Source organism: Nicotiana tabacum, chromosome 17 (genome assembly GCF_000715075.1).
Source record: "Nicotiana tabacum cultivar K326 chromosome 17, ASM71507v2, whole genome shotgun sequence".
In the NCBI taxonomy this organism is placed as follows: Eukaryota; Viridiplantae; Streptophyta; class Magnoliopsida; order Solanales; family Solanaceae; genus Nicotiana; species Nicotiana tabacum.
The window spans coordinates 88,770,248-88,831,195 of record NC_134096.1 but is presented as its reverse complement, the minus strand read 5'-3'; the positions used below and the strand labels follow the sequence as shown (position 1 = coordinate 88,831,195).

Below are 60,948 nucleotides of genomic sequence, written 5' to 3'. Positions count from 1 at the left end.
GGGACGAGATGAAATTGGATCACTCGGGGATGGGATATGAAACTAAAGAAATGGGGATGGGGAAGGAGGACGAAGTGGGCTGGGAGGAACCGAGGAAGCTTTAGTTTTTTTCTTTTTTCTTTTTGTTATCTTTTCATTATTTATATTTTTTAAAATACTTTTTCCATCAAAATATTATACTCTTTTTGAGTGTGGTGTGCACACAATTTGGCCATGTGAGCTATGTTGCCTCCACATTGGCATGGTCAACGGTCAAAGTGATTTATTAGGTAACAAATATCGGAGTTAGAGTGTTCAAGTGGGAAATATATAAGTTTGTGTACCGGGTTGGCAATTGGGCGCAAGTTTAAATGGCCACAAGGACATTTTGCCTAATATATTCACTATATACTTGAGGTGTTCATCACCGAGGCAATTATGCCTTCCCCCCTTTTTTTTCCAATATCGGATCTATTCCTCTAATAATTTGAAAACGCATCTTTCAAAAATTTGAAAGTAATTTTAACACATCAGTTAGTGGTAATGACCAGTAAATAACATAACATTTAGTTTTTCACTTCCCGATATTAACTTTGGAGAGATCACTTATCCAATTGGTTAGAGTTCATCATCTTTTTTCCATTTCATTTGTTTCTTTTCTCCTTCTCAAGAAAGTATAACGTGTTCACGCTTATATAATTTGCACCATATTAGAGATCAAGAAAAAAAAAAAGGATGAAATAAAATATCACAGAACGATAATAAAATGTTCTTGAATTATTTTCTTCAACTTTATTTTATAACTCAAAACATAATATTTTAGGTGATTATTTTTTAAAAAATTGTACTAATTAATAAAGTATACATGCGCAACGCGCGTGCACATAAACTAATAGATGAATATTGATAAGGTCCTAGATAGTGCTGTATATTTAATTTGACACGAGATCCTGAATTTGTTAGACTTTTTAGTTGGTTTGCTTATGCTTATCTGATGAATGGATATTAATGATTTTCGTGATTTTGTAAAAAAGAGTGCTCGTTGAAATCAGCTAACTGGCAACTCCTCAAAATCTCCCTCTCGGCCGTGACTTGTGTAACGTAAATCACAAAATGTGCAGTAGTTTTCTATTTACATAAAATTATTATTTAACCCCATAAGGTTAATAAAAAGTAGTTTACACAAATATACTTTTGTTACCTAGCACCAAATTAATGACCAAATAATCTCTTGTTGCAAATTAAAGCTCCATATCAAGTTGCTATACATTTTCAATTTTAAATATATTAACTATCCATGCTAGCTCGCTTAGTTATTTTAAATAAGTTGAATTTATGTATACAAGACATATCCATTTTAGTATAAGCCAGTATTTACATAAATAAAAATAAGAATTAATTAATTCCAGAGTATTGTAGACAAATTAAAATCACCAGTACTGTAACATTCAATGTATTTGTACTGCATCTGCATGCAGTAAAGTTTTATTTGTAACCGTTCGATATCCTGGCCAAAAAAGAAGTGGAAACACAGTCTAAAAACCATTAATTCTTAGATCGTTAACAGGGCAGCATCACAAAGCGATCGAAACTTCACTTCTTCCTTCATGATGTAGATGTAACTATGTTTGAGCCTTGGTGTTTGAGCTACGAAAACACTTTCTGATATGATGTTAATTTGTGGTGTACTTGCTATATATACTAGTATATTATTTTGCGGGTGGCATATACGAGCACTTAATTTTTGACCATAATCGAAATTTTTATCACTTTTTAGTATGTAAATATCTTTGAGTTTAAACTACATATTTTAGTTTTTGTTTTATCTTTTATAAATTTTTCTTAAAAAAAAAATAAAAATCACAAAAGATTCACATTTTTGAATTACCAGCTTTGTTTTAATTCGCAAAAGAAAAGAAATTCACAAAAATATGTTTTTCTTCTATGACTAGCAATTTTATAACTTTTTCCTTAATAGTTTCTTATATTTTTCTAGTTTTTAGCTTTAGTGTAGTATCTTTAATAAAAAAAGAAAAGAAAAAAGAACCAATGCAAAAATGTCATATAATAATATTCTTTCATATCTTTTTTAACAAACTCACGAGTACATGCACACTCTTATTTTCTTGGCCCCTAAACCTACGCCACTATATTTTTCGCTCACTCACACAATTAAAAGGACACACATACGCGAAAGAGGGGTAGGGAACAAAAAGAAAGATGAACTAGAGAATGGAGGAGGATTTGGGTCTTCTTCTCCAAAAAACCAGCAACTTTCAGCCATTAAAAAGCTTTTTCTTCCACCATTAACATAGCCTTTCTCCTCCATCCAAGCACCCCTCTCTTCCTCCATTAAAATACATCAAACTTACCTCCATTAACACCCCCTACAGCTCCGCAAAAAGCCGGAAAACGTTGCCCTCAAACATTCCAAACCAGTCCCCTTTTCCTCGTCTAAAACCGCCTAAACCAGCTCCCAAAACGAGCCACAAACCAGCTGAAAATCAGCGCCAAATAACCAGCCAAACACATGAAATTTCAGCAGCCTTCCACCTCCAAAACCACCCAAAAATAGCCTTCTTCCTCAACCAAAAACATCCCAAAATCAGCACGAAATCCCAGCTAAGCACACCCCGTGAACAACCCCGTTTTGAACGTAAACAGTGGCATCAAAGTGGAGGTTGAGTTTCCGTTGAGGTCTCGAGTTGCCGATTTCGTCCGGGTTCACCGGCGAAAGCTCCGGTCAAGAGTCGTCGAGTTGTTTAACCTCTTGTAATTCCAATCTGGTTGATTTATACCAAAGGTCCGTTCTCGCGTTTTTTCGACTGATTATTTTGTCCATTTACGTTGTTATTTGTTAGCGTAATTATTGGGGCATGAGGTAGTAGTTCATTTTATTGATGTTTGGATTGTTCGATTCTAAGTGTTTCCATGTTCATATCCTCATTGTACCTTTTGTTAATTGTGCGAATGAATACTTATTAGAGTTTTAGATTTCATATATATTTGTCCATGTTCTTTATCATAAATTAAATCTAAGTAGAACTAATTGGTGCAATTTAGTTGCTGGGTCATATCATTGTAGTTTACTTAGTTTAGTCGATTTTCTCTTATCTGATAACAAGTACAAATGTTTAGACTAAGGATTTTGTCTATGGGGAAGAATTTGGGTTTCAAAATAATGTTCACTGTCCGTAGAACAGATCTAAGAATTGAGAAGCAATTGGGCCAACAATTTTAATTCTAGTTAACCCAACATCCATAATATTCCGCTCAATCCATCTTCTTAATTAATAAAGATTGTTCCATAATAGATAATTCCAACAACTAAACACTACCCTATTTCTACAATAATTTCCCTAAGTTATGGCCTTACAATAATCTCAAAATTTAGGAAGAATTTATGAACATTCGTAGAATGCTTTAGGTGCGTTTTTTAATTCATTATCATGGTTATGTACACGTTCGCGTGACGTAATTTTGATTTTCAAAATAAATCAAGATACGCGTTCGTGCGACTTTGGCCAAACAATCTTAATAATTAACAAAGCTTGATTAATTGTGTACACGTACGCGTGAAATGATTTTAGCGCCCCAAATAAAATGGATTTACACACATGTGATCCGTTTCAAAGGTAAATCCATAAACACCATAATTTAAAGCGGTAAAAGGTAAAATGTACGTAAGTTCTAAAATGGGTAATTAGATAATTAACTAAGTCAGGTATGATTAAAGCGACCGTGCTAAAACCACGGAACTCGGGAGTGCCTCATACCTTTTCCCAGGTTAACAAAATTCCTTACCTGGTCTTTTATGTTCGCAGACCATAAATAAGAGTCAATTTCCTCGATTTGGGATTTTAAAATAAATCGGTGACTTGGGACACCATAACAAATATTCCAAGTGGCGACTCTAAATTAAATAAATGATCCCATTTCAAATTAGGTCACTTTAATTGGAAAAACTCCCTTATTTCCCTCGGGAAAAAGGAGGCGTGACAGCTCTGGCGACTCTGCTGGGGACTAGAACCCAGAATCTCTGGTTCAGGATTTAGAATTCGAGCTTATTAATGTGATCTATACTTGGCTTTCTTGATTATTGATATTACTGTATTTGTGGGCCTAATGTGCTAATTGTCGCTCATTTACCGCTTTGATATTGTTTGAACTGTATAAATTGTCTTCTTACGCCTCCCTTCTGAGTCTTCTGAAACTATGGTGCACACGTATCTGTGGCCCACTTTATATTAGAGGTCGAAAATAAGAGTGTGTATGTGCATGTGAGTTTGTTACAAAAACAAACTCACATGCACATACACACTCTTATTTTCTTGGCCACCAATTAATCCCTAAACCTACACCTCTATATCTTCCGCTCACTCACACAATTAAAAGGACACACATACACGAAAGAGGGGAGGGAACAAAAAGAAAGAGGAACTAGAGAATGGAGGAGGATTTGGCTCTTCTTCTCCAAAAAACCAGCAACTTTTAGCCATTAAAAAGCTTTTTCTTCCACCATTAACATAGCCTTTCTCCTCCATCCAAGCACCCCTGTCTTCCTTCATTAAAATACATCAAACTTACGTCCATTAACACCCCCTAAAGCTCCGCAAAAAGCCGGAAAATGTTTTCCTCAAACATACCAAACTAGTCCCCTTTTCCTCGTCTAAAACCGCCCAAACCAGCTCCCAAAACGAGCCACAAACCAGCTGAAAATCAGCGCCAAACAACCAGCCAAACACATGAAATTTCAGCAGCCTTCCACCTCCAAAATCACCCAAAAACAGCCTTCTTCCTCAACCAAAAACATCCCAAAATCAGCTCCAAATCCCAGCTAAGCACACCCCCTGAACAGTCCCGTTTTGAACGTAAACAGTGGCATCAAAGTGGAGGTTGAGGTTGCCGTTGAGTTCTCGAGTTGCCGATTCCGTCCGGATTCACCGGCAAAAACTCCGGTCAAGAGTTGTCGAGTTGTTTAACCTCTTGTAATTCCAATCTGGTTGATTTATACCAAAGGTCCGTTCTCGCGTTTTCTCGACTGATTATTTTGTCCATTTACATTGTTATTTATTAGTGTATTTATTGAGGGCATGAGGTAGTAGTTCAATTTATTGATGTTTGGATTGTTCGACTCTGAGTGTTTCCATGTTCATATCCTCATTGTACCTTTTGTTAATTGTGCGAATGAATACTTATTAGAGTTTTAGATTTCATATATATTTGTCCATGTTCTTTATCATAAATTAAATCTAAGTAGAACTAATTGGTGCAATTTAGTTGCTGGGTTATATCATTGTAGTTTACTTAGTTTAGTCGATTTTCTCTTATCTGATAACAAGTGCAAATGTTTAGACTAAGGATTTTGTCTATGGGGAAGAATTTGGGTTTCAAAATAATGTTCACTGTCCGTAGAACAGATCTAAGAATTGAGAAGCAATTGGGCCAACAATTTTAATTCTAGTTAACCCAACATCCATAATATTCCACTTAATCCATCTTCTTAATTAATAAAGATTGTTCCATAATAGATAATTCCAACAACTAAACACTACCCTATTTCTACAATAATTTCCATAAGTCATGGCCTCACAATAATCTCAAAGTTTAGGAAGAATTTATTAACATTCGTAGAATGCTTTAGGCGCGTTTTTTAATTCATTATCATGGTTATGTACACGTTCACGAGACGTAATTATGATTTCCAAAATAAATCAAGGTACGCGTTCGCGCGACTTTGGCCAAACAATCTTAATAATTAATAAAGTGTGATTAATTGTGTACACGTACGTGTGCCAAGATTTTAGCGTCCCAAATAAAACGGATTTACACACATGTGATCTGTTTCAAAGATAAATCCATAAATGTCATAATTAAAAGCGGTAAAAGGTAAAATGTACGTAGGTTCTAAAATGCGTAATTAGATAATTATCTAAGCTAGGTATGATTAAAGCGACCGTGCTAAAATCATGGGACTCGGGAGTGCCTCACACCTTCTCCCGGGTTAACAGAATTCCTTACCCGGTCTTCTGTGTTCGCAGACCATAAATAAGAGTCAATTTGCTCGATTTGAAATTTTAAAATAAACTGGTGACTTGGGACACCGTAACAAATATTTCAAGTGACGACTCTAATTAAATTATATAAATAATCTCATTTCGAATTAGGTCACTTTAATTAGAAAAACTTCCTTGTTTCGCTCCGGAAAAGGAGGTGACAGCATATATATAGTCAAAGCTGGAAAGTTTGTTCCTCCAAGGAAGATAGATATCATTATATTGTTGATGGAGATCAGGTACTTTAATTTTGGCTCCTTCCTTTGTTTAATTTGTTCCTCATATTTATTCGTACATTGTGTATCCTGTCGTGAGTCAAAGAAGAATAGCAATCGGGGGAAATTAAAATGGCAAAATTTGAATGGGTTGCCGTAGTTTTGCATTTTATGCATATGATTTTGAGGACGATGTTGGGATGACTGACTGTACTGTAGTAGCTTGGTTTTTTCTTTTATTCTTCCAAGTGATTATTATTTTTTAACTTTTAATGGTTTATATGGCGTCGCTGCTAATGACAATATCAAATTATTTTACAATATAAAACTCTTCATCCCTAGCTCCTGGCATACGCATTCTACAATATAATATAATAGAACACTCTTCTTACTGTTAACGCTGGACAGTTTGTTGGTCTTGGCTTTACGTACTAATTTTACATGCTACATTTGATTATAATGAATTGTATCTTTTTCCTAATTCTCTTACCAAGCATGACCTCTATCTCCGGATTGGATAGCATGCATGTAGTACATCATTCTGTCACATGTTTAATTTTCAAAATTTCTCATGTTTGAATGCCTTCATCTTCATCTTCATTTCATTTGTTCACTCCTAACTAACCCTCCAACAATGGATGTTTATAGGTTAATTAATGAGGAATACATAAGGACCCTTGAGATTTTGAGTAAAAAGCTCAAGTTCAAATACCTCTGTTTTTTATATTTATGAAAACTCATCTCCGGGTGTGAAGATGTTGCTTCGGTTATTGAACTGTTGTGTGCTTTTCATTCCTAAACTTGTAATTCTCTATGTTGAATAGTTACTTAATAATTATACTCTAAGAGCTCTTACTATATATTTCTAGAACCAACAATGTTGAATGAAAAAGCCTTTATTTCCTTTCATCTTCTCTGTTTCCTCAAGTTTTACTCTGTTTATCCGGCTCATTCCTTTAGATAAATACTAGAAATTTTCTTATAGTTATGTACCCTTTAGGCATTATATCGTGCGGTCAGCAGTTGTGGGGATATTTCCAGAACACCGTCAGCCATCAATTCCTTGACTTTAGTAATTTTTATTACATAAAAATACCTAAAATGTTCTTATTATTTGTAGTCATCAATTTAGACATTATATCAATTTCTGTTATTTTTTAAAAACTATTTCTAAATAATGAATTATTTAGTTTAAGTGAGCATTCCTTTTAGAACATGGAATCCTCTTTTATAGTGACGACAAACAAAAAAAGTTGTCCAATCCTATTAGGAACCAAATTCTATTTCTACAAGGAGTTAGATTCTACTAGTTCTTTGACAAAGTTATACTAATAAATAGAATCACCAGATCTATACATATGCTTAACCCTACCCACGCGTATTACATCATTATATGATATTTCTCTGGATCACAGCTAGCAGTCGTTGGCTTTCTCTAGTTTCTTCTTCAGTCTTTGTTCTTCGCTTTTTCCTACCTGTGAATTAGTAAAGCATTTTGGTATAAGGTAATGGGAACTCACGTCCAAGAGGAAATACTTATGGACATTCTTAGCAGGCTACCGGTGAAGTCACTTGTTCGTTTCAAGTGTGTTTCAGAATCTTGGAATACATTGATCTCTGAACCTTATTTTAAGAAGAAACATCTCAACCATGCTAAGAATCAACCGACTTTCCAAAAGATGCTTTTTTTAAAATGGTCCAATAAGGATGATACTTTTCACTTCTATTGTTCTTCTTTATCCTTGGTTCAACTTGTTAAGGATATCCCTAGATTTGATTGTCCTTCAAATTTTGATTTAGCAAATGGTGTAAAACTCTATTCTAGTTGTGATGGTTTGTCTCTCATCGGGATTTGGAGTAAACCTGATCGGGAACAACCTTCAATATTATTGATATGGAACCCCTCCACAGGAGAATCAATAATACTTCCCCATTCAAAATTGTTAAAACAGTTGGGATATAATGATGATGACGATGATTGGGGATCTACTTATGGATTGGCTTATGACTCTACTAGTGATGACTATAAAGTCCTTAGAATTGACATATCTAGAGATGACAATGCAAATGAAATTATGACATTGAAAAGTGGTTCCTGGAGAAGAATTGATAAAACCTCAGGTAAGGCAGTTAGTTGTTTGTTGTTTGGTGGGGAGTATTTGGCAGTTGTACATGGAGCATTTCATTGGCTTGGTATCTTATCAAGGTTTTGTGTGGTTTCATTTAATATATCATATGAGGTATACGGAGAGATACCATTGCCGGAGATACTGTGCTCGCTCCCTTCAACCTACTTGAATCGCATTCATTTTGATGGGGGCGTATCAGAATTGGGAGGAATGCTTTATGTTTGGTATAAGTACGACAACACTTTCAGTTTATGGGCAATGAAAGATTATGGTGTTAAAGAATCTTGGATGAAGTTGTTTAGTATAACAAGTATCGGATTTCGTGATATCACACCGATATATAAATTTTCAGATGATAAAGTGCTGCTCAGCATGAGAGTTAATTTAACAATAAGAATTGTAAATAGGATAATATCTATTGGATCATTTGGAATAAGCAATCGAAGATGGCCTCTAGATTGTGATGATATTGATGGAGTTACTATTGATGAGGATGGCATTGCTTATACGGAAAGTCTGATCTCTCCCCGAGTGGGTCTTTAAATTATGCGTTGACCGTCTAGATAATAATTACAACTTGTTATTCTTATAGTTTTATCTACTGCTAAGAATCTTTTTGGTTCCAACATTGATTTACCGACTCTGTCGGCTTGTTTTTTGATTTTCTCATATAATGAGAATCTGTGCCCATCGATTCTCATTATAATTTAATTTGTGCCATGATAGGATAACTAATTTACAATCTTCCTTACATGTGCAATGCCTCTTGATATAAAGGTTCTCCGTTAAAGTTTACACGTTGTTCAGTCCAAGATGTGCAGTTTTACAGTTGAGTCTCCTCCTTGATGTTAACTCAAACAGGCCACACACACTTTTTAGGAATTTTTACATCTCTATTTGAAACTTTATTACCATCCCTACTCAAGTTTCAATTTAATTACATCCTATATACAAATTTACCAATTATATACTTTAAAAATTAAATGAGTATCCCTTTATATTATGAATCAATTATTTCACATGCTTATTCTCTCTCCCTCCTGCTCTCTCTCTCTCTCTCTCTCTCTCTCTCTCTCTCTCTCTCTCTCTCTCTCTCTCTCTCTCTCGTCTCTCTCTATCTCTCAATCCCTAATTCCAGTAATGTAAAACAAAGGAAAAGAGAGTAGCAATTCCACCATTGACAGCCATTAAAAAAACTTTGAATTCGAATTTGGGTTTTCAAAAACCATTATTTGTTTGGATTTGGTGTTATTGCAAAAAATTAAAAATATTGTTTGAAGTTTATATCTCAATTTTGAGGGTGTTTTGGTGAAGATTAGACTTGATTTTGGCTGAATTTCATATTGAAACTCGGAGAAGAAGAAGAATAAGACATGACATACATTATACTTATGAAATTGTAGTAAAGTTGTAGTAAAATTATAGAAAAATTGTATTATGTTGTTTATATATATATATTTTATTTAAATATTGTATTAAAAGTTGAACAATGCAATCTAATATGTTCAGATTTACATAAGCCTTAATATAATTGAGTTGTGTGGATAAAAAATATTGTGGATTAGTGTTGTCCTGTACTAGGATCAGGATTTTAATTCTGTTCCCTTCAAGACAGTTTGGCTAAAATTCCACCGTGAAAAGTAGACCTGTTTGTGATGAAGATAAATGGGCTTCACGAGACAAGAGACAATTTTGTTTTTTGAAACGAACGATCATTGCTAGGTTAAAACAATTGAGTTATTTGCTCATCCCCTCATTACTGTGACCTTGTGTATGGTAAGTCCCAATTCTCTATACCATTGTTGCTTAGTTTATGAATTTATGTTAATTTGCATAATAGAGATTAGAGTGAGTCCATAGTTTATACAACTCATTATTTGTTTTCTTCTTTCTTTATCATCTTTGTTGACTCTTTAACTTTTCTGCTTTCGTTACTTTCTTCTCGGATTATTGCAGCTTCAACCAATACCCAAAGAAGTTGTTAGCATCCGATTCTTGATTGTGCCCCGATATTGCTGCACCTGAAAAAGGGGGACCTACCTAAAGTAGGTGCTAAAATGATAGACTTAAGAAGGCATTGGACTCAGACCCATGGTAGATTTTCTTTTCTACCTTATTGGGCCTTTGTATAATTGAGCCACGTTTCCTTTCTCTTATATTGGAAACCGGCCCGTGTCCGGATTTATTGATTATTGGACTACACTGTATATATTAATAGATTGATTGAAGTCTATTGAGGGTAATGGATCATTTTCTCCTCTTTCTATTTACCCGATGGTCTCGAAGCTTCTCTCTAACACAGAATAGAACCTAGGGTTTTCTCTGATCCATTCACACAAATTCAATCACTTCTCACAAGTTAACATGGTATCAGAGCAACGATTCCTGACGTACTCGAGGAGCTGCTTCATCCTATCGGTTCAAATTTCTCAATCTATGAAGTTTTTAGTTGTATTCGACGAGAACTGTTTCATGATTTTCAGGAAATTTTGGGTGTTTTCCGGGGTCATTTGAGGTTAGCTTCATCATTTTCTTATTTTAACTCAGCAAGGCTCTACTCATTCGAGCATTGTGAAGGAGATACAGTACTATCTGTTCATGCCTCAGTGTATAGGTTTTGTGACCTAATTGAACAATTTGTGTGATTTTAGCTCAAATTTTTCTCTGTACTATTCTTGTTGTAGTATTGATTCTCAAAATTTGCCCTTATTTGTTGATCCAAACCATGGGTACAGAATCGCCCTCTTCCTCTCCTATCCTTCAATCATCTCCTATGCTTATTGACCCTTCACATCCTCTCTATGTGCATCCATTCGATAATCTTGGTGTTCTGTTAGTGTCAGTCCCCTTTACAGGGGCTGAATACACTTCATGGAGAAAAAATATTCTAATTGCCTTGTCTGCTAAGAATAAATCTGGGTTGATTAATTGTAAAATTCCACAACCCCGGCCTAGTTCTCCTCTTTATGGTTACTGGGTTAGATATAATGACATGGTCTTTGCTTGTCTAAGCAATTCCCTATCCAAAGACATTGCAGACAATGTTTTACACTGTGATACTGCTTGTGACACTGTGATACTCCTCTAGTGCTAGTAGGTATTATCAAATACAAAGATAAATTGCAGGGGTATCTAAGGGTTCCTCTGATATTGCTAGCTACTACACCAGACTTAGGAAACTCTCGGATGAGTTAAAAACTGCTGCATTTGGCCCAGCATGCACTTGTGGGGCTGAGCCACAATGCAGTGATGGTCAAAAGCTTATTCATTTCCTCACAGAGTTGAATAAAACCTACTCAAATGCTAGGAGTAATATCCTTATGATGTATCCTGTCCCAACCCTGGGTAAAGCATACTCCATTCCCCTTCATGATGAGAGTCAAAGGGAAATTCAGCCATCTGGTGGTCCATTTCTCTCAGAGTCAACTTCTTTTTCTGTGAAATCTACACCTGCCCCTGCTCAGTTCACCAATGGTCCTAAATCCTTCTCTCAGAAAATCAATTTTGACATCAAAAGGATAGGTCTTGTGTGCAAATACTGTAAAAAGCCTACCATTTTGTTGACAAATGTTACAAACTTTATGGGTTCCCAAGTGACTTCAAATTCACAAAGGGTAAGAAGTCTGTTGCTTGTGCTCAAATTGATATTTCTACATCAGAGGATCAACAGTGTTCTGAGAATATCACCAACAATCCTATCCATGGGTTCAGCAAGGAACAATATCAACACCTCATGAGCTTATTTCAACAGTTTCACATCTCCCCTTCTCAAGATTCAACTGGCAACACCACTGCAATGGCTGTTTGTGCAGGTGTGGTCTGTAGTCTTGCTGTTTACTCTCTTACTTTATGTTGTGTATCACAATTAAAAGTCAACACCTGGATTCTAGATTCAGGTTCAACCAACCACATGACACCTAATAAACACCTATTACACAACATCTAGTTTTTGCCTTTTTCTTATCTTGTTACACTTCCAAATGGTTATAAGGTCAAAGTTCATTGCACTAGTTCTTTACAACTATGTGATGATTTGATTTTATCAAAAGTCCTCTTAGTCCCTTCCTTTAAATTAAATTTAATCTTTGTGCCTCAACTGGTTGATCAACTTAGTTGCACAGCTTTCTTCACCAAAATTTTCTGTCATTTACAGGTCCCTTCTTTGAGGAGGCCATTAGAAATTGGTAGAGCAGCAAATGGACTTTATGTCATTGATTTTGTTGTTACTCTACCAACCTACATCATCTTTACAAAGTACCACAAATAAAAGATCAGTTAGTTTACCACTGTCTACTCCTTCTGTAAATAACATTTCGAATAAGACATCAGTTTCTTTGTGTGATTATAGTGCTTGCATTTTTACTTGAAATCCTGATTGCTCTATTAATAAAACTAATCTTTTCTGGCATGAAAGACTAGGACATATGCCCTTTCATAGAATGCAATCTATTGAATTCTTATCTGGTAAGCTGTCTTCTAAACAATCCTTTATTTGTCTTGTGTGCCCTTCAGCCAGACAACAGAGACTGCCTTTTCTGGATAGTTCTATCAAATCCACTAAACATTTTTAATTAGTACACATTGACTTATGTGGTCCTTATCATACTAGAACATATAATGGTTTTAGATATTTTTTAACCATTTTAGATGACTTTTCAAGGATAACTTGGACACACTTGCTTTCTTGTTAAAGTAATGATTTTGATCTCATTAAGGCTTTTGTTCTGATGATCAAAATTTATTTTAATCTTCCTGTACAAACTATTAGACCAGACAATGCCTTTGAGCTTGGTTCTAGCACTAAGGCTTCATCTTTCTTTGCTGAATATGGTATTTTACACCAAACTACTAGATCCCATACTTCTCAACAAAATTGTGTAGTTGAGAGGAAGTATAAACATCTTCTGGAAACTTCTAGAGCATTACTTATGGGGTCCTTATCATACTAGAATATATAATAGTTTTAGATATTTTTTAACCATTGTAGATGACTTTTCAAGGGTGACTTGGACCACATTGCTTTCTTGTAAAAGTAATGCTTTTGATCTCATTAATGCTTTTGTTCTGATGGTCAAAATTTATTTTAACCTTCCTGTACAAACTATTAGATAAGTCAATGCCTTTGAGCTTGGTTCTAGAACTAAGGCTTCATCTTTCTTTGCTGAATATGGTATTCTTTATCAAACTACCATTTCCCATACTCCTCAACAAAATGGTATAGTTGAGAGGAAGCATAAACATCTTCTGAAAACTTCTAGAGCATTACTATTTCAATCCAAGCTTCCAATTAAGTATTGGGGTGACTGTGTACTCACAATTACCTATCCCATTAATAGGTTTCCTTCCACTACCCTCCAACATCTCTCTCCTTACCAAAAACTACATGGGCTCCCTCCTACTTATGCTCATTTAAGAACCTTTGGTTGTTTATATTTTGCAACTATACCAAACGTGAAGAGAGATAAGTTTTAGCCAAGAGCATGTCCTGCTCTTTTCCTGGGGTACCCTTTAGGAAAGAAAGGCTACAAGATAGTAAGTCTAGCTAATCATTCCATTTCTACTCTAGGGATGTGGTTTTTCATGAACACATTTTTCCTTATCTTCTTCTGGCTTCCCAATCACTTCTGATCCTTTTGTGGATTCTCAAACTTTTCCTTGTTCACCTGCTTCCTCAGTACTACCCCATTCTCCTTCTGTTCCTCCTCCTCCACCTATTCATTCCTCTCACTCCCCCAGTCAGTCCTCTTCTCACTCCTTCAGTCAGTCCCCTTCTCATCCTTCTTTTCCTTCACCCATTCCTACTTCACATCATCTTCCTCTTAGGAAGTCCACTAGGGTCTCCCATGCTCCAACCTATCTCAAGAATTATGTTTGTTACTTTGTTCAACACCCTGCCTCTCTACCCTCTGAACCTCAATATTATCAGCAAGCTACTCCACATCCTGCCTGGCAGGAAGCTATGGAAAAGGAATTCCAAGCCTTAGATACCAACTCCACATGGGACATTGTGCTCCACCTGGAAAGAAGGTCATCCCCTGTTAATGGGTGTACAAAATCAAACAAAAAACTGATGGTTCCATTAAAAGGTATAAGTCCAGATTAATGATCATGGGTGATTCTCAAAAGGAAGGCATTGATTACTTTAAAATATTCAGACTTGTTGTTAAGATCACAACCATCAAATGTCTCCTTACCCTTGCTGTCAAACACAAGTGGAATGTACACCAAATGGATATCAATAATGCCTTCCTTCATGAAGATCCCTTTGGGTTTATGTGTTGAATCTACCTCTTCTGATCTTCCTTTAGTTTGCAAATTAAAGAAGCCACTCTATGGGCTAAAATAAGCTTCTAGGCAATGGTTTGCAAAGTTTTCAGAGTCTCTTGTTTCAAGGGGCTATTATCCCAGTAAGAATGACTCCTCTCTTTTTACCAAGGTGACTCCTACTTCTATTGTTCTGCTTGTTGTATATGTGGATGATCTTCTTTTGGCTGGCAATGATGATGATTGAATGGTAAGCCTGAAATCCTTCCTTGATCATCAATTCAAGATCAAAGACCTTGGGACTGTCTATTATTTTTTGGGTCTTGAGATCTCTAAGGTGGATCAGGGGTTTCTCATCAACCAACAAAAGTACACAAAAGCGCTCTTTTCTGAATTCCACTGTTCAGAGGTTATACCAGCACTCACACCCCTTGATCCTCATGTCAAATTATCTGTTGATTCAGGGAAAGCTCTTTCTGATCCTTCTGTCTATAGAAGATTAATTGGCAAGCTGAATTTTCTCCAACATACCAGGCCTGACATCTTTTATTTAGTGCAACATCTCAGCCAATTTCTTGTGTCTCCTAGAGTGCCCCACATGCTGGCTAGTTTGCATGTTCTCAAATACATCCTCAATAATCCTGCCCAAGGCATCCTGCTGAGTGTTGTTCCTGATTTCTCCTTGAAAGCTTATGCTGATTCTGACGGGGATACTTGCCCCATTTCCAGAAGGTCTGTGACTGGCTATTATGTGGTTCTTGGTAATTCCCCTATTTCTTGGAAATCTAAGAAGCAACCTACATTCTCTCTTTCTTCTGCTGAGGCAGAGTATAGAGCCTTGAGGAAGGTTGTTGCTGAGGTGGTTTGGCTTACCAGACTGTTAGCTGACTTGGGCATGTCTATTACTGATCCTGTCCCCATATTTACGATAGTCAGACTGCCCTCCACATTGCCAGAAATCTTATTTTTCATAAAAGAACCAAACACATTGAGGTGAATTATCACTATGTGAGGGATGTGCTTTCTTCTAGGCTTATTGCTCTTGATCATGTCTCTTCTGCCGACTAACTTATTGATGTTCTGACCAAGGCTTTAACAGGTGTTCCTCACCATAAGCTCTTATGCAAGCTGGGTGTGCACTCACCCTCCAGTAGGTGCTAAAATGATAGACTTAAGAAGGCATTGGACTCAGACCCATGGTAGATTTTCTTTTCTACCTTATTGGGCCTTTGTATAATTGGGCCATTTTTCCTTTCTCTTATATTGGGAACTGGCCCATGTCCGGATTTATTGATTATTGGACTACACTGTACATATTAATAGACTGATTGAGGTCTATTGAGGGTAATGGATCATTTTCTCCTCTTTCTATTTACCAGATGGTCTCGAAGCTTCTCTCTAACACAGAATAAAACCTAGGGTTTTCTCCGATCCATTCACACAAATTCAATCACTTCTCACAAGTTAACATGAAAAGAGCAGGTTTCTTTTTTTCCCTTTTCCTTCATTACGCTCTAATATCTCTCACATAACATGTATACCAATTCATTCTAAGGTCATAGAGTAGAGAAAAGTGAAATTTAGCATTCTTGCTCAGTTACTCCTTGGATCCTGCCTCAAAATATCAAATCTCTCTTAGTATCATCTATGTATACATTTAGAGGATACAAATGTATTGAAAGTTGTGAGATAGAGTTGAGATTATAAATGATTGATGAGCCTCAATGGAACTTAGGGTCCAGTTACCTCTGAGTATACAGGACAGGATATGTCTAAATAATGAACTTAATCCTTTCATTCATTCTTTTTCCTTCTAATTCTAATTCTAAGATGATTTCTTTGCCGTTCTGTATCTTTTTAGTTTGGAGGAGAGGCCTAGCTAAAAAGAGAAACAGAGAGACACAAGGACATGAGTTCAATCTAAGATGGTTTGATATGACTGATGAAACTGCACCAACACCATGGGGTGACTTGAAAATCTACCAATATAATGGAAAGTACACCGAGCATCGAACAATGGCTGTTGTTTTAGACAGCAATGATATAGTAAGATGAAAATTGACCGAGGAATAAGGTTGATGCTAAATTTTAGTATGCACAATTGGATGTTCTGGTTGAGGGCGGACCTCTCTGTGTAAAAGAGAAATAATTTTTGTTTGTGTAATATGTACATTGTAACGCATTTTACAGTCTTGTTATATGATTGTCACTTTCTCTTTTTATTATTTCTTTTCAAAGCTTCAAGGTTGCAGTCGCAAGTTAGGAGAAATTGTTGGAGTGAGTTGACCATTACTTTAGACTGTAAATTGTTAGAGCATGAGCAAGATAATCTAGCTCTAATCTTTTGTTGCAAATAAAGACAACTTTAGGCTGCAAATTGTTGGGCCCATGCGAAGCATGGGCAAGATTATCTAGTATATATATATATATATATATATATATATATATATATATATATATATATATATATATATTAGAAGATAAGAAATAAACAACAGATGAGTTACAAAAGGTTACTTGAGATATACTTTTGTTGGCACGAACACAATACATACACGTGTTTTATACGTGTCACCTCATTCTAGATGTTTCCCTTCCAGAGCTTGGTTTGTCCCTCTATTATCTTTTCTTCATCTCTTTGGTGGGGTCCATCTCATTCAAAAGCCAAAAAAATTAGAATGTGCCTAAGGAAAATACTTGGCTGAATTTTTTTTGATTTGGCAGCCAACGTTGTTCAATTGTTAACATTGAAGAAAAAGAAGGAAAAGTATGTGCAAATTGTCAAATATAGTAGGCTTCAGAGAGTGAGGCTTCGGATATAAAAGGAGAGCTTCGACTCTCATTTCTACACACCAACAAAGAGAAAGAAAGAGTGAGGTTTCACAAACAGGGTATAAGAAAATAGTATGTAAGAAAAATAGAGAGTGGGCGATATTCTAGTGAGGTGGGAATATCAAAAGAGGGTTATTTTTTTTGAGTGTTGTAGTGGACTTTGAAGTATTTTACTCGGATCTACAAAGTGTAAAATTTCTTGCTATAGTGATATCAGTTGCTCCTCTCGGGGCTGTGATTTTTTTCCTTATTCAAAAGGGTTTTCCACGTAAAATTTTGGTGTCGTTGTCACTCTTTTATTCTTATTAATTACCGTATATCGATGCTATATTATTATTTTGATTTTATTACCGTAAATATTATTTATGTGGGAGTTTATTCCCAACAACTGGCATCAGAGCACAGGTTCTGCTCGCTCACAGAAGTACTATTCACTATCGGTAGTATAATACTCGGTGAAAAAAATATCCGGAGTGAAGTACGAGGTAGCAATATTCAACGGAGATAACAGTTTCTCAACATAGCAAAAAAGGATGAGATATCTGCTCATCCAACAAGGATTACAACAAGAATTGGGATGAGTTGAATGAAAGGGTTGCTAGTGCAATCAGGTTGCACTTATCAGATGATGTGGTAAATAACATCATTGATGAAAATACCGCAAGTGGCATTTGTACAAGGTTGGAAAGCCTATACATGTCCAAAACACTGACAAATAAATGTTACCTAAAGAAGTAGTTATACGCCCTACACATGGGTGAAGGTACGAATTTTTGTTATAGTTAAATGTGTTTAATGGACTAACCACACAACTCGCCAATCTCGGAGTGAAAGTCGAGGAAAAAGATAAAGCATCTTGCTATTGAACTCTTGCCATCTTTGTACTATAATTTGGCAACAACTATCCTTCACGGTAAGACTACCATTGGGTTGAAAGATGTCACATCGACTCTTCTACTCAATGAGAAGATGAGAAAGAAGCCTGGAAATTAATGACAGGTTTTCATCACAGAAGGCAGATCCGGAGTTCGAGGGAAGTCTAAGATCCGTAGCTCATGGGAAGTCTAAGAACCAATCCAAATCAAGAGCCAGAAATTGTTACAATTGTGATCAACCAGGTCACTTCAAAAGAAATTGTCCAAATCCAAGGAAGGGCAAAGGTGAAAGCAGTGGCCAGAAAAATGAAGACAACACAACCGTCATGGTGAAAACACAATGATTAATGTTATCCTCTTTATAAATGAGGAAGAGGAATGCATGCACTTGTCAAGTCTAGAGTCGGAATGGGTGGTTGATACAGTAGCATCTTACCATGCCACACCGGTAAGAGAATTTTTTTTCAGATATGTAGCAGGTGATTTTGGAACTGTGAGAATGGGTAACACGAGTTACTCAAAGATTGTGGGGATCAGTGACATTAGTATCAAGACAAATGTCGGATGCACATTAGTTCTAAAGGACATGCGGCATGTACCTGATTTGCGGATGAACTTGATCTCGAGAATTGCTTTAGACCGATATGGATACGAGAACTATTTTTCAAATCAAAAGTGAAGACTCACCAAGGGATCATTGGTGATTGCAAAGAGAGTTGCTCGTGGTACGTTGTACAAGACAAATGCAGAGGTGAATTGAACGTGGCACTTGATGAGATTTCTACAGATTTGTGGCACAAAAGAATGGGTCATATGAGCGAGGAGGGATTGCATTTCTTGCCAAAAAATTACTCATTTCTTATGCCAAAGGTACAATGGTAAAACCTTGTGACTACTATTTATTTGGTAAGCAGCATAGTCTCATTTCAGACATCGTCTGAAAGAAAATTAAATATACTTGATTTGGTATATTCTGATGTTTGTGGTCCAATGGAAATTAAATCGATAAGTGGTAACAAATATTTTGTTACTTTTATTCATGATGCTTCACGAAAATTATGAGTTTATATTTTGAAAACCAAAGATCAGGTGTTTCAAGTTTTTCATAAGTTTGATGCTCTGGTGGAAAGAATCTCCGAAGTGACAATGGAGGTGAGTACACTTCAAGGGAATTTGAAGAGTATTGTTCAAGTCATGGGATCAGACATGAAAAGATAGTTCCTGGAACCCCACAGCACAATGGCGTAGCCGAGAGGATGAACCGTACCATAGTTGAGAAGGTGAGAAGCATGCTCAGAATGGGTAAACTGCCTTAGTCATTCTGGGGTGAAGCAGTTCAGATTGCTTGTTACCTGATCAATAGGAGTCCATCATTTATGTTGGCGTTTGACATCACAGAGAGAGTTTGGACCAACAAGGAAGTGTCCTACTCACATCTAAAGGTGTTCGGTTGCAGAGCTTTTGCACATGTACCAAAGGAGCAGAGAACAAAGTTGGATGATAAATCTATTCCCTGCATATTCATCGGATATGGAGATGAAGAGTTCAGGTACATATTGTGGGATCTTGTAAAGAAGAAGGTCATCAGAAGCAGAGATGTAGACTTCCGAGAAAGTGAAGTTGGAACTGTAGATGACCAGTAAGAGAAGACAAAGAATGGTATAATCCCTAACCTTGTTACGATTCCTTCTTCTTCTAACTATCCCACAAGTGCAGAAAGTACGACCGACGAGGTTACCGAGCAGGGGGAGCAACCTAATGATGTTATTGAGCAGGATGAGCAACTTGATGATGGTGTCTAGCAAGTGGATCACCCCACTCAGGAAGACGAACAACCTCAACCTCTAAGGAGATCAGAAAGGCCAAGGGTAGAGTCATACAGATACCAGTGATGAGTGGGAGCCAGGAAGTCATAAAGAGGTGTTGTCCCATCCAGAAAAGAACCAGTGGATGAAAGCCATGCAAGAAGAGATGAAATCTCTGCAGAAAAATGGCACGTACAAGACCACCCAACTGTAAGTGAGTCTTTAAACTCAAGAAAGATAGAAATGGCAAGCTAGTCAGATACAAAGCTTGATTGGTGGTTAAATGCTTCGAACAGAAGAAAGGTATTGATTTTGACAAAATTTTCTAACATGTTGTCAAAATAACTTCTATTTGAACAATTTTGATCTTAGCAGCTAGCCTAGATCTTGAAGTGGAGCAGTTGGATGTGAAAACTGCATTTCTTCATGGAGATTTGGAAGAGGAGATTAATATAGAGCCGCCAGAAGGATTTGCAGTAGCTGGAAAAAACCACATGGTGTGCAAATTGAATAAGAGTCTTTATGGGTTGAAGCAGGCACCAAGACAGTGGTACATGAAGTTTGACTCATTCATGAAAAGTCAAACATACATAAAGATCTATTCTGATCCATGTGTATCCTTCAAAATATTTTTTGACAATAATTTTATTATTTTGTTGTTGTATGTGGATGGCATGTTAATTGAAGTAAAAGACAAGGAGTTGATCGCAAAGTTGAAGGGAGATTTGTCCAAGTCATTTGATATGAAGGACTTGGGCCCATCACAATAAATTCTGGGTATGAAGATAGTTCGAGAGTGAGCAAAGAGAAAGTTGTAGCTATCTCAGGAGAAGTACATTGAACGCGTACTGCAACACTTCAACATAAAAAGTGTTAAGCCCGTCAACACACCTCTTGTAGGTCATCTGAAGTTGAGCAAGAAGATGTATCCTACAATAGTGGAGGAGAAAGGGAACATGGCTAGAGTTCCTTATTCTTCAGCAGTCAGAAGCTTGATGTATGCAATGGTATGCACCAGACCTGATATTGCTCATGCAGTTGGCGTTGTTAGCAGATTCCTTGAAAATCCTGTAAAAGAACACTCGAAAGCAGTCAAGTGGATACTCGGGTACCTGAGAGGTACCTCGGGAGATTGTTTGTGCTTTGGAGGATCTAATCCAATCTTGAAAGGCTATACAGAAGTTGATATAGCAGGTGATATTGATAACAGAAAATCCACTACTGGATATTTGTTTATATTTTCAGGGCGAGCTATATCATGGCAGTCAAGGTGGCAGAAGTGTGTCGCACTCTCTACAACTGAAGTAGAGTATATTGCAGCTAGTGAAGCTGGCAAGTTTGGCTGAAACGGTTCCTTCGAGAGCTTGGACTACATCAAAACGAGTATGTCGTCTATTGTGACAGTCAAAGTGCAATAGACCTGAGCAAAAACACCATGTATCATGCAAGGACGATGCATATCGGCGTGAGATATTATTGGATTCGAGAAAGAATAGAGGATGCATCTATACAGGTCAAGAAGATCCATACAAGTGAGAATCCTTCGGATATGCTGACCAGGTGGTACCAATAGACAAGTTCGAGCTATGCAAAGAACTTGTCGGCATGCACTCAAACTAGAATGCAGTGCTACCTCTTCTAGATGAATGAGACTGGAGGGAGAGATTGATGAGGTCCATCTTATTCGAAATAGGCATGTGCCTAAGGAAAATACTAGGCTGAAATTTCTTTGATTTGGCAGCCAACGTTGTTGAATTGTTAGCATTGAAGAAAAAGAAGGAAAAATGTGTGTAAATTGTCAAATATAGGAGGCTTGAGAGAGTGAGACTTCGGCTATAAAAAGAGAGCTTCGACTCTCATTTCTACATACCAACAAAGAGAAAGAAAGAGTGAGATTTTACAGACAGTGTATAAGAAAATAGTATGTGAGAAAAATAGAGAGTGAGCGATATTGTAGTGAGGTGGGAATATCAAAAGAGGGTTATTTCTTTTGAGTATTGTAGTGTCCTTTGGAGTATTTTACTCGGACCTACAAAGTGTAAAATTCCTTGCTATAGTAATATCAGTAGCTCCTCTCGGTGCCGTGATATTTTCCCTTATTCAAAAGGGTTTTTCACGTAAAAATTTTGGTGTCGTTGTCACTCTTTTATTATTGTTAATTATCGTATCTCGGTGATATATTTTTATTCCGCTTTTATTACCGTGAATATTATTTCTTTTGGGGGTTTATTCCCAATACTCTTTTCCTCCCCGATTCTTGTTGTTTCTTCTCCATACCTCCCCAAAGAGAAACCAAAAATTTTGTAAATCAAAGAATCCCCAATTCTGTTTCTAAATCGTAGGCTCGTGCTCTGAACCCCCAACTTGGTTATCGAAATTTGGAAGTTTTAAAAGACATATTTATACTCTTTGTTTCAAGTTGACTGACACCATTGGCATTGTATAGTGTTACGGTGAGCTTGGATAATCTTCCTTTTATTTTTATTTTCTATTTTAAAGCTTATTGTTCTTCCTCCTTGGACATGCATTTATGTGAGTTTTTAACCAAGTGATGTATAGATGTGTGTGATTTTTCTTGGTTCATTGTTGTCTTATAGTTTTCGATCGCAATTCCTAGAGTTAGCATGTTGTTTTTAGCCTGAAAATGTTGTTATTATTTTCTCCTATTTCGGTTGTATCTTCTTCTTGCGGAATTATTAATATACTTTTCCCCATTTGGTTACCCAGTATTGGACATGCATATTCTGATGTTGCCAATTTGCATACATATTGAGATTACTGAGATATGTATATTATAAATATTGTGGGTCAGCATTGTCCTGCACTTGTATCAGTTTTTTTTTTGCTTCAATTTCCTTCAAGACATGTTCAACGAGCTTCTGTACTTGGATTAGTATGTTTTTTCCTCAATTTCATTCAAGGCATGTTCGACGAAATTCCAAATGAAAGGAAGACATATTTGTGATAAATAGAGATGGGCTTGAAGAGACAACATGCATTCTATTTTGAAAGTACCACTGAGATAAGTTGAATTATTGGCTCAACTCTCATGTCTGTGACCATGCATGGTAAGCCCGAATTCGCTATATCAAAATTGTGATAATCTGAGTCAGACAGTAAGGCCTTTTTCATTTTGGGGCAGGGGAAGGCTGCAGAACAACTGATTTCATCCTTTTTCTTCTAAGTACTCACAGTTCTAAATCTGATTTGACAATCAATCTTCAAACAAAACTTGAGATATCATGCTTCCCTGCCTATGAATCTAACCAGCCGACTACACTTCGGTCGTCTTAAATAATATTGTATACAGTTGAAATCGAGTTCGTCTACGACATGGAAGGTCGGGACTCGGAACATGGCAATATAGGACTAGAGATCGACTCCAAATCCCATCGGACTAGAACCCGGGGTGAGAACGCCTGCCTTCGAGAACGTTGAGTCAGTGATCCCGAAATCGACCCTAGCCCCGAACGAGTTCGAAGAAATATTGCTAGCATAACCAACGGAAGGCCAAAATATCTGTGACCGGTCGGATATTGCGGCAGGAATCTCGGCACGTATCAATAAGGAACCGACAATCAGGAAATCAAGAGATTTTTACCTTTTATAAAATTGTACCTAAAGTAGAACTCATCTACTATATAAATGGGGGTCTGATAATTCATTTAACACATGGTAACACACATTCCAAAGCAATACATTATTATTATTTCTCTTTAAGCTCTTGTTCTTCTGTATCTTGGCACCGATCGAAGTGCATCCGACTTGAGGGTGATTAACCTTCCAATGCTGAGACTGTTCAATTCGTGTGGTTTGCATTTACTCTATAATTGTTTATTTCAATTGCAACTTAATTTATCATTTTGTGTCAAGTTAATCTACGTATCCTTAAAACCACTTATAAATTCAATTGTTATCCGATTTTGAGGGTAAACAGTTTGGCTCCCACAATGGGACTAAGGAGAATAGTGGTTATTTGATACAAATCTCCATAACACACACTATTTTATACTTGTTCTTTGAATTGTCTTTGATTTCAGGTAAGAATACAAAATGTCAGACTCTCAATCAGCACCCCTACATGTTGACAATGAGTCTAGTCATTACGGTGACAATAACAACGTAGCACTCGGTGACGAGATACCACCCATTGAACCCATCGGAATTCCGGCCTCGAACCCGATTGACACTAATTCACATGCGACTATCAACACATACCTGTCTACCGACCCCGAGAATAGCTTCCTTGGTGGAGCCCGATCGGTGGCTCAAAATACACAAAACATTGGAGGATACGGGATCAATTTACGGGTGATCTTCGAAATGTTGCAGGCTCAACATGTGGCGATAGCTCAGTTACAGAACCAAAGCCGCGCACCAAGCAGAGTTGAACCTGATCCACTCCTGGAAGTCACCCACAAGGATGAACCGGTCCTTGAGAGGTCAAATGAAAATGAATCGGGGACTAACCCCGAGATCATAAAGATGCTCGAGGAACTGACAAAACGGGTAGAATGGGGGGAGAAGAAAATCCAAGCTAATGACAAAAGATAGAAACCTACAATTCTAAGGTCGACCAAATCCCAGGAGCACCGCCGATATTGAAAGGCCTGGATTCCAAGAAGTTCGTACAAAAACCTTTTTCCTCCGAACGCGGCTCCAAAGCCAATCCCTAAGAAGTTCTGCATGCCCGAGATTCCTAAGTACAACGGAACGACCGACCCAAATGAGCATGTAACCTCCTATACATGTACCATCAAAGGGAACGACTTGGAGGATAATGAGATCGAGTATGTCTTGTTGAAAAAGTTCGGAGAAACCCTGTCAAAAGGAGCTATGATATGGGATCACAACTTACCTCCTAATTCTATTGACTCATTTGATATGCTTGCAAATTCTTTCGTGAAAGCACATGCCGGGGCTATCAAGGTCGAGACCAGAAAGTCAGACCTTTTCAAAGTAAAATAGAAGGATAATGAGATGCTTAGAGAGTTCGTGTCCCGGTTTTAAATGGAACGGATGGACCTGCCACCGGTCGCTGATGATTGGGCCGTTCAGGATTTCACCCAAGGACTCAACATTCGGAGCTCGTTGGCTTCATAACACTTGAAACAAAACCTGGTGGAATATACTGCCATCACTTGTGCCGATGTCCATAACCGATATAAATCAAAAATCAGGGTCAAAGATGATCAGTTAGGGGCCCCTTTCAGGTCTGTATCCCGTCAGAACCATCGACAGAGTCAAGAGAGACATCGATCGCGAACCGAGATCAAACAGGGATCGATATCAGCCGTACAATGGAGACCGAAGAAGTAGTGGGCCCGGGCGGAACTCTATGAGAAATGAAAGGATAAGTGACCGAGACCAAAGCAACCGGGGATTCATGAGCAAAAACAGCTGATGGGCCTAAAGGAGCGCCGATATTATTGGAGTACAACTTCAACGTCGATGTCGCCGCTATTGTATCTGCCATCGGACGCATCAAAGATACCAAATGGCCTAGACCTTTGCAGTCAGATCCATCCCAAAGGAATCCTAACCTAATGTGCAAATATCATGGCACTCATGGCCACAGAACAGAAGACTGCCGACAATTAAGAGAAGAAGTGGCCCGGTTGTTCAACAATGGGCATCTCCGAGAGTTCCTGAGTGATCGGCCCAAGAACCACTTCAGGAAGAGAGATTCCAAAAGCAGACCGAGCAGGAGGAACCTCAGCACGTCATTAACATAATCATCGGTGGGGTCGACATTCCTCAGGGGCCGATGCTGAAGCGCACCAAAGTATCTGTCACAAGAGAAAAGTAGACTCGGGATTACGTACCGGAAGGGACCTTATCTTTCAACGACGAAGATGCTGAGGGGATCATGCAGCCCCATAATGACGTACTGGTAATATCGGTACTCGTAAATAAATCTCGAATTAAGCGTGTGTTAATTGATCCAAGTAGCTCAGCCAACATCATCAAATCAAGGGTCATGGAACAACTCGACCTACAGGACCATATCGTACCTCCGATCCGAGTCCTGAACGGGTTCAACACGGCATGCGAGACCACTAAAGGGGAGGTAACATTACCAGTGAACGTAACCGAAACCGTATAGGAAACTAAGTTCTATATAATCGAGGGGGATATGAGATACAACGCTTTGTTTCGGAGGCCATGGATTCACAACATAAGAGCAGTGCCCTCGATACTGCACCAGGTGCTGAAATTCCCAACACCCAGCTGAGTCAAAACAGTTTTTGGGGAACAACCGGCCGCAAAAGAAATATTCATGGTCGATGAAGTGATCCTAATATCCACAATCTCAATATCGGAGAATTCGAACCAGATGGTCAAAGACGTGACTAAATAGCAATCACTGATACCAACTCGGCAGAATCGAAAGAACGAGGGGTAGATGAGGACGATGACTACTGTAATGACTCGGCCGATCGTTTTGAGTATTTTAACCTCGTTCCCACATTTACTGCTCAATTTATACTTTATAGTTATTTTATGACTTATCGGGTTAGCTTGTTCGGGACCATAAGGATTTTGGAGTGAAATGAGACACTTAGTCTTATAATTAAAAACTTAAGTTGGAAAAAATGACCGGATATTGACTTATGTGTAAACGACTTCGGATTTGAAATTTGATGGTTACGTTAGCTCCATATGGTGATTTTGGATTTAGGAGCGTATCCGAAAAATTATTTGGATGTCCGTAGTGGAATTGGTGTTATATAAATTGTTTGGAGGTGACGCACACGATAGTTGATGAGCGTGTGGACGTGCACCATTGAAGTTTTGACTTGAATAAATTCTGTGAAGTTGTAAAAAAAAAAATTAAAGAATCATGTTATTAGCTGAATATTTCCCACGTGTTAGAGAAATTGAGCTGAGGCTCTTATTAAAGATCATGATTAGGCTACGTGCCGATATTTTGGGACCCATGGGGTCGTGTTGTTATTAAATTAATTATTTTAAAAATGTACATTTCACACTCAGTCATATTCACCCATGGTGACGCACATGCTAGGTGACGAGCGCGTGGGCGTGCACCATAGAAATTGTGACTTAAATAAATGATGTGGAGTTGTAAAATTAAAGAATTATGTTATTATCCGCGTATCCTCGTGTTAGAGAAATTGAGTTGAGGCTCGTTATATCACGCTTGGGCTGAAGGAGCCCCTCCGGAGTCTGTACACACCCCCAGTGAGCGTAGATGATTATATATTCGGGATGGACTTCCCAGGGCATGGACTTGCCTTACTTATTTATATTGTGATGCATTTTCCTTGGACATGGATCTTGTTTGTAAAATTTACATTTGGGGATAAATTACCCCAGGGCTGGATTGGCCTTATACGGTACTGAGTGACTGATTGCCAGTCAATGTGTATATATATACGGGATGGAATATCCCTGGGATGAATTGACCATAAACAGTACCGAGTGACCGAATGATTTGTGACCAGTATTTACATGAGGTCTTTCTACTGAGATGTCATATTCCTCATATCATGCAGTATTGATCTATTTCACTTGTACTGAGTTTAACTGTTGAACTTGAAAGCATGCCCACATTTTTGTACCACTATTTATACTGGATTGTACCTGAGGAGCTCGTCACTACTTTCAGCCCAGAGGTTAGTCTTGTTACTTATTGAATTGTTTGTGCTCATACTACACTCTGCACCTCGTATGTAGATCCAGGTGCTTTCGGACACGGCGACTATTAGATCTCGGAGTACTATCGGTTGGAGACTATCAAGGTAGCTGCCTGAAATCCGCTGACCTTGACTTTCTTTCTTTCAGTTATTGTACTGTTCTATACTTTCAGACAGTGATTTTATAAGTCAGACTTTGTATTCATTTAGATGCTCAAGTACTCATAGACACTGGGTTTTGGGAGTGATTATATCTGTATTTGTGAGATTTCTTCCGTTAAAAATTTAAATTTTATGTGTTCAAACTTATTGATATAGTGATTTATTGAGATTGTTGGCTTGCCTAGTATTGAGTTAGACGTCATCACGACAAGTGAGATTTTGGGTCGTGACAACTACGGGTCCTAGGTATACCTCCGATGACTCTGATGTTACATAATCAACGGTCGAGGAACTAGAGCAAGTCGTACTGAGTGAACACTTTTTCGATCGAAAGGTATACCTAGGCACGGGGTTAAGCCCGGAGCTCAGAAAAAAACTCATTCAATTTCTTATAGCTAACGAAGATTGTTTCGCTTAGTCCCACCTTGATATGATAGGGATCCTACCGGAAATAACCACTCACAAGCTAAGCTTGGACCCGAAGTTCCACCCGGTCAAGCAGAAGTGGAGACCCTAGTCTGATGTCAAACATGCTTTCATCAAGGACGAGGTATCTAAACACCTTAAAATAGGGTCTATTCGGGAGGTTATGTACCCGGATTGGTTAGGGAACATAGTGGAAGTTCCTAATAAACAGAATAAATTAAAAATGTACATAGACTATAAGGATTTGAATAAGGCATGTCCCAAGGACTCCTTCCCTTTGCCCAACATCGATCGCATGATCGATGCCACGACCGTCCACGAGATCCTTAGTTTTCTCGATGCCTACTCCGGGTACAACTAAATACGGATGAACCCTGGTGATCAGGAAAAAACCCTCTTCATCACTAAGTATGGAACGTACTGCTATAACGTAATGCCATTTGGATTAAAAAATGTCGGTGCCACCTACCAACGCCTAGTAAACCGGATGTTCGAGGAAAAAATAGGAAAATCAATGGAGGTTTACATTGACGACATGTTGGTTAAGTCCCTACGAGCAGAAGACCATTTAAAACATTTGCAAGAAACCTTCAGCATATTGAAGAAATACAATATGAAGCTGAACCCGAAAAATTATCCGTTCGGAGTTGGATCGGGTAAATTCCTCGAATTCATGGTATCTAACCGGGGAATCGAGATCAACACCGACAAGATCAAAGCCATCAAAGATATCACGGTTGTGGACAACGTGAATCTGAAGATATGCTTACATGCTGATACTGACTCATCTCTCTCATTATGGTAAGTAAAATAGTTGCCCGGCCCTATAAGGCGCTCGGCCATACTAGGCTTTGTATCTCGGCCATTCTGGGCTCTCTCATAGGCATTCGGCCACAGTAGGCTCGGTATATAACTTACCATCTAATGAGAGGTTACCCAATAGGGGCCTGCCCACCGATTATAGCTCGATGGTGATGAAATACTGTAATACTGTCCAATAGGGGCCTACCCACCAATTATAGCTCGATGGTGGTGAAAATACTGTAATACTGTATGTATATATATATATATATATATATATATATATATATATATATATATATATATATATATATATATATATATATACACCTCTACTCTCTCGACTAGAAGAAGACAATACTTAACTGAATATAAAATCTCGATAAGGGAGAATACTATAACTTGAGACAAGGATAATGTACATAAATTCAGGAATACGAACTTCTCTTTATGTCTTGTTATCAAACGCATGTAGTTATGGGATCATGCCAAAATGAAGGAAAGCATTAGCCTTAAAATACATTATCACAATCAGTCCAATAACCATGTTGAACTCCTCTCGTCGCACTTCAATCTACAACAACGATAATAATGTTATCGTTAAGCTACGAAAGATGCAACTATAGTACAACGAACGACAATCTTATTTTATATTAAAACAGACAGCATCTCCCCTGTTTTCCTTGCAACCAAGTTTATAAACCAACAAGAACCCATACAAACTTCACCTATATACTTTCATCACCACAACACAAATCAAGCTACACAACAACAAGTGCAAAAAATATCACCAACAAAATTACTATTTAACATGACGAACAACAAGCTCGAATTGAATCCCTTTTGATCCTTTGACCCCAAAGTCATTCATTCATTAACTTAACAACATATCCAAAATGATATTAAGTATAATGGGAGGACTTCTAACCTCCTATTCATCTCCTAATTTACCCTTAAACAGCCCAACAATCCAATAACAATAACAAGTACAATTTTCCATTGCTATGTTGTCCTTTCTCTTCATATTCACAGTACCAACAACAAGTTCGACATGTAGAAAATATATTTATAATAACAACATCATAAGAAAGTCCTTTTTCAACGTTTCCAACCATTTAAAGCTCATGGAAACAACCTTCCCAAAACAGTCCATTAAAAACAATAACATCTCAAGCTATTTCAAGTCTCCTCTTATAGTATTTTGCTCAAATAATACAACCAACATACAAACAACTTCAAGCACATGTAGTAGGTTGTTATACTCACCTTAACCAGTAGAAACAACATGAAATTTCAGCTAAATACAGTCCACAACTATCCTCAATGACACCACAACACTATAGGTGTTGTATTCTCTTCTAGAATCAACTTTTGGTGTTCAAGTTGGTATGTAAACACTTGTAGTTCGCCTTGAAACTCCAATATATATGAAGGAGCGATTGATTAATACCTTAATCAACAAGAACAACATGAAACCTGAGGATACTTCACATTTAAAAATACTCCAAAATAGCCACAAGATGAAGAACTACGATCTATCAAGCACCACGAGATTTCTAGTGATGGATTCATGTCTTTATCTTTGGTTTTCACTCTAGAATCATGGAGGCTACTTTGAGAGTATTTTGGGGGATAGTATAGGGTCTTGTTGGGTCAAAAAGTGAACCCAAATGAGCCTTGTCCCGATCTTTAAAGGTTGGAGAATCATCAACCACCTATGTGGGTTCCATTGGGAGCTGCTTGCGCAGTCTCGCAAAAATGTTAATATCTCTCTACGCTAATATCGTATCGACAAACGGTTTAATGAGTTAGAAACTAGACTAGTAGATCTTTGATTAGTAGGTGGATCATCCTGTAATTCTAAGTCTATTGGGATAAAATCTAAGATACATTTGACCTAATTTTCATCACATTATGAATGTAACTTGTGATGACCTTTGCCATCTTTTGTTCCACAACTCGTTTGACTTCAAAACATAACACACGACTATCATACGACTAAAAACACTTGTAACATAACCTCCTTATCGTATTAAGCACCCTAGTCTCACCCCAAAAGTACATGTTATAACATTTCTAACTTGTCAACTTTCGATGAAACTTATTTTTTTCAATTCGTTTAGCTCCTAAGTCTTCCAACCCTCTTGGTACTTGTTATTCATGATCTTAAATATTTGTAACCTCCACGACAACATGATTAACTTACTCTATGTACTTTAAAAGATGATTTTCATTTCTGTACTTACATCAATTGACTTATGATGTACTCTCACGTACGAAAATATGGGGTGTAACATATGAGTCATAAATGACATAATGGGCCTATTCCAATTTCCAGATTCGGATTCCAACCCCGATATCAATAAAGTCAACTCCCGGTCAAACTTCCAAACTTTCAATTTCCTATTTTCGCCATCCCAAGCCAAATTTAACTACGGACTTCAAAATAAATATCTGGATATGCTCCTAAGTCTGAAATCACCATACGGAACTATTGGAACCATCAAAATTCTATTCCGGGGTCGTTTGCACATAATTCATCATCCGAACAATTATTTCAACTTAAGCCTTAAATCTTGAAACTAAGTGTTCCAGTTCATTCTGAAACCTTTCCGATAAGTCACATGATTATAATTGAACACAGAATATTTAGTAAATGTGGGAACGGGGGTGTAATACTCAAAACAACCGGTCGGGTCGTTACAGTATGAATTGTGACTCTGTTATTCCTGTGGTACTGTATAGTTACCTGATCTTATTTGTAAGCATAAAATCTCAACGTACTAGAGCTATTGAGCTATGATCCATGTTATAAACCATGTCTAGGCTACATGCTTATTCTAGTGGGACCCATAGAGGTCATATTGCTATTGAGTTATCTGCTTTCATTGCATTACATACTCAGTCATACGCATTCATATGCATATCATATCTTAGTCTCTGTTACCATTTATTAATACATAACATCATTATTTTTGGGCTGATTTTCATGACATTGTGATCCCGAGAGACTGGAGAGATTGATGAATGCGCGAGGCCGAGAGCCTGATTGTGAGGATAGTGATGGGATCGGGCTGCATGTCGCAGCAGGTATTATTGATTTATGATGAGAGCAGGTTGCTCGCCGCTGCAAATGTTATTGATTTACGCCATGCTTGGCTTATTATAGCGCTTGGGCTGAAATTGCCCCTCCAAAGTCTGCACATCCACAGTAAGCGCAAGTACCTACTGAGTGCGAGTGTGAGTGCCGAGAGCGAGTGCTGAGTGACTGTGAGGAATGAGTGACTGTGAGGAATGAGTGACTGTGAGGACTTAGTGACTTGGATGACTGAGTGAATTGATACTCTGGGAGTATGCATATGGTTTATTCACTGTGTTGTATTACATTCGACATGCACACTTGACATACAGGCATAAAGATACAGTTTCCTCATGATGTACAGTATTGCGTCATTCATGACTTCACGTACACATTAACATGTAGGCATAGAGATGTATTGTTCCTCATGCCATTTGAAAATAAAACATTTACCTGTTGAAACTTTTGGGAAAAATCACAGTTTTACAAACTTACTCATATTTTGGTAATTTCGGTTTAAGATTTGGGTTTTCACTGATACACTTGAAAAGAATGCCTATTTTCTGGAACTGTAAACGAGCTGAGTATTATATCTCTGAGTTACTTCTTTTATCACTTTTATTATGTTGTTTTGAACTGTTGTTGGCTATTGGTGTTGGACTCCGGCCTTTGTTCTAGCTCGTCACTACTTTCAACCTAAGGTTAGGTTTGTTACTTATTGAGTACACGAGGTCGGTTGTAATCAAACTATACTTCTGCACCTTGCGTGTAGATGTTGGATGTTGATGTTGCTGAGTACGGCAGGAGCTGGATCGAAAGATGTACCTGCATTCCGGTTATGGCTATCACTAGTCCTTGGTAGCATTTGATTCAAATTATGTTCATTTACATTCTAAACAGATGTTGTAATTCTTTCAATTCAGTTTTGTAAAGAAATCTAAATCTTAGACGCTTATGATTTGTACTACCAGTCCTTGGGGAGTTGTATAAAATTCGGTTATCTCATCTTTAACTCACATCAGTATTATTATATTGTATTATATTGTTAATTAGCCTACCTAGCGGGTTGGGTTAGGTACCATCATGACGATTTAGATTTTGGGTCGTGACAGTAAGAATGATATTACAACTCATGTATATTGAGTAAGAATCAACCCAAAATATCATTAACAACTTACCTTCGTTGGTTGGACTTGATTTGAGCTTAAAATCGCCTCTTGACATCAAGAACCCTAACCCCAAAAGCTCAAAATAGCCTCTCTCTCTCTCTCCGACCTTGTACTTATAGGCCCAAATTTTTGGATTTCGGATGCTTCCCCGGATGCTTCCCCGGATGCAGTTCACTCCTCCTCCAAGCCCGGACGCGGACCCGGATGCTATGATAGTACTATTCTGCCAGCCTTTGGTAATGTGATCATAACTTCTTGTAGGAATGTTCAAATGATGAACGGTGTGAAGCGTTAGAAACTAGACTCGAATAACTTTCATTTGATAGGTTGTTCACCACATAACTCCTTATATTTATCTAGATATACTCGTCTAAAGTTAGATCTTGCGCGTGCTCATTTGGAACTTTAGTCTATCATGTAATTTTCAACTTGACTTGTCCCAAGGGCTCTCCTTAGGGCCTATATCACTTCAAATACACCTAGTACACTTGTTATTATGTTCATGGGATATCTTTTATATTATTAATTAACACTCGCATACAAATAAATCTAATTAGTACACGTCAGACCTCTCAATGACCTTATAACATTCGAAACTTTTTCGGGGTGCTACATATGGTCGTTCTTTGTTGAAGTATTCCAGTTTTGTAGGATTCAATCTGGCCCACTCGCTATGTTTCTCATCCTAAATGTAAGATGTAAAGGACTATGACTACTGTACATTGTTACCTGTCGAATGAGAATAATCTGGCTTCTCTTTTTAGTACATGTCATACGAGAGTAAAGATCACCGTGAGATAAGCATCAGCTATTCCAAGCTATTTGTTTGTAGCGCATTATACCTTGACATCTCCTCTTTTCTTTTAAAGTTTTTCCGTAAAAATGAAAATTAGTACTAGCTTGATGAATGATACGAGATTTTAAAGAAAATGAAAAAGTTTAAAAGAGGAATGTGACTCTTAAATTTGAAAACTGTTTAAACAATGATAATTGTGTTCTGTAAGGAGTTTGCCTTCACCATTAGGTTCTTATGCTTATATTATAATTGGTGAATGCATTATTGTACATGCAAAATGATTTTAGGGAAAAAAGATTAGAGGATTCTGGCTATGCAGTTGGGACACGAATTTTGGAATTCCTCTATCATATGGAAAAAGGTATGAAATTACTCTTGCAATTTAATCCCTGCTATTTTACTTTTAACTATAATTGGTAAATACAAATCTTGACTAGGAAGCTGGGAGATAGAAAAAAATTATAGAAAGGAGAGAAAGTAAAACAAAGAGTAGAGTTTCGTAGACGTATAGCTCAATAAAATATGTAAGAGCTTATTAGACTCCGGAGGACTCTTTAATTCTTTATTTGGTTCAGTTCCAACCTCCAATCAACGTAGTTGTTTTCATTTGGAAGTTGGGTAGTATATTATTGAGCTTGTGATACTTTAGTAAAGAACCAATAAAAACAAATTTGACACAGGTTTTTGGTTATATTGTAGGATTATTATGGATCATCAATACATATTTTTTTCCAGAACATATGCTTGCTCACTTTTAAATGCTGCTGGATGAACACATATACACACTTGCTATTCCAATTGTCAATGAAAAAGTAGTTGTGAGGTCAATAGGGAACTAAGTGCACAAAGAACATTATAAAAAAATGACCATAGTGGTGAGGGCCTTAGCTTCAATGTTGTCAAGGCTATGTTTTACTTTTGAATAATGCAAATAACCCCAAACAAGGAACGCTTTAGTTTTCAGATGTTTAAGCCAGCAAAAATGATGGTTAAATGTAGTAATCATAGGAGACAATCTTTTTTAACTGACATAAAAAATATTCTAAAATATTAATGCCCTTTGTAATTCTGAAGATATAACGACCTGATCGATCGTTTTGAGCATTTACATTCCGTTCAGCTGTTTGAAATCTTGAGTAGCTTCGTACGACATATTATGACTTGTGTGAATCGTCGATTTTGGTTTTCAGGTTAATCAAAATTGATTTGGGAGAAAGATTTTCAACTAGGAAGTTTTAAGTTGGAAGAGTTGACCAAGTTAAACTTTTGAGTATTTGACCTCGGATCGGAATTTTGATGGTTTCGTTATTTTCGAAAGGTGATTTTGGACTTGGGCGTATGCCCGGATTTACATTTGGATGTTCCTAGAAGTTTTTGGCATTATTTGGCGAAAGTTGACAATTTGAAGATTTGGAATATTTATAAGTTTGGTCGGGAGTTGACTTTGATGATATCGGGTTAGGATTGTGGTTCCGTGAATTTGAATAGCTTCATTATGTCATTAGGGATTTGTGTGCAAAATTTGAGTTCATTCAGATTTGATTTGATAAGGTTCGACACGTGTTTTGAAAGTTGAAAGTTCAAAAGTTCATTAAGTTCAATTTGAGGTGTGATTCGTCGTTTAGATGTTGTTATGCGTGATTTGAGGCCTCGAGTAGGTCCTTGTTTTGTTATGGGACTTATTGGCATGTTCATGCGGGGTCCCGAGGGGCTCAGGTGAGTCTCAGATATGATTCAGAATGTTTTGTCTCATGTTGCATTGCTGAAGAAGTGTTGGTACTGGTATTTCCGCATTTTTGGAGGTTTGGACGCAGATACGAGTCCACAGATGCGGATGATTCATCATAAAAGTGGAAGTGGCAGGCAGGGCATGAAGGTCGCAGGTGCGGGAGCATGAGCGCACCTGCGCGATCGCAAGTGCGGTTCTATATGCACAGAAGCGCGACCGCAGAAGCGGAGAGATGATCGCAGAGGCGGTGGCTGCTGAGTTTGGGCGTGTTCGCAGAAGCGGAGGCCGGGCTGCGTGCGAGTTCGCAGAAGCGAGAATTTGTTCGCAAAGGCGAAAATAGCTGGGCAGAAGTTGTAAACTGAGGGTATTGTTCATTTTTGCATTTTGGAGCTATGGAGCTCGGATTGAAACGATTTTTGAGGCGATTTTTACCACATGAATTGGGGTAAGTATTCTACACTCGGTTCTGATTATATTTCGTGAATCTATATTAGATTTTGTCATTTGGATTATGAATTTTAAAGAGAATTTTGGGTGTTTTGTATAAAATTTTATAGAGTGAATTTTTGAGTTTTGAACATCGATTCGAAGTCGGATTGGAGTGAAACTAGTATGGTTGGACTCGTAATTGAATGGGTTGTCGGATTTTTTGAGCTTTTTCGTGTTCCGTAGCGTGGACCCGGGTTTGACTTTTTGGTCAAATTTGGGCTTTTGATTAAATATTCAACCTTTGTCATTTGGGTTTGTTTCCTTAGGCATTAATTGATGTTTTTGAGTTGCTTTTGGCTAGCTTCTAGCCGTTCGAAGTTGATACACGCGGGATGGCATTTTTAGAGTGTCGTTTGGTTTGATCGGTATTTGTCTTGGCTTATTTGAGGTAAGTAATACTTCTAAACTCGATGCTGAGGGTATGAACCCCTGAATATACGTGTTATGTGTTTGGTGTTGAGGTGACGCACATGCTAGGTGACGGGCGTGTGGGCGTGTACCGTATGAATTATGACTCGATTGATTTGTGTGGTACTGTATAGTTATTTATCTTGTTTCTATCCATGAAATTCGTACTTGTTAGAGAAATTGAGTTGTGATCCATGTTAGAAAATCATGTTTATGCCATATACTTATACTGTTGGGACCCATTGAGGTCGTTTCTAATGTTGAGTTTTTTGCTTAAATTGCAATTACATACTCAGTCATAATTATTTATTTACATATCATATCTTAGTCGTTGTTATCATTTATTGTCACATCATGTTATCATTGTTTGGGCTGATTGGCATGAGATTTGTGAGCCCGTTGAATTGGAGAGATTGATGACTGAGTGAGGCCAAAGGTCTGATTGTGAGTGATATATATGGGTTCGGGCTGCACACCGCAACGGAATTTATTGATTCAGGATGGGATCGGGCTACATGCCGCAGCATGCTATGATTGACTTATATTAGCACTTGGGCAGGATCCGCCCCTCTGGAGTCTGACATACCAGTAGTGAGCGTAGGTACCTACTGAGTGTGAGTGCCGAGTGATTGGGAGATGTTGAGTGATTGAGAGTGTTGAGTGATTGGGAGGTGCTGAGTGATTGAGTGTGCTGAGTGAGGTTGAATACTCCGAGAGCATGAGCACATGAGTTTATCATTGTGATGCATTACATTTGACATACATGCATGGCATGTAGGCATAGAGATGTATTTCCTCATGTTATACGGTATTGTGACATTCATGACTTCACATGCACATTGACATGTAGGCATAGAGATGTACTTTCCTCATGCTATCTAATGATGAAATATCTTATCTGTTGTTGAAAGTTTTGGGAAAATCACATTTTTCTAATATATTCGTATTTCGGTAATTTCGGTGAAAGATTTGGGTTCTTACTGTTATATCTGAGAAGCATGCCTATTTTCCCTAACTGTGAACGAGTTGAGAATCATATCTTGGAGTATTACTTGTAATGTTTTCATTACATTGGTACGAGTTGTTCTTGGTTGTTGGTATTGGACTCTGACCGTTGTCCAAGCTCGTCACTACTTTCAACCTAAAGTTATGTTTGTTACTTATTGAGTATGTGTGGTCGGTTGTACTCATACTACACTTGTGCACCTTGCGTGCAGATTTTGGAGCTGATGTTATTGTGTATAGCGGGAGCTGGCATTGAAGATGTACATGCGTTCCGGTTGTAGCTGCCTCTTGTTCGTGTTAGCTTTAGATTTATTAAAATCTATTTATGTACATTTCAAACAGATGATGTATTTCTTTCATACCAGTTTTGTAAATTCTAAATCTTAGCTGATCATACCAATCCTTGGGATTTTTGTATAAAAGTTCAGTTATTTCATCTATTTTCTCAGTTAATCTCATTTGAATTGGATTGTTGCTATTTGGCTTGTCTAACGGGTTGGGTTAGGTGTCATCATGACTAGTTGAATTTTGGGTCATGACAGAAGATCTATTTAGTGTTTGAAGGACTCAAGCTTGTGTAAAGATACTTAAATGATAGTACTTAAAAATATTTATCTGACTCGTTTGGAGTGGCTCAAAATAAGTGGTTTTTTCAGCAGAAATAACTTTTAAGTCAAAAAGCAATAAGTCGAGGTTACACATTTTATTGCTTTTGACTTGTTTTAAGCAATTTCTAACTTATTTTAAACACTTTTTTACTTTGCCAATTAATGAAAAAGGCTAAAAAAAAAAACTAATTAAAAGTTGATTTTACGAGTTTAAAAGTCAATCTAAACACCTCCTAATTATGTTCTTCCTTTCCATTGCTCCTCAGACATTGAATTCGTTTTCTTTCAGATTTCTCCAGTTAATTTCAAGTTAATTGTCTATGCTAATTTCTTTATCTTCCAATTGGTGAGTTTTCTGCATTATTTTCTTTGTTTAACGCACTCGGCCATTGATGATGGCACTTTAATTGAAATCTGTTAATTCTGTGTTCTTTTGAATACTTTCCTGTTGGATCTCTACATGCATATTGATGATAGTATCAATTTGTACGTAGGTTTATTTTGGAAATAGATGCACAATTTAATTTTTTAGATAATCAAAATTAATTCTTCTTCCCTCTACAATAATGACAATCGCAACAGATCCTTTAACTGGTATGTAAAGCTAATATTGATTTTGCTTTGTGTTAAGGGTAGGAGAATTCTTCAAGAAGGTACTGAAATTAGACATTTCTTCGAAGCTTTTCTAGTCCATTATTTAAGTATCCATGACTTCCATTGGTTGTCTTTCTCGCTTCGCTCTCGAAAAATACTATGCGTCCTTTAATTTTCCAGTTCTGCTAAGTTTTATCACTATTTTTTCCGTTTTTAGTTTCGCCCGGTTATTACTAATGGAATTTTACATGTTATCAGTTTGAACAATGACACACTGAGGATGTTTAATAATATTCCTGAAACAGCTGGATGACCTTTTCACTTTTTTGAAGGTGCATTTCGGTTGCAAATAGATCTCTTTTCATTCCAAATTTATATGGAATTTCTCATATTATTGCACATATAAGTTGACTCAAGTTGTTAAAGGACATGCATATCCATAATCAATTTAAGGATCAACAACAACAACAAACTCAGTGTATTCCCATAAATGAGGTATGGGGAGGATAGTGTGTACGCAGGCCTTACCCACCTTAAAGAAGAACCAGAAGGGGCAAAATAATAGAATCAGATTGGAAGCTTGCCACAATTTGCAAGATCTACCCATTTTCTCTCCTCCAACGCTCTTCTTTTCTCAGATAAATAGCTCTTATCAATCTTTGTTTCTCAATCCCTTTATATCCCATTTGGTTGTTCATCTGTGTTTTTACCTTTGGTTCTGTCTATGCATGTTATTGTTATGGTAATTGAAGTATCAAAACTTTTTGGATTTTTGTTGTTCTTGATGTTATTTTTTGGTGTCGTTGTTGTCGAATTGAGCGATGCAAATGAGAAATAAACCTAATTTCTTAGAGAGAGGAAGAAGAGAAAGGGAAATTGACATAGTGTTCTATATTTTCACCATAGCAAAAAAGAGTTGATACACTGTTATATACAAATCAGTTATGTTAGCTCACAGCTCACACGTGCACATTACGTGTTCTAACTAACTGACTTTGTCTTCTTTGTACTAACTTCTTGACAGCTCACTAACAGCTAAGACTAACTATCACGCTCAGCTTGCACTCTTTCTTCTCTGCATATTCACTCTGCATCTTCCATTACTCCCCCTCAAGCTGGAGGGTGAAAGACATCGAGCAGTCCTAGCTTGGACAGAAGGAGGTGATGCTGGCTGACTCCCAAACCTTTAGTTAAGAGGTCAGCAATCGGAGACTGTGTAGCAAGATACTTGGTCTGAATGAGGCCTTACCTTCACCATTTCTCGGGCAAAGTGACAATCAATATCTATATGCTTAGTGTGCTCATGAAATATGGGATTTGCTACAATTTTGGATGGCTGCTTTGCTATCACAATGAAGTCGGATTGGTCTGGAGATCGGTATAGATAAGTCTTGTAATAAACCAACTAACCATATAATTTCTTCCACACAAGCTGCCATGCTGCGATATTCAGCTTCTGCTGAGCTTCAACTAACTATGTGTTGTTTCTTTGACTTTCATGAGATCAGGGAGTCACCTAGCTTAATGACATATCCCGTGACTGAGCGCCTAGTATTAGGACATGTTGCCCAGTCAGAATCGCAATAGACTGTTAAGTGAGTAGCTGAGGTCTGGCTTAGAAAAACCCCTAAACCAGGACAACCTTTGATGTACCTTACCACTCTCAATGCTGCTTCCCAGTGTGACCTCTTTGGTTGCTTCATGAACTGACTGAGTACTTGAAATGTGAAGCAAATATCTGGGCGTGTGATGGTAATATAAATCAGTTTCCCAACCAATTTTTGATAACTGCATATGTCTTCTAGCAAAGGATCATCAGTGTCACCTATTAATTTGTCAAATTCAACAGTGGTTAGTCTAGTATTGGCTTCAAGTGGTGTTGTGGATGGTTTTGCACCATTAAGTCCAACATCATAAACTAGTTTTAAGGCATACTTTCTCTGATTGAGAAGTATCCCTTGTTTTGATCTCAACACTTTAATGCCCAAGAAATACTTGAGTTCTCCAAGATCTTTGACCTTGAAATTGTTGTGTAAGGTCTGCTTAGCCCCATCAATGAGGTCCTTGTCACTCCCAGTAATAAGTAGATCATCAACATAGATTAAAATAATCACAATACAACCTTCTCTCTGTTTAGTGAACAGAGAATGATCATGGGGACTTTGACAGTACCCTGCTTCTAATAGAACAGTAGTTAGCTTGATATTCCATTGCCTCGATACTTGTTTGAGTCAATACAAAGACTTCAAAAGTTTGCATACCCTATACTTCCCCTGTCTATGAAAACCTTGAGGCAAATCCATATAGATTTTTTCATGTAAATCTCCTTGAAGAAAAGTATTGTTTACATCCATTTGGTATAAAAACCAGTTCTTTGAAGCTGCCACGCTATTGAGTGTTCTGACTGTGACCATTTTTGCAACTGGAGAGAAGGTTCCATGATAGTCCAACCCTTCCCTTTGTGCTTATCCCTTTGCCACCAAGGGAGCCTTGTACTTGTCTATCTCCTCATTGGCCTTATACTTTATTTTGTATACCCACATTGAGCCTATAGCCCTCTTTCCAGCAGGTAGTGGAACTAATTCTCAGGTTTTGTTTCCTTCTAATGCATCAATTTTCTGCTGCATTTTTTGAATCCAAGTGTGATCTTTAGAAGCCTCCTTGAATGATCTAGGTTCTATTGGCACAGAGAAGGATCCCAGATAGGCTTGGTAGGTGGGATTGAGATGAGTGTAGGTCATATACTGGGATATGGGATAGGAAAAATGTGCCTTTGGCTTGACAGTAATGACATAGTCACTGAGCCAAATTAGAGGCCTGGTCGTTCTGCTTGGTCTCCCATGTGAGGCTGCTTGAACATGATCATGCAACTCATGGTGTTGATCTCTTTTTACTGTCAACTCAACTGGTTGGGTCTTAACCTGATCAGATCCTGCAATTGCTGGGGCTTCATTTGTTTAAGGTTGATCCACTGTTTCTCCTGTGTCAGGTGCTGCATCAAGGAGATTTTGTGAATCAATGGCTGAACTTTCTATTCCTGGCATTGTTTCTCCTAGTTCAGGTACTAGTTCCTCCCCTTAGGATGTATATCATGAGGATCTCCTGCATGTGCCTGGCTTATTCCTATATTCATTGTCTCTTTGAACAGAAAAATATCACCCATTCCTCTTGTGTTTCAGTTTTAAAAGGAAATAGTGATTCCCTGAACTGAACATCCCTGTTAACAAAGAATTTATGGTCTTCAAGATTATACAATTTGTAACCTTTCTGTGTTTCTGAATACCCCACAAATACTGTCTTTCTAGATCTTGTTATGAATTTATCACCTCTAGGTAGCCTACTTGCATAAGAAAGGCGGACAAATACCTTAAGATGAGATAGTTGAGGTGGCTTACCATGCAACAACTCAAATGGTGTTTTCCCTTGCAACATTGTTGATGGTAATATGTTGATCAAGTACATAGCAGTTCTAACACAATCTCCCCAGAATTTTATAGGCATCAAACTCTGAAAACTCAATGCTCGTGCCACTTCTAGTATATGTCTATACTTTCTCTCCACAACTCCATTTTGTTATGGAGTGTATGGACAACTACTTTGATTAATCACACCATAGGAATCTTGGATTTCATTGCATTTTGAGTTAACAAAACTCAATACCATTGTCATATCTAAGAATTTTGATGTTCTTGTCAAATTGATTCTTTATTAGAGCAAAGAAGTTCTTCAACACTACAAACACTTCACATTTAGAATGAACTAAACATACCCAAGTGTATCTGCTGTGATCATCCACTATGGTAACAAAATAATACATTTTATCATATGTAGGTTTTCTGTATGGACCCCATACATCTAAGTGCACCAAATGGAAAGGACTTGATCTACTATTGCTACTAGAAAATTTTAGTCTGCTTTGTTTTTCCAAGGGACAAATTTCACAGCATTCCAGAATTTCAGCATCTACTTTATTCTTGAAGTCTGCAATGTGTTGCATTGCTCCAATAGAGGGATGCCCCAGTCTCTAATGCCATAGCTTTCCACCATTGTCCTCCCTATGAACTGTTGCTCCTACTGCAGGTTTTACTGCTTTTTGTAATATGTACAATCTTTTTTTTTCCTTACCAATCCCTAGAACCTTCCCATTGAAGAGTCCCTGGAACACACAAAAATCAGGAAAAACTAAAGCCACACAAGAAAGCTGTTTGGTTATCTTGGACACTGAAAGAAGATTAAACTTAAAATCTAGGACATGTAAAACATTCTCAAGCTTATAGCTTCCTAAAATTATTGCATCTCCTACATATGTAATCTCTGCTCTACCACCAGTAGACACCTGAACTCTACTGTATTTTGATCTCTTAGTGTTCTAAAAGTAGTCAGCAACTTATTATATGGTGTAATATGATGTGATGCCTATGTGTCTATTATCCATTCACAGGCAAAGTTATTGGACAATAGTGAGGTCATACATTCCATGTTACTTGTTATGTTTTTTGCAGAGTCACTTGATGTTGGCTTATTCAGCATATTCAGGATCTGCTTGTATTGTTGTTCAGTGAAGAAATGACCAGTGCCTCTGATGAATTCACATTTTCTCCTGCTACTATAGAATTGGTAAAAGGTCTGAATCCACCAGTTTGTGTGCTCTTCTTCTTGCTCTTAAAGTCTTGTGGATAGCCAACAATTTTATAATAATTTTCTTTCAAGTGCCATTTGTATCTACAATGCTCACAGATTACACCAGGCTTCTTAGGCTTAAAACCTTGGTGCATTCGTCCTGCTAACATTGTTAGTGGATCCCTGTTCATATCAACTACACCTAAGGACATTTCGCTTTCCTCCTGAGACATTATTGCATATGCTTCATTCACTAACACTATAGGTTTCTTTGCTAGCAGATTACTTCTTAGATTACTATAGGACTCATTAAGTCCCATAAGGAACTGCAGAAACCTTTGTGATCTTAAATGCACAACATAAGGCAAAGACTCCTCGCAATCACAAGAAGGTAGGGGAGCTAAAACATCTAACTCATCCCAAAATCCTTCATCTTGGAGTAATATGAGGTGACTGAATCAGTACCTTGCCTTAAAGTGGCAATTTCAGTCCACAAATGATATATCCTAGTCAAACTTGATCTATCAAATCGCTTCTGAAATTCACTCCATACCTTCTTAGCATTAGACGCATACACGATACTGGGCATTAATACATTCACGACAGTACTTCCTATTCATGACAGAACAATTGCGTTGCACTTCTCCCACTGTTCTACTAATTCTTCTCTATACATGCTTTTGACACAGGTTCCATCCACAAAACCTAATTTGCTTTTGCCTCTAAGAGCCAATTTCATCGCTCTACTCCACAACGCGTAATTACCTGGACCTGTGAGCTTCAGAGGGATTAGGACTAGTTCAGGCGTATCTCCAACTTGAAGATACATCGGGTGATTATGGTCTAGTGACGTAACCTCATTTCCTGCCATTTTTGCAGAAATATGAGCTCTTGTTCTTCTGCAACTCACGAATTTACACAGGGCAGAGATCGTTGTCAAAGCACCCGCTCTGATACCATGTCGAATTGAGCGATGCAAATGAGAATTAAACCTAATTTCTTAGAGAGAGGAAGAAGAGAAAGGGAAATTGACAGAGTGTTGTATATTTTCACCATAGCAAAAAAGAGCTGATACACTGTTATATACAAGTTAGTTATGTTAGCTCACATATCACACGTGCACATCACGTGTTCTAACTAACCGACTTTGCCTTCTTTGTAACTAACTTCTTGATAGCTCACTAACAGCTAAGACTAACTATCACGCTCAGCTTTCACTCTTTCTTCTCTGCATCTTCACTCTGCATCTTCCATTAGTTGTGGGGTAAACTTTGTGTCTATGGGATAAATAAGTTGTGTGAGCTTTTACTTAAAGCGGAGGATTTATTTTTTTGATGGGTTTATGCAGTCTCATGAATAATGAATAGATAATTATTTGGTGCGGGATTATCAACCTCCTAGAATAACATGTCCACAAACTCTTTTAATCAGTTAAAAAATAATCCTTGTTTGCATGTCATAATTTGATACTAAAAAAAGGTTCAAGCATGTATTGTTTTGTTACTGATTCTCTATATATGGTAAAATTATGGTATCTAAAAAACATTCAGCTATCCTGAAATAGGGGTCATTGGTTTAAAGAGAATGGATGATGCCCACAATGACTTTACAAGAGGTATCTCTCACTTTTTCTCTTTCTTATAGTCATACAAGCATGTCTCATAGCCTATTTGGTCAAGCTTCTCCAAAGGCTAAAAGTGTTTTTGTTTTTCAAAAATACTTCTTTTTTTAAAAACTTAAGGTGTTTGGCCAAGCTTTTTGGAGGAAAAAAGTATTTTTTAGAAAGAAGCAGAAATAGTATTTGAGAATCAGAAAAAAGTAGCTTTTCTCTAGAAGCAGAAGCAGTTTTGTCTTTTCTTATTACCAGAAATACCCTTAACAAAATATATCATATACCAAAATAATTTTACATATTTTAAACTTAATACTTAAGATATTAATGTATCAAGTATTTCTTCTTATTTTTAGGATAACTTTCTAATATATAGTGATTTCAGGAGTGAATGCTTTTATATTTGTTGAATGACTTTTTAATATATTTAAATTATTTTAAAAGAATTAAAGTACTTTTTAATTTTATTTTGTATTTTACTTAAATAAAATAAAAATATTTAATTATTATGTATAAAAAAAATTAGGTTATTTTATTTACTTATAATATTAACTATTAAGTAAATCTATTTATGTCTTTATTCATAATTTGATATTTAAAAATACTTTTTGAAAAGCTTGGCCAAATAAAAAGTATTCCTCAAAATTGTTTTTCAGATTGATTAGTCAAATACAAATTACTTTTCTCCAAAAATACTTTTTCGAAAAGCACTTCTCAAAATAAGCTGATTTTTCAAGCCTGTCCAAACAGGCTATTATAAAGCAATAAGCATGCCTTCATCTATTTCATTTGCGTTTATCTGTCTCATTTGCTTTTAGATGGTAATTCAAAAAATTCAAATTGAAAAGAATATATATATTTCTACTCTTCCAAAATAAAAACTTTCTTAGACTTAGCAATAAGAGAGTTTTTCCACTTGTGACTGTTAACTAACAATTTATGCATGTCGGAATTAGGGTGACCAACTAGGAAGAATTTCATACATATTATGATTTATGCAGTCAACCAAATTTTAACCAATGACATGTATATACAACCTTTCCCTACAATGAATCCCTTATTTGAAATAGAAAATCTTCTTATTATTTCAATGAGCTTTATTGCAGGTTTTACAAAACAGTTTTGAGGATGTGGCATTTACAGGTTCGAACCACTTTTTTATTTGTACTCTAGATTTTTGAGGGAAGGGTGTTGGACCGGAATCTTCTTCACAAACCCTAACCTCTAAATTGGGGAAGAAAGAGGCGATACAGTCGAAGACGAAGAGAAAGAAAGAGCCAAGTGTTGTGTCGAATGATCTAGAAAATAAAAGACCAAACCCCATTATACATGGGTCTATCAGATACAATACACGTTTGGGCCAATACACAAAGCATAAGTCAGCAGCCCAATACAAACAAAGAATTGGGCCTAATCATTGCACTCTCAGCCAAGAACAAACTTAGTTTTATCGATGGAACTTATTCTGAACCTGATGCTTCTTCTACTGACTTCAAGTAGTGGAATCATTACAATGATATGGTTATATCATGGCTCTTGAACTCTCTGTCTAAGGTCATAGCTGAAAGTGTCCTTTATTCTAAAACTGCCAATGAAATTTGGAAAGAGCTTGAGGTCAAATTTGGATAATGTAATGGTACTCAACTTTACTAGTTACAAAAGGAGTTGAGTGATCTAGTGCAAGGCACCTCTGATGTGGCAGGATATTATACAAAGGTGAAAAGAATTTGGGATGAGTTAGATACCTTGAATACTTGTGTGCACTGCACCTGTGAGTGTGATTGTGGAGGAAAGTACAGAACTTTAAAATCCCTTCAAAATGGTAGGCTCATCCAATTTCTCATGGGGTTTAATGATACCTACTCAGCTGTGAGGAGTAACATTCTGATGATTACTCATCTTCCTAGTGTCAATGAAGCCTATTCTCTTCTTATTCAAGATAAGAAGCAAAGGAAAATTCATGTTGCACAACACCTAGTCGAGACTGCTTTCCTGGTACAAAATCAGCAAACCACTTTTCAGAAATATGTTACTGGAGAAGGAAAGTTCAAAGCAACTCTCGAAGGAAAGATGCATAACCTGATATGTAATTATTGCAAGAAACCTGGACATTCCATTGACAAATACTATAGAATCATTGGGTTTCCCTCCACTTTCAAGTTTACCAAATCCAAAAGGTATCACGGAGGTCCTCACAGCAATGCAGCAATCATGAATGAAGAAAACACAACTCAGTCAGTCAACATATTGGAAGGACATGCAGTAGGGAAGGTCATCACTCAAGAGCAGCTAAGTCATATCTACCATCTTCTTCAGCAGGCGAAGGTTGGCCAACAGGGTAAGCAGATTTCTGATGCAAATGTTAGTGCCAACTGTACTGGTAACACAATCACTGCTCCTAACCTATATTATCTTTCATGTTTCCCTTACATGGATTCTACCTCTTGGGTAATAGATTCAGGGGCTTCAGAACATATGATTTTTGAGTATTCCATTTTATTCAATGTGAAATCTCTAACTAGATCTCTGTATGTTAATCTCCCGGATTCATATAAAGTTAAGGTCAGTCAAGTTGGTAGTGTGCATGTTCTACCAGATTTAACCCTACACAATGTGTTATATGTTCCAGATTTCATATTTAACCTAATTTCAATTCACAAACTCACTCAACAACTCATCTGTACCTTGTTTTTCTCATCTTTTGGTACATTCTTGCAAGGCCCTTCACTGAAGAGGCCAGTGGTAATTGATGAAGTAAAGGAAGGCCTATATCTACTTAATTTAGCTTCTTTAAGTTCTGGACTAGTTTATGGAAGTTCATCAGTTTTTCAGTCTTATTCAGCTTGTAATAACCTTACGACAGACCCTGTCTCTAATTTAGTTTCTTGCTCTGCTAGAGTCAGTTCTAATGTAAGCCTATGGAACAAAAGGTTGGGGCATCTGCCCCTATCTAGTATGCAAAATATATCCAATTTTTAGTTTCCTTCTCTAACCAAGTTTAATGTTCCTTGTGATATATGTTCTCAAGCTAGGTAGGCAAAACTGCCTTTTCGTTCAAGCAATATCAACACAAGTTCAATTTTTCAACTTATTCATGTTGATACCTGGGGATCCTACAAGGTACCAACTCATGATAAATATAGATACTTTTTGACCATAGTAGAGGAACTTGGACTTATCTTTTAAGAACAAAAAGCAATGCTTTCCCGTCTTACAATCTTTTATAGCAATGGTGGAAAGGCAGTTTGCAAGAAAAGTTAAAATCATTCGTTCAGATAATGCTTTGGAATTAGGATCAGCATCCATCCTTTCAAAAAATGTCTCCTCTAATGGAATCATTCATCAAACTTCTTTTGTTGCTACCCCACAACAAAATGGAGTAGTTGAACGAAAATACAAACATCTTCTAGAGACATGTAGGGCTTCATTATTTCAGTCTGATCTCCCTACTATGTATTGGGGTGATTGTTTGTTAACTGCTACCTTTTTAATTAATAGATTTCCTTCTAGAGTGCTTAATTTCAAAACACCTTTTGAAATCTTTTTGGAAAAGCTCCATCTTATGATTTTTTTAAATGTGTTGGTTGCCTATGTTATGCTTCTACTTTACCTCATCACAGGTCAAAACTTCAATCTAGATCAGTCAAATGTGCATTTCTAGGATATCCCTTTAGGAAGAAAGGATACAAGCTATTGGATCTTCAATCTAGAACAATTTTCATTTCTAGAAATGTAATTTTTTATGAGGATATATTCCTTTTTTCTTCTCCTACACCTGAACCCACCCATTTTCCCTAAAGAAGTTTCTACTATATCCGACCATACTCACTCTTTCCCTCAGACTGATCACCCTTCTTCTTCAGAATTAAGTCTTAGTCCTACTATTCATTCTTTAATAGCATCACCTAGAACAACTCCCCATTCATCTCCTATCTCCAGGATCACTTCTTCTCAATCTCCTATTCCCCTTCAACCTGCATTAAGGAGATCTACTAGGGAACACAATCCACTATGTTATCTGGCAGATTATGTGTGCAATGCTGTGTACTTGACTGATCTAACAGATTTTTATTTTGCAGCACCAGTCTCACCTACTACCCTACCTTTCAGACTTTTCTCCTACAAATCAATCACTTCTAATCTCTATTTCTCACATCATTGAGCCTATAAGTTTCTCCCAGGCAGTTTTACATCCCAGTTGGCAGGATACAATGGCTAAAGAAATTCAAGCCTTGGAGGCCAACCAAACCTGGGAAATGGTTGAATTACCAAAAAGAAAGAAACCTTTACCATGTAAATAGGTCTATAAGGTTAAGTATAGATCTGATGGCAGTATTGAAAGGTTCAAGGCTCGACTAGTTATCCGAGGGGGCATACAAAGGGAAGGAATCGACTACAATGAGACTTTCAGTCCAGTGGTCAAAATGACCATTGTTAGATGCATTTTAGCAGCCGCAGTCAAAATGAATTGGAAACTATTTTAATTAGATGTCAATAACATTTTTCTTTATGGTGATCTACAGGAAGAAGTATACATGAGATTTCCACCAAGAATGACTTCACCCTTTATTAATCATGTTTGCAGATTAAAAAAGTCCTTAGATGGACTTAAACAGGCTTCACTCCAGTGGTACACAAGACTCATTGGTGCCCTCAATTTCAAAGGCTATTCCCATTCTCTTAATGACTATTCCTTATTTTTCAAAAAGCCAGCTTCTGAAATTTCTATTGTTGTTTTTTATGTAGATGACATACTTCTAACGGGTGATGATCTTAGAGAGCTTTCTAATCTAAAAGCATTTCTCAATTCAGAGTTCAAAGTTAAAGATCTTGGAGAGGCTAGTTATTTTCTCGGAATGGAAATACTACGAGAAAAACAGGGACTAATTATCAGTTAGAGGAAGTTCACCTTGGACCTTCTTTCTGAGTTTGGTGTCCTTGATTCACGTCCAGCTTCATCTCCACTAGACCCTAGTTGCAAGCTTCGTGCCTATGTTGGTGAGCCTCTTCACGATCCAACCATCTACAGGCGACTATTGGGCAAGCTCAATTTTTTAACCCATACTCACCCTGACCTTTCATTCACCATTCAGCATCTGAGCCAATATATGCAAAGTCCACGTCGACCTCATTTTGATGTTGGCTTACACTGTCTCTGATATCTGTTATCTTCGCCGGAGCTTGGGCTCTTTATGAATTCAGACCTCTCTTTTCAATTGCTCGCCTTTTGTGACTCAGATTGGGGGTCCTGTCCGGAGACATGTCGCTCAGTAAGTGGCTTTTACATCAACCTCGGCGGATCCCCTGTTTCATGGAAACCAAAGAAACAATCTTCAATCTCCCTTTCTTCTGCAGAGGCCGAGTACCGATCTATGAAGAAAGTCGTTGCAGAACTCACACGGCTTGTATGCCTTCTCATAGATCTCTCAGTTCCCCCCTCTTTTCCAGTTTCACTTCATTCTGATAGCCAGGCGGCTATTCACAGAGCAAAAAACCCAATCTTCTATGAACGGATGAAGCACGTAGAAATTGATTGTCACTTCGTCCGTCAACAGTCCTTCGTCGACTTGATCTCTTTATCTTTTGTTCCTTCGACATCTCAGCTCGCAGACATGTTTAAAAAACCTATTTCTGGACCTTTACACTGCTCAATCATCTCCAAGTTGGGTGTATTTTCTCATCCCTCCAACTTGAGGGGGGTGTTAGACCGAAATCTTCTTCACAAACCCTAACCTCTAAATTGGGGAAGAAAGAGGCGATACAGTCGAAGATGAAGAGAAAGAAAGAGCCAAGCGTTGTGTCGAATGATCTAGAAAATAAAAGACCAAACCCCATTATACATGGGTCTATCAGATACAATACACATTTGGGCCTATTACTGCAACCCAATACAAACAAAGAATTGGGCCTATTACTACAGCCCAAATCCGGTCCATTTCAATATAGCATATTGGATATAGCTGAAAGACACTCAAATCTTTCAGAACTTTCTTATCCAAATACAAATTATAACTAGAGTTATGGGCAAATACATGTGATTATGGGCAAATATATAGAAATTAGAGACTTCTAATTAAATATAGTTGTAGTTGTCCTTTGTTGTCTTTCAAATACTTGTATAAATATACACATTGTACAGAATATGATCCATCAATAAGAAAAGAATTGTTCTATTTTCCTACAAAGGGGGTTAAGGAGCTATACAAAATGGTATTAGAGAGGGAACTTATCTTTATTGTCCTGTTATATGGTGTGTCCTACGATGAAACTAGCTCTTAGATTGCTTAGATTAAGCGCTTTGAAATAATGCAAGTTGATACTGTCTTTTGAAAAATTAACTTCACCCATTTGACATTTTCAGACTGCTTAGCTTGACAAATTATTTTATGTTCCGCTCTCTGATTAGTCATACTAAATTATCTCGATTATCTATTCATGATCATGATGGTTGTTTGGACTCCATGTCATTAATTTGGATGAGCTCAGAGGAACTAGAGAAATTAGAGAATATAATCTTATGGCTTATTTTAACTTGAAATGCCATTAGCATAATTGTTGGAGATTGTGTTTGATGAAAAAGCTCGCACATAATGCTATTGATAATTCAGTATCTAAGAAATTCAACCAATCTATTTTACAGGAAAAGTTGGAGACCTATCTTATGCAATGAAATAATATAAACTTTCTGTTTCTTAAACTCTGAATTATTTATAAGCTGGAATAGTAGAAAATGCTCCGCCCAAAGTCATTATGCTGCATATGTTACCTTTGCCCTAGAAATTTTGAAGAGACCAATCATCTTTTTTTTTTCTTGAAGTTAATAAGACGATGTTCTGTAATATTCTGTATAAAATTGGAATTCCTTCCCTTTTTTTTAGTTTTCACTGTTTCAACTCTCAGATTGAACCAACTTTAGGTACCCTTCAATAATCAATATGTATTATATAAAGAACAAAAGCAAAAAAAAAAAGATATTTTCTTTGCTCTTTTCCTCTTTGTTGCAGTGGTGTAAATAACTGAAGCAACCAATAGCAATACCAGAAAAGGAAATATAAAGTGAAACCTCAACTATATGACTACTTGCAGATAATGGATGGGAGAAATTGCAAATGAAGAGAAATATTTTCAGAAAGAACTTGCTCAACCCTACTCTTGAATTGAATGTTTTGTGAACTTTTTATATTATTAATATTAAATTACAGTATTCAATTTTTTTAGCTTTGTATATTATTAATATCTAATCATAGTGTTTTTGTTTTGTTATATTTACCTAACGCAGTAAAAATGAAGTTTTAAATACCACAAAAGCAGAAAGGATCAGTCATTTGTTGGGCCCGTACTTTAGCACGAACATATTTGACTAATATATATGTATAAAAGAGGGACAATAGGTGATGAGTTGACGCCTTTGTTTGGCAAGGATTTTATTTATCTATTATCTCAATTTTTTTTGAGTGTTTTCCCTTTTTTTATTTTATTTATATGGTATTTTGAAGAAACTAAAAGTCACCTCATAATTCTCTATACTATAGCACATGTTCACACTACTAAATAAAATATGGGATTTTTTCTTTGCTATACCCTAGTTGAAACATTATTACCTTCCCTACTCAAGTTTCAATTTAATTACATGGTGATATATAATTTACCAATTATATATAAATAAGTTTTAAATGAATATCCCTTTCTATTAGGAATTGAATAAAGAATATCAGTTATTTCCTCATCCCTTTATACTTGCTCGTGTCTCTCACTCTCTGCTTTTCCAATGTACCCATCGTCTAGCTTTCTTTCCAGTAATGGGATCTAATAAAAGAATATGATTTCTGACAGTGGAACTTTCACACTTAATTGGTTATTATAAAATTTAGACTTCACAGAACAAATATTACAACTCAAAAGTGCGGATTACAAACATTGAAAAGAATTACTAAATTCAAGACGAAGATATTATAGTAATTCATCAATGGATTTCTTATTGTATATATTTTTAATAGAATTCATCAATGGATTTCAATCGTTTTAACTTAGCAATTTTCTTTCATGTTGCACAATTAGTATTCAAATTGAAATTGTCAATCAATAAATTTTGAAGGTGTTTGATTCTCCATCATTGACAGCCATTAAAAAGCTTTGAAGCTTTGAATTCGAATTTGAGTTTTCAAAAACCATTATTTGTTTAGATTGGATGTTGTTACAAACGGTTGAGAATATTATTTGGAGTTTATATCTCAATTTTGAGGGTGTTTGGTGAAGACTAAACTTGATTTTGGCTGAATTTCAGATTGAAACTCGAAGAAGAAGAAGAAGAAGAAGAAGAAGAAGAAGAAGAAGAAGAAGAAGAAGAAGAAGAAGAAGAAGAAGAAGAAGAAGACATGACATATAATATACTTACGAAATTGTAGTAAAGTTGTAGTATAATTGTATGTAAATTGTATTCTGTTGTAGTTATATATTTTTTTTATTTGAATGTTGTATGATAGTTGAACAATAGTTGTATAATGTATGAATCGTTGTATAAAATTTGTATTTAAGTTATCAATACAATCCTTTTACATAAAGTTATTGATATGTATCAAAATTGTATTAAGAGAGTAAGTTTTGATTGGAATTTTAGAGAAGAAGAAGCACACACCACAGACAAAAATATATACAAATCAGATACAAAATATATACAAAGACATATTGTATAAAATTTGTATAAAAACTATATTTAAGTTGTATGATATTGTAGTTGTATATAACTGGGTAGAAATAATATATGAAAGTTATAGATAAGTTGTAAAAAGTTGTATAATATATAATTAGTTGTATGAATTTTGTTTTTACTATGTATAAATCAGATACAAAATATTCAAAAGACATATTGTATAAAAATTATCTTTAAGTTGTATGATATTGTAGTTGTATTTAACTGTGTAGAAATAAAGTATAAAAGTTGTAGATAAGTTGTAAATAAGTTGTATAATATATAATTACTATGTATAAATCAAATACAAAATATACAAAAGACATATTGTATAAAATTTATATAAAAATTATATTTAAGTTGTATGATATTGTAGTTGTATTTAAGCACATACCATAGTTGTATAATAAGGTTTCAAATCAGACACCACAGATATGTTGATTATGATGAGAAACATCTGGCGGAGAAACTAATAAGCGCAGAAAATTGCGGCTGGAGTAACTGTCTGGGGTGGTTGTTATGGTGTATTGGATCAATCCTTATATATTGTATTTCGTATATATTTAGTCGGTATGTATAATTATATAGGAGCAGTACCGAACCAATAAGTTTTGGTCTAAATCCTATGTATTCATTGAATATGTACAAATTTGGAACCCTATAATTTCAAATCGAGACTCTATTTCCTACAATCTGATTCAGCTCATGGTATGGGTGATGAGGCCACCATCCAGGAAATTAAGAGAATAGGGGAGAGAGGAGAGAAAAAAAAGAAAAAGGTATAACTAAATCCCTTGATTGAAGGCACTAATAATGGATTATGAGCTTTTTAAGATGAATTGTATATATTTTGTAGCTAAAATGTGTTTAGGTCGGATAAATACAAAAACTTGAACAATTTAATCCTAAAAGTCACTATTACTTTAACAGTTTTTAACAGGTGTTTTATTTCCCAAAAGGCTATCAATTTCTCCTTCTATGGTCTTCACGAACATTAAAACATCACTGTTATTTTCACTCATCACTTTTATTTCACCCCCTTAGATTTCAAGCAACTTCTCATCCCACCATTATCTTCTTCATTGACCCTCGGCTCCATACCACCTTCAAATTTCCATTCATTCCTTTATATTTTTTTGTTCCGTCCATATTCATTTGGATTACTATCAGCTTAAATTTTCCTTTACACATATGATTTTTATTTTTTTTTACATATTAGTCTCAGATTATATATTTGTTATTTCATTAATTAAATTATAGAAGAAATATCTGATCGTGCGAAGCGCGAATTACTTAACTAGTACTAATATAACAAAAAGAATAAAAATTACACAACAGATTTTGTAAATATGGAGAAAATTCCCAATCTTAGTGAGTTACCGACACGGCACTCCATTGGCGAGGAAGTGATTTTCTACTAAAGTGCCGGTTGAAGTGCAATTTTCTTAAAAGAAACAATTTTTTTAATCATTTATAAAAAGGAGAAAAGGCGAAAATCTGAAAGAAAAAAAGAAGATAAATGCAAATGCTGGTTTTGGAGAGTGTCACTTTAACCCCCAGCCCTGTTTTATATAATTACTAGTGATTTTGCCCGCCCTTTGCGTGGTTATAAAAATATTTTATCTTACAAGTATAAAAATTATAGATATACTGGAACCAAAAATACATAAAACTTTGTTATCGTAAATAAGTAAAATGAAAGGAATTAGACATCTAAAGCATTTAATTTGCTTCTACCAAAGGAATTAGAATGCAGTTTATTTGAATTTTAGCTAATTAAGAATGATTTAAGGAGTATTGCGCGATGAAAAGGCAAAATTAAAACCACAATTACGTAAATTTCATCTTACAACTGTCAATTACTATACAAATAAGATAAAAATAATATTATTGGTTGTACACTTATAATTTTATATAAATGAATTTAAACTTTTGATTACCAATATAATAGTCCCACAAGTGAGAAGCTTTTCTAGTTCCACAATATTCCTCACAGCCAAATATATATGTCATCTAATAATTTTATTCTTGTTATATGTCGAGCCCAATTTTCAACCAATTCCGATCCAATCTATGATCATTCATCACAAATTAAGTCTACGAAACCCATTAAAATAAATTGTGTACAAATAGAGATTTGCAGATCACTTCTAACAAATCAAACTTCTACTGAATACAATAAGATAGTAAAAATAGAATACAATGAACTATATAAAATATTTAGTTTATGTAAGGGTGTCTTTCTCTAAAGAAATCAAAGCATTTCAGCTTATTTATAAAATGACTTTATGTTTGAAGCTCTCCCTATATTTGAGTAATTATTGGTGCTAATATTCAACTCAGTTTTTTTTGTCATCAAAACTATATAGTATAATATATAAACCCGTAATCAAACTACCCTTTTAAAATGCTGAGGTCACTACATATAAATTAAGTATGAGTTTATCCGGACTAAAGATTATTTGAACAAATATCATTCTTTTTCATTTGGACTAACTCTCAAACCCATAAAAAAGACAAAACAACAGTTTGAATTTTCTCTCAAGAACAATTAATAGTATTGACATAAATTTTCAAGAACCGAAACCACTCTCTCTCTCTCTCTCTCTCTCTCTCTCTCTCTCTCTCTCTCTATATATATATATATATATATATATATATATATATATATATATATATATATATATATATATATATATATAATAAAGTTGGGAAAATAATAGATGACGTGGCATGTGTTTTTGGCCAAGAAACTCAATTATCTTTTTTCTCCTTTTTTTGACCTTTCCCTTCATTTCTTCATTTATCTAATTATTAATTTTCGAAAAGTCTTCAAATGCAATTAATCAACTTTTCACCTAATTAATTTCAAAAATAACTGAAAATAATAACTCTGCATCAGCTACAATTTGACTATAATCATTATGACTATCATGTAGTAATAAAGGTTTATTAATCTAGACAAAAGAAATAAAGGCTTATTAATTCTAGAATTAGTAACCAAAATCACACGATACGCTGTATATCAAAATCCTTATGTAACGACCCGATCAATCGTTTTGAGCATTTACGCTCCTTTCCAACTATTTGAAGTCTTGAATAATTTCCTACAAGGTATTATGACTTGTGTGAATTGTTGGTTTTGGTTTTAAGGTATTTCAGGGTTAGCTTGGAAGAATGAATTTTCATGTTGGCAGCTTAAGTTGAAATAGTTGACCGGATAGTGACTTATGTGTTAACGACCTCAAAATTTAATTCTGATAATTTCAATAACTCCGTATGGTGATTTTTGACTTAGGAGCATGTAAAAATATTTTGAGGTTCGTAGTGGAATTAGGCTTGAAATGCCGAAAGTTGAATTTTGAAAAGTTTGATCGGGGGGTTGACTTTTTGATATCGAGGTCGGAATCCGATTCTGAAAATTGGAATAGTTTCGTTATGTCATTTATGACTTGTGTGCAAAATTTGAAGTCATTCCGGATTGATTTGATGTATTTCAGCACAAGATATAAAATATGAAAGTTCAAAGTTCATAGATTTTGATTTAAGGTGCGATTCGACGTCTCGATGTTATTTGATGTGATTTGAGGCCTCGAGTAGGTCCGTGTTATATTATAGAACGTAATGGTATATTTGGTTGAGGTCCCGAAGGGCTTGGGTGTATTTTTGGGTCATTGGTTGAGATTTTAATAAAGTTAAGAAATTTGGGAGTTTGGCCATGGTCAGTATCGGGTAAAGACGACCTCTTTTAAGTGTTTTGAGTATGCGAGCAGGTCCGTAGCGTGTTTTATGATTGAAATTCATAAATAGTTTGTGTCTGGGAGGTTCCGGATGAGTTTCGGGATGAGTTTTGAGCGAGTCCGGGTATTTCGGTACTCTAATATTGTTCTGGCACTTTCGGAGACGTGGACCGCGCATTTTTGGTCGATGAGGCGAAGGAGGGATGCGGACCGCGCATTTTTGGGCGTAGAGGCGAAGGAGGGACGCGGACCGCAGCAGAATTTGGCAGTCGCGCTCCAGGAAGTTCTGATGGTCCGTTGCTCCAACTTCGGAAGCTTATATCTTTTGATCTACAAGGAATTTTGAGATAATTCAAAAATAAAAGTTGTAGCCCTTCGTGGCTAGTTTCTAGGAAAGTAAAGAAGTCATCATTTGGATATCAGTAAAGAAAGTTATGGCTAAAATACTAAAGTGTGGCAGTGCAGCCCCAAGAATTTTGCGGACCACATCATTTTTTCGCGACCGCGGGACCCAGGTGCGGCTGCGCTCAAAATTTCGCGGACCGCGAAGTGGGAGATCAGAGGTGCACTATATAAATGGGGTTTAGGGTATTATTTCATATTTTGGACCTAGGGAGCTCAGTTTGTGGCGATTTTTCATGAGTTTTTCAAGAAATTCATCGGAGTAAGTGATTCTAACTCGAATTTGGTTAATATACATGAATATATCAATGATTTCATCATCTCATTAGTACTTTGAGGTGGAAATTTGGAAAAAAATTATAAAAACTTCATAAAATAAATTTTCGAGATTTGAACACCGATTCGGAGTCGGATTTGAGTGCAATTAGTATCGTTGAACTTCTAATTGGATGGGTTGTCGGATTTTGTAAGTTTTGTCAAATTCTGAGACGTGGGCCCCCCGGATATTTTTGGGGCGTAATTTCGAATTTTTTGAAAATATTAGTATTATGATATGGAATTAATTCCTATAAATTTTGTGGGCTGAATCAAATTAATTGTGACTAGATTCGAGCCGTTTGGAAGTTGATACGCGCAGAGTGGAATTGCTGGAGCATTGCTTAGCTTGCTCGACATTGGATTTGGCTTGTTCGAGGTAAGTAACTCTTCTAATCTTGTTGTTGAGGGTATGAACTCTGAATATATATATTTCGTAAATTATTGGGAGGTGACGCACATGCTAGATGACGGGCGTGTGGGCGTGCACTATAAAAATTGTGACATATTTATTTCTGTAAAATTTTTAGTTAAATTATCTTGGCATTTTCCATGCGGTTTTATGAGTTAAAGAAATTGAGCTGAAAAGCATATTAAAAATCATGTTGAGGCTATGTGCCAGTATTATTGGGACCCACGGAGGTCGTATTGTTGTGAATTATTTATTTTAAATTGAAAATTCATATTCAGTCATATTCATTTCATTGCATATCATATCTCAATCTCTGTTGTTATTTATTGATATATCATATCATCATTTTGGGCTATTCTCATGACATTGTGAGCCTATGAGAGAGAGACTGGAGAGATTGATGACTGAGGGAGGCTGAAGGCCTGATTGTGAAGATATTTTTTTGGAATCGGGCTGCACGCCACAGCACGCCATGTTAGGTTTATATATATTATACTATTGCACATGAGTTGGCCATACAGCACGTGAGTTGGCCGTGCGGATCCATATATTATACTATTACACGTAAGTTGGTCGTGCAACACGTGAGTTGGCCGTGCAGATCCAGATATTATTATAGCACGTGAGTTATCCGGGCGGATCCAGATATGATATTATAGCACGTGAGTTGTCCGTGCAGCACGTGAGTTGTCCGTGCTTATAGCTCTTGGGCTGTAGGAGCCCCTCATGAGTCTGTACACACCCCCAGTGAGCACAGTCGACTATAAACAGGGATCGGGCTGCACGCCGCAGCAGGTATTATATAGCGCTGAGTGATTGAGTGTGCTGAACATAGTGAGAGAGAATGCGAGACAGTGAGATTGAGTACTCTGAGAGTGCGAATACATGAGTACAATCTCTGAGATACATTGCATTGACATGCACATATGACATATATGCATAGAGATGTATTTTCCTCATGTTGTACGGTATCACATTATTCATGATTTCTCACACATGTTGACAGATTGGCATAGTGATATATTTGTTTTACATAGTGGTTACTGTTTTCAAACTTATTCATATTTTTGGTTACTTCGGTAAACGATTTGGGTTTTCACTGATGTACTTGAAAGGCAGAACCATTTTCAGAAGTCACGATTTAGCTGAGCATTTATTCTTTGAGTTACTTCTAGTATTACTTATTTTATATTGTTATGAACTATTGTTGGTTATGGAAGATGGACTCTGACCTTGGTACAAGCTCATCACTACTTTCAACCTAAGGCTAGATTTGTTACTTACTCAGTATATGGGGTCGGTTGTACTGATACTACACTTCTGCACATTGTGTGCAGATATTGGCTGTCGTTGTTGCTGTGTTTGATGGTTGCCGGATTTAAAGATGTACCTGTGTTCCGGTTATTGCTGCCTCTTGTTCATGGTAGCTTTAGAATCATGAAAACTCTGTTTATATACTTTTCAAACAGATGATGTATTATTTCATACCAGCTTTGTATACTCTATTCTTAGAAGCTCATAATTTGTACTACCAGTTCTTGGGAAAATGTAAAGGTTTCGTATATTTTCTTTAATAATTGTCTTGTTAAATTACATTGGAATTGGATAGTGAATAGTTGGCTTACCTAACGGGTTGGGTTAGGTGCCATCGCGACTAGTTGGATTTTGAGTCGTGACAAGGTGGTATCAGAGCTCTAGGTTCATAGGTTTTACAAGTCATGAGCAAGTGTATAGTAGAGTTTTGCGAATCGGTATGATGACGTCTATACTTATCTTCGAGAGACTACAGGGCATTTAGGATATATACTTCATATCTTTCTTTCCTTATCGTGCAGAATTGGTTCAGCTTGAAACATAACTCTTTGAATTCTTTCCACGTATTCGTATGTGCATATGAGCGCTCGGTATCAGTCGTGCATCACCGGCTTGTGATTCTATGAATGAGGTTCGAGGTGTGCACTATGTGTTTTGGTGATGGTCCAGTCTGGAGGACTTTAGGCCATGGTTGAACCGCAGCTTAAGCTTGGTAGCTTCAGTTGTAACTTGTACAATTGGACTCATATGTCTGGTAATGACCCT

At 36.6% G+C, this 60,948-nt stretch overlaps 1 protein-coding gene across 10 annotated transcripts; it reads left to right on the top strand.

Moving 5' to 3' along the window:
• The first annotated feature begins 2,136 nt into the window (after positions 1–2,136).
• LOC107795622 (F-box/kelch-repeat protein At3g06240) lies at positions 2,137–33,228 on the top strand. Of its 10 annotated transcripts, none has more exons than XR_001650169.2 (3): positions 4,362–4,998; positions 10,336–10,473; positions 16,505–17,020. XR_001650169.2 is itself a non-coding variant. In XM_016618282.2 (2 exons), the coding sequence occupies exon 2, from the start codon at positions 7,759–7,761 to the stop codon at positions 8,920–8,922; it is 1,164 nt and encodes a 387-aa protein (XP_016473768.1). In that variant the 5' UTR covers positions 4,311–4,998; positions 6,899–7,758; the 3' UTR covers positions 8,923–9,155. The 10 variants fall into 10 exon arrangements, 1 of the variants encoding a protein (XP_016473768.1); XR_012701313.1 differs by lacking the exons at positions 4,362–4,998; positions 10,336–10,473 and adding exons at positions 10,481–12,191; positions 12,533–12,653; XR_001650172.2 differs by lacking the exons at positions 10,336–10,473; positions 16,505–17,020 and adding an exon at positions 33,054–33,228 and having other exon boundaries at positions 2,137–4,998.
• The last annotated feature ends 27,720 nt before the right edge of the window (positions 33,229–60,948 follow it).

What these genes read in the sequence shown, in the direction of transcription:
- LOC107795622 (XM_016618282.2), top strand. Translation starts at nt 7,759, where the DNA reads ATGGGAACTCACGTCCAAGAGGAAATACTTATGGACATTCTTAGCAGG.